The sequence below is a fragment of the Amborella trichopoda genome, chromosome 9 (genome assembly GCF_054954075.1).
Source record: "Amborella trichopoda isolate Santa Cruz 75 chromosome 9, AtrichopodaSantaCruz75HAP2 v2.0, whole genome shotgun sequence".
NCBI lineage: Eukaryota > Viridiplantae > Streptophyta > Magnoliopsida > Amborellales > Amborellaceae > Amborella > Amborella trichopoda.
The window spans coordinates 26,098,255-26,170,343 of record NC_142344.1 but is presented as its reverse complement, the minus strand read 5'-3'; positions in this window follow the sequence as shown (position 1 = coordinate 26,170,343).

Here is a 72,089-nt window from a genome sequence, read left to right as displayed (position 1 = left end):
GTATAAGTACTACTAGTAATACTAGAACTACAAGTACATACTACTACTACTTCTAGTACTACTCGTACATATTATTAGTACATACTACTACTAGTACATACTAGTAGTACATACAAGTATAGACAACTAGTAGCACTACTAGTAATACTAATACTAGTATGTACTACTGTATTAAAGTACTCTACTACTTGTAGTACGAGTAGAAATAATCCATACTTGTACGAGTACGTACTAGTCGTAGAACGAGTATTACTCGTACTAGTAGTAGTACTTGGATTATTTGTAGTACTAGTGCTTACTACTACGAGTAGTATTAGTAGTACTTGTACTACTACGAGTAGTATTAGTAGTACTTGTACTACTACGAGTAGTACTGGTACTACTACGAGTAGTACGAGTACTACAACTACTGGTAGTAGTAGTACATATACTAGTAGTAGTAGTATGTACTAGTACAACTACCACTAGTACATATTATTAGTACATACCAATAGTACTAGTAGTATAGACAAGTAGTACATAGTAATATATACTCCCCGTACTAGTACATAATATTACTACTACTAGTATTACTGCTAGTACTAATATTACTAGTAGTAATACTAGTATGTACTATTAGTACTAGTATTAGTAGTACTATTATATACCAGTAGCATGTACTAAAGTACTAGCACTACTAGTACAGACTTGTACTAGTAGTGTTACTAGTACTAGGTAGAATATTTCCGTGATGTTAATGAGCAAGACGTACTTCTATTTATTGACAATATCTCTCGCTTCGTTCAAGCAGGATCAGAAGTCTCTGCCTTATTAGGCAGAATGCCTTCTGCCATGGGCTATCAACCAACCCTTAGTACAGAAATGGGTTCGTTGCAAAAAAGAATTACTTCTACTAAAGAGGGATCCATAACTTCCATTCAAGCAACTTATGTACCTGCAGACGATTTGACCGACCCTGCTCCAGCCATGACATTTGCACATTTAGATGCTACTACCGTACTATCAAGAGGATTAGCCGTCAAAGGTATCTATCTAGCAGTAGATCCTTTAGATTCAACGTCAACTAGTAGCGCTACTAGTATTACTAGTAGTACTTACTACTACGTATAGTACTAGTAGTACCCTTACTACTACGAGTGGTACTAATAGTACTTGTACTACTAGGGGTAGTACGAGTATTACTAACTGTACATACTAGTACTTGTTGTACAAGTAGAATTAGTTCTACATGTACTACTAGTACAGTAGTACATACTAGTAGTATTAGTACTATTACTAGTAGTACATACTAATACAAGTAGTACTAGTAGAACGTGTTCTACATGTACTACTAATATGTACTAACAGTACATACTAGTAGTATTAGTACTAGTACTAGAAGTACTAATTCTACTAGTAGTACATACTAGTACTAATTGTACATACTAGTATGTACTACAAGTATGTACTAGAATACATACTTGGAATATTAGTAGTACATACTAGTATTTACTAGTAGTAGTAGTAGTAGTACTATGTACTAGTAGGGCTAGTATTACTAGTAGTACTTACTAATACGAGTAGTACTAGTAGTACTGGTACTACTACGAGTTGTACGAGTACTACAACTACTGATAGTAGTTGTACATGTACTAGTAGTAGTAATAATAGTATGTATATGTACAACTACTACTAGTACATATTATTAGTACATACTAGTAGTACTAGTAGTATAGACAAGTAGTACATATTAATATATACTACCCGTACTAGTACATAATATTACTACTACTGTTAGTACTAGTATTACTAGTAGTACATACTAGTATGAACTATTAGTACTAGTATTAGTAGTACTATTATGTACTAGTAGTATGTACTACTAGTAATAAAACTACTAGTACATACTAGTACTAGTAGTGTTTATAGTACTAGTATGTACTAGTAGTGCAAGTATTATTAGTAGTACCTACTACTATGAGTAGTACTAGTAGTACTTGTACTACTACGAGTAGTAGTAGTAGTATTTTTACTACTACGAGTAGTACGAGTATTACTAGTAGTACATACTACTACTAGTAGTACTAGTAGAACTAGTTCTACATGTACTACTAGTATGTACTGCTAGTACATACTAGTAGTATTAATACTAATACTAGTAGTATTAATACTAGTATTAGAAGTACTAATTCTACTAGTCGTACATACTAGTACAAATAGTACTTACTGGTATGTACTACAAGTATGTACTAAAGTACAAACTTGAAGTATTAGTAGTAAATACTAGTATGTACTAATAGTACTAGTAGTAGTATGTACTAGTAGTGTTAGTATTACTAGTAGTACTTACTACTACGAGTAGTTTTAGTAGTACTTATGCTACTACGAGTAGTACTAGTAGTACTGGTACTACTATGAGTAGTACGAGTACTACAACTACTGATAGTAGTAGTACATGTACTAGTAGTAGTAGTATGTACTAGTACAACATTTACTAGTACATATTATTAGTACATACTAGTAGTACTAGTAGTTTAGACAAGTAGTACATACTAATATATACTACCCGTATTTGTACATAATATTAGTAGTACTAGTAGTTTAGACAAGTAGTACATACTAATATATACTACCCGTATTTGTACATAATATTACTACTACTAGGACTACTGCTAGTACTAGTATTACAAGTTGTACATACTAGTATGTACTACTAGTACGAGTATTAGTAGTACTATTATGTACTAGTAGTACGTACTACTAGTAATACTTGCACTACTAGTACAAGTATGTACTAGTAGTGTTACTAGTACTAGTATGTACTATTAGTACTATTATGTACTAGTAGTACGTACTACTAGTAATACTTGCACTACTAGTACAAGTATGTACTAGTAGTGTTACTAGTACTAGTATGTACTATTAGTACAAGTATTACTTGTAGCACAAGTAGTACTAGTATTACTAGTAGTACATACTACTAGTACATAATAGTACTACTAATACTAGTACAAGAAATACATACTAGCATGTACTACTAATAATACTAGTACTAGCAGTAGTAATATTATGTACTAGTACGGGTAGGATATATTTGTATGTACTACTTTTCTATACTACTAGTACTACTAATATGTACTAATAATATGTACTAGTAGTAGTTGTACTAGTACATACTGCTAGTACTACTACTAGTTCATGTACTACTAGTACTAGTACAAGTACTACTAGTACTACTCGAAGTAGTACACGTGCTACTTGTACTACTCGTCGTAGTAAGTACTACTAGTAATACTCGTACTACTCGTAGTAGGACAAGTACTACTAGTACTACACGTAGTAGTACAAGTACTACTAGTACTACTCGTAGTTGTAAATAGTACTAATACTACTAGTACTAATACCACTAGTATGTACTACTAGTATATACTAGTAGTACATGTAGAACTAGTTCAACTAGTACTACTAGTAGTAGTTTATACTACTAGTATTACTCGTACTACTTGCAGTAGTACAAGTACTACTTGTAGTATTACTAGTACTACTTGTAGTAGTAAGTACTACTAGTAATACTAGCACTACAAGTACATATTAGTACTAGTAACACTACTAGTGCTAGTACGTACTAGTACTACATACTACTAGTACGTAATAGTACTACTAGTACTAGTACTAGTACTACATACTACTAGTACGTAATAGTACTACTAGTACTAGTACTACATACTCCTAATACGTAATAGTACTATTAGTACTAGTACCAGTACTACATACTAGTATATAGTACTACTTGTATGTTCAACTAGTACTACTACTACTACACCCAGTTCATACTAGTACTACTAGAGCTAGTTCATACTAGTAGTAGTACTACTACTACTAATACGTACTAGTAGTACGTGTTTTAGTACAAGTAATACTAGTGGTAGTACTAGTAGTACGTACTATTTGACCTAGTAGTACACAATACTAGTAGTATTAATACTAAGCTTGTATTACTAGTAGTACATACTAGTAGGACACTACTTGTGCATGCTAATATGTTCTACTATTTCTATTACGTACATCTACTACTAGTACTGGTACGAGTAATAATAGTACAAGAAGTATATACTAGTAGTACATACAAGTTGTACATACTAATAGTACTAATACTAATAATACTAGTAGTACGTACTAGTTCTAGTAGTTGTACATATTAGTAGTACATACTAGTAGCATTAGTACTACTACTTGTACTATTAGTAGTACTAATAGTACATACTAGTATGTACATACTTGTAGTACTACTGGTACTAGTGGTACATCCTAGTAATACATACTTGTAGTACTAGTTTTACGTACTACTACTAGAAGTACACAATAGTAGTATTAATACCAATACTAGTAGTAGTACAAGTACTAGTACTGGTAGTCTAGCAGTACGTACTAGTAGTACATACTAGTAGTACGTACTAGTAGTACATACTAGTAGTACATCCTAGTAGTAATAGTACTAATGGCACTAGTAGTAGTACAAATACTAGTAGTACATGCTTGTAATATGTATTACTAGTAATACATACAAGTAGTACATGCTTGTAGTATGTACTACTAATAGTACAAATAGTAGTACATACTACTTCCAGTATGTACTACTACTACTAGTATGTACTACTTCCAGTATGTACTACTACTACTAGTATGTACTACTAGGACTAGTACGTACTACTACTACTAGTATATACTATTAGTACTAGTACGTACTACTATTATTAGTATGTAGTACTACTACTAGTAATACTAGCACTACTGGTACATACCATTGCTACTACTCCAAGTATATATTCTTGTACATACTTGTAGTACATACTAGTAAGTACTATTAGTACTAGTATGTACTACTAGTAGTATTAGTACTTCTAGTACTAGTAGTAATACTACTAGTAGTACTAGTAGAACTAGTTCTACATGTACTACTAGTATGTACTAGCAGTACATACTAGTAGTATTAGTACTAATACTAATATATACTAGTATATACTCGTACTAGTATATACTAGTATATACTAGTATATACTAGTATATTCTAGTATATTCTAGTATATATACTAGTATATACTAGATTATATACTAGTATATACTAGTATACTAGTATATACAAGTATATACTAGTATAGACTAGTACTAGTATATACCTATATATACTAGTATACTAGTATATATTAGTACGGGTATATATTAGTACTAGTATTTCTTAGTATATATACTAGTACTGGTATATACTAGTACTAGTATTTATACTAGCATATATATTAGTACTAGTATATATACTAGTATTTATACTAGTACTAGTATATACTAGTAATAGTATATATACTAGTATATATACTAATATATATACTAGTATAAATACTAGTATATATACGAGTATATACTAATATATATACTAGTATATACCAATATATATACTAGTACTAGTGTATATTAGTATACACTATTATATACTAGTACTAGTTTAAATACTAGTATATATACTAGTATATGCAACTACATACTAGTATATATACTAGTATATACTAGTACTAGTATATACTGTTAGTTCATACTAGAATATATACTAGTATATATAATAGTATATACTAATATATACTAGTATATATACTAGTATATACTAATATATATACTGGTATATATTAATATATACCAGTATATATACTAGTTTGCACTAGTATATACCAGTATATATACTAGTATATATACTAGTATATACTAGTATTAGTATATATACTAGTATATATCATAGTACTAGTATGTACTAGTATATACTAGTACTAGTACTTACTAATACATACTAGTACTAGCATATACTAGTACTAGTTTGTACTAGTATATATTAGTACATACTAGTACTAGTATATACTGCTAGTACATACTAGTATATATACTAGTATATACTAATATATACTAATATTTACTAGTATATATACTAGTATATACTAATATATACTAGTATATACGAGTATATATACTTATATATACACTAGTACTAGTATATACTAGTATATACTCGTATATATATAGTAGTATATACTAGTATACTAATATATAATAATAAATACTCGTACTAGTATATGCTAGTATATACTAGTATATTCTAGTATATACTAGTATATACTAGTATATATACTAGTATATACAAGTATATATACTAGTATATACTACTATATGTACTAGTACTAGTACTAGTATATACTAGTATATACTAGTATCTACTAGTATATACTAGTATAGACTAGTACTAGTATATACTTGTATAGACTAGTATACTAGTATATACTAGTACGGGTATATACTAGTACTAGTATTTCTTAGTATATATACTAGTACTGGTATATATTAGTACTAGTATATACTAGTACATATACAAGTATATACTAGTACTAGTATATATACTAGCATACATATTAGTATATACTAGTATATACTAATATATGTACTAGTATATATACTAGTACTAGTATATACTAGTATATATATTAGTATATACTAGTACTAGTATATATATACTAGTACATATATTCATATATACTAGTATATATACTAGTATATATTAGTATATATACTAGTACTAGTATATACTAGTACTAGTATATATACTATTATAAATACTAGTACTAGTATGCATACTTGTATTTATACTAGTACTAGTATATACTAGTACTAGTATATATATTAGTATATATACTAATATATATACTAGTATAAATAGTAGTATATACTAGTATATATACTAATATATACTAATATATATACTAGTATATACCAATATATATACTAGTACTTGGGTATACTAGTATACACTGGTATATACTAGTACTAGTTTATATACTAGTATATACTAGTATATGCAACTACCTAGTAGTATATATACTAGTACATACTAGTTTATATACTAGTATATGCAACTACATACTAGTATATATACTAGTATATACAAGTTTATATATAAGTATATACTAGTATATATACTAATATATATACTAGTATAAATACTAGTATATATACTAGTATATACTAATATATATACTAGTATATACCAATATATAAACTAGTACTAGTGTATATTAGTATACACTATTATATACTAGTACTAGTTTAAATACTAGTATATATACTAGTATATGCAACTACATACTAGTATATATACTAGTATATACTAGTACTAGTATATACTGTTAGTTCATACTAGTATATATACTAGTATATATAATAGTATATACTAATATATACTAGTATATATACTAGTATATACTAATATATATACTGGTATATATTAATATATACCAGTATATATACTAGTTTGCACTAGTATATACCAGTATATATACTAGTATATATACTAGTATATACTAGTATTAGTATATATGCTAGTATATATCATAGTACTCGTATGTACTAGTATATACTAGTACTAGTACTTACTAATACATACTAGTACTAGCATATACTAGTACTAGTTTGTACTAGTATATATTAGTACATACTAGTACTAGTATATACTGCTAGTACATACTAGTATATATACTAGTATATACTAATATATACTAATATTTACTAGTATATATACTAGTATATACTAATATATACTAGTATATATACTAGTACTAGTATATACGAGTATATATACTTATATATACACTAGTACTAGTATATACTAGTATATACTCGTATATATATAGTAGTATATACTAGTATACTAATATATAATAATAAATACTCGTACTAGTATATACTAGTATATACTAGTATATTCTAGTATATACTAGTATATACTAGTATATATACTAGTATATACAAGTATATATACTAGTATATACTACTATATGTACTAGTACTAGTACTAGTATATACTAGTATATACTAGTATCTACTAGTATATACTAGTATAGACTAGTACTAGTATATACTTGTATAGACTAGTATACTAGTATATACTAGTACGGGTATATACTAGTACTAGTATTTCTTAGTATATATACTAGTACTGGTATATATTAGTACTAGTATATACTAGTACATATACAATTATATACTAGTACTAGTATATATACTAGCATACATATTAGTATATACTAGTATATACTAATATATGTACTAGTATATATACTAGTACTAGTATATACTAGTATATATATTAGTATATACTAGTACTAGTATATATATACTAGTACATATATTCATATATACTAGTATATATACTAGTATATATTAGTATATATACTAGTACTAGTATATACTAGTACTAGTATATATACTAGTATAAATACTAGTACTAGTATGCATACTTGTATTTATACTAGTACTAGTATATACTAGTACTAGTGTATATATTAGTATATATACTAATATATATACTAGTATAAATAGTAGTATATACTAGTATATATACTAATATATACTAATATATATACTAGTATATACCAATATATATACTAGTACTTGGGTATACTAGTATACACTGGTATATACTAGTACTAGTTTATATACTAGTATATACTAGTATATGCAACTACCTTGTAGTATATATACTAGTACATACTAGTTTATATACTAGTATATGCAACTACATACTAGTATATATACTAGTATATACAAGTTTATATATAAGTATATACTAGTATATATACTAATATATATACTAGTATAAATACTAGTATATATACTAGTATATACTAATATACATACTAGTATATACCAATATATATACTAGTACTAGTGTATATTAGTATACACTATTATATACTAGTACTAGTTTAAATACTAGTATATATACTAGTATATGCAACTACATACTAGTATATATACTAGTATATACTAGTACTAGTATATACTGTTAGTTCATACTAGTATATATACTAGTATATATAATAGTATATACTAATATATACTAGTATATATACTAGTATATACTAATATATATACTGGTATATATTAATATATACCAGTATATATACTAGTTTGCACTAGTATATACCAGTATATATACTAGTATATATACTAGTATATACTAGTATTAGTATATATACTAGTATATATCATAGTACTAGTATGTACTAGTATATACTAGTACTAGTACTTACTAATACATACTAGTACTAGCATGTACTAGTACTAGTTTGTACTAGTATATATTAGTACATACTAGTACTAGTATATACTGCTAGTACATACTAGTATATATACTAGTATATACTAATATATACTAATATTTACTAGTATATATACTAGTATATACTAATATATACTAGTATATATACTAGTACTAGTATATACTAATATATACTAGTATATATACTAGTACTAGTATATACGAGTATATATACTTATATATACACTAGTACTAGTATATACTAGTATATACTCGTATATATATTGTAGTATATACTAGTATACTAATATATAATAATAAATACTCGTACTAGTATATACTAGTATATTTTAGTATATACTAGTATATACTAGTATATATACTAGTATATACAAGTATATATACTAGTATATACTACTATATGTACTAGTACTAGTACTAGTATATACTAGTATATACTAGTATCTACTAGTATATACTAGTATAGACTAGTACTAGTATATGCTTGTATAGACTAGTATACTAGTATATACTAGTACGGGTATATACTAGTACTAGTATTTCTTAGTATATATACTAGTACTGGTATATATTAGTACTAGTATATACTAGTACATATACAAGTATATACTAGTACTAGTATATATACTAGCATACATATTAGTATATACTAGTATATACTAATATATGTACTAGTATATATACTAGTACTAGTATATACTAGTATATATATTAGTATATACTAGTACTAGTATATATATACTAGAACATATATTCATATATACTAGTATATATACTAGTATATATTAGTATATATACTAGTACTAGTATATACTAGTACTAGTATATATACTAGTATAAATACTAGTACTAGTATGCATACTTGTATTTATACTAATACTAGTATATACTAGTACTAGTATATATATTAGTACATATACTAATATATATACTAGTATAAATAGTAGTATATACTAGTATATATACTAATATATACTAATATATATACTAGTATATACCAATATATATACTAGTACTTGGGTATACTAGTATACACTGGTATATACTAGTACTAGTTTATATACTAGTATATACTAGTATATGCAACTACCTAGTAGTATATACACTAGTATATACTAGTTTATATACTAGTATATGCAACTACATACTAGTATATATACTAGTATATACAAGTTTATATATAAGTATATACTAGTATATACTAGTATATTTACTAGTATATGTACTAGTACTAGAACTAGTATATACTAGTATACTAGTATATACTAGAATATACTAGTACTAGTGTAAATACTAGTTTATATACTAGTATATACTAGTACTAGTGCATATACTAGTATCTATACTAGTACTAATATATACTAGTATATGTACTAATATATACACTAGTACTAGCATATACTAGTATATATATAGTAGTATATACTAGTATACAAGTATATACTCGTGTATACTAGTATATATACTTATATATATACTAGTACTAGTATATACTAGTATATATATAGTAGTATATACTATGATACTAACATATACTAGTATATACTCGTACTAGTATATACTAGTATATATATAGCAGTATATACTATGATACTAATATATACTAGTATATGTACTAATATATACACTAGTACTAGCATATACTAGTATATATATAGTAGTATATACTAGTATACAAGTATATACTCGTGTATACTAGTATATATACTTATATATATACTAGTACTAGTATATACTAGTATATATATAGTAGTATATACTATGATACTAATATATACTAGTATATACTCGTACTAGTATATACTAGTATATATATAGCAGTATATACTATGATACTAATATATACTAGTATATACTCGTACTAGTATATACTAGTATATATATACTAGTATATTCTAGTATGTACTAGTATATACTAGTATATATACTAGTACTAGTACTAGTATATACTAGTATACTAGTATATACTAGTATAGACTAGTACTAGTATATACTTGTATATACTAGTATACTACTATATACTTATACTGGTATATACTGGTACAAGTCTATACCAGTATATATACAAGTATATACTAGTATATATACTAGCATACTAGTATATATGCTAGTATATACTAGTATATACTAGTATATTTACTAGTATATACTAGTACATTTATTAGTATATACTAATACTAGTATATATACTAATATAGACTATTACTAGTATATACTAGCACTAGTATATATACAAGCATATATAGTAGTATATATACTAGTATATATACTAGCATATGTACTAGTACATATACTAGTATTAGTATATACTAGTATATAACTCTATATATACTAGTATATATACTAGTACTAGTCTATACTAGTATATATGCTAGTACTAGTATATACTAGTATATATACTAATATATACATGTAATAGTATATATACTAGTATATATAGTTGTATATATACTAGTATATATAGTAGTAAATATACTAGTATTAATTTATATACTAGTACTAGTATATACTAGTACTAGTATATACTAGTACATATGTACTAGTATATATTAGTATATATACTAGTATACTAGAATATATACTAGTATATATACTGGTATATTAGTATATGTACTAGTATATATATTAGCACTAGTATATACTTGTAAATATTTGTATATACTAGTACTCGTATATACTAGTATATATATAGTAGTATATACTAGTATACTAGTATATACTCGTATATACTAATATATGTACTTGTATATAAACTAGTACTAGTACTAGTATATACTAATATATATACTAGTATATATACTAGTATATACTGGAATATACTAGTATATACTAGTACTAGTATATACTAGTATATTCCAGTATATACTAGTATATACTAGTATACATCCTAGTTAATACTAGTATAGACTAGTATATATACTAGTATATGTACTAGTACTAGTATATACTAGTATATATATACTAGTATTTGTATACTAGTTCATACAAGTATATACTAGTACTAGTATATACTAGAGTATATATACTAGTATAAATTAATATATATACTAGTATATATACTAGTATATACTAGAATATATATACTAGTATATATTAGTATATGTACTAGTATATAAACTAGTATATACTAGTATATATAGTATTATATATGCTAGTACAAGTATATATTAGTATATACTAGTATATATATAGTAGTATATACTGGTACAGTACTAGTATATACTAGTACTAATATATACTAGTACATATGTACTAGTATATATTAGTATATATACTAGTATACTAGAATATATACTAGTATATACTAGTATATACTAGTATATATACTGGTATACTAGCATATGTTCTAGTATATATATTAGTACTAGTATATACTTGTAAATATAAGTATATACAAGTACTAATATATACAAGTATATATATAGTAGTATAAACTAGTATACTAGTATATACTAGTATAAACTCGTATATACTAATATATGTACTAATATATAAACTAGTACTAGTACTAGTATATACTAATATATATACTAGTATATATACTAATATATACTAGTATATATACTAGTACTAGTATATACTAATATATACTAGTATATATACTAGTACTAGTATATACGAGTATATATACTTATATATACACTAGTACTAGTATATACTAGTATATACTCGTATATATATTGTAGTATATACTAGTATACTAATATATAATAATAAATACTCGTACTAGTATATACTAGTATATTTTAGTATATACTAGTATATACTAGTATATATACTAGTATATACAAGTATATATACTAGTATATACTACTATATGTACTAGTACTAGTACTAGTATATACTAGTATATACTAGTATCTACTAGTATATACTAGTATAGACTAGTACTAGTATATACTTGTATAGACTAGTATACTAGTATATACTAGTACGGGTATATACTAGTACTAGTATTTCTTAGTATATATACTAGTACTGGTATATATTAGTACTAGTATATACTAGTACATATACAAGTATATACTAGTACTAGTATATATACTAGCATACATATTAGTATATACTAGTATATACTAATATATGTACTAGTATATATACTAGTACTAGTATATACTAGTATATATATTAGTATATACTAGTACTAGTATATATATACTAGAACATATATTCATATATACTAGTATATATACTAGTATATATTAGTATATATACTAGTACTAGTATATACTAGTACTAGTATATATACTAGTATAAATACTAGTACTAGTATGCATACTTGTATTTATACTAATACTAGTATATACTAGTACTAGTATATATATTAGTATATATACTAATATATATACTAGTATAAATAGTAGTATATACTAGTATATATACTAATATATACTAATATATATACTAGTATATACCAATATATATACTAGTACTTGGGTATACTAGTATACACTGGTATATACTAGTACTAGTTTATATACTAGTATATACTAGTATATGCAACTACCTAGTAGTATATACACTAGTATATACTAGTTTATATACTAGTATATGCAACTACATACTAGTATATATACTAGTATATACAAGTTTATATATAAGTATATACTAGTATATTTACTAGTATATGTACTAGTACTAGTATATTCTAGTATATACTAGTATACTAGTATATACTAGAATATACTAGTACTAGTGTAAATACTAGTTTATATACTAGTATATACTAGTACTAGTGCATATACTAGTATCTATACTAGTACTAATATATACTAGTATATGTACTAATATATACACTAGTACTAGCATATACTAGTATATATATAGTAGTATATACTAGTATACAAGTATATACTCGTGTATACTAGTATATATACTTATATATATACTAGTACTAGTATATACTAGTATATATATAGTAGTATATACTATGATACTAATATATACTAGTATATACTCGTACTAGTATATACTAGTATATATATAGCAGTATATACTATGATACTAATATATACTAGTATATGTACTAATATATACACTAGTACTAGCATATACTAGTATATATATAGTAGTATATACTAGTATACAAGTATATACTCGTGTATACTAGTATATATACTTATATATATACTAGTACTAGTATATACTAGTATATATATAGTAGTATATACTATGATACTAATATATACTAGTATATACTCGTACTAGTATATACTAGTATATATATAGCAGTATATACTATGATACTAATATATACTAGTATATGTACTAATATATACACTAGTACTAGCATATACTAGTATATATATAGTAGTATATACTAGTATACAAGTATATACTCGTGTATACTAGTATATATACTTATATATATACTAGTACTAGTATATACTAGTATATATATAGTAGTATATACTATGATACTAATATATACTAGTATATACTCGTACTAGTATATACTAGTATATATATAGCAGTATATACTATGATACTAATATATACTAGTATATACTCGTACTAGTATATACTAGTATATATATACTAGTATATTCTAGTATGTACTAGTATATACTAGTATATATACTAGTACTAGTACTAGTATATACTAGTATACTAGTATATACTAGTATAGACTAGTACTAGTATATACTTGTATATACTAGTATACTACTATATACTTATACTGGTATATACTGGTACAAGTCTATACCAGTATATATACAAGTATATACTAGTATATATACTAGCATACTAGTATATATGCTAGTATATACTAGTATATACTAGTATATTTACTAGTATATACTAGTACATTTATTAGTATATACTAATACTAGTATATATACTAATATAGACTATTACTAGTATATACTAGCACTAGTATATATACAAGCATATATAGTAGTATATATACTAGTATATATACTAGCATATGTACTAGTACATATACTAGTATTAGTATATACTAGTATATAACTCTATATATACTAGTATATATACTAGTACTAGTCTATACTAGTATATATGCTAGTACTAGTATATACTAGTATATATACTAATATATACATGTAATAGTATATATACTAGTATATATAGTTGTATATATACTAGTATATATAGTAGTAAATATACTAGTATTAATTTATATACTAGTACTAGTATATACTAGTACTAGTATATACTAGTACATATGTACTAGTATATATTAGTATATATACTAGTATACTAGAATATATACTAGTATATATACTGGTATATTAGTATATGTACTAGTATATATATTAGCACTAGTATATACTTGTAAATATTTGTATATACTAGTACTCGTATATACTAGTATATATATAGTAGTATATACTAGTATACTAGTATATACTCGTATATACTAATATATGTACTTGTATATAAACTAGTACTAGTACTAGTATATACTAATATATATACTAGTATATATACTAGTATATACTGGAATATACTAGTATATACTAGTACTAGTATATACTAGTATATTCCAGTATATACTAGTATATACTAGTATACATCCTAGTTAATACTAGTATAGACTAGTATATATACTAGTATATGTACTAGTACTAGTATATACTAGTATATATATACTAGTATTTGTATACTAGTTCATACAAGTATATACTAGTACTAGTATATACTAGAGTATATATACTAGTATAAATTAATATATATACTAGTATATATACTAGTATATACTAGAATATATATACTAGTATATATTAGTATATGTACTAGTATATAAACTAGTATATACTAGTATATATAGTATTATATATGCTAGTACAAGTATATATTAGTATATACTAGTATATATATAGTAGTATATACTGGTACAGTACTAGTATATACTAGTACTAATATATACTAGTACATATGTACTAGTATATATTAGTATATATACTAGTATACTAGAATATATACTAGTATATACTAGTATATACTAGTATATATACTGGTATACTAGCATATGTTCTAGTATATATATTAGTACTAGTATATACTTGTAAATATAAGTATATACAAGTACTAATATATACAAGTATATATATAGTAGTATAAACTAGTATACTAGTATATACTAGTATAAACTCGTATATACTAATATATGTACTAATATATAAACTAGTACTAGTACTAGTATATACTAATATATATACTAGTATATATACTAATATATACTAGTATATATACTAGTACTAGTATATACTAATATATACTAGTATATATACTAGTACTAGTATATACGAGTATATATACTTATATATACACTAGTACTAGTATATACTAGTATATACTCGTATATATATTGTAGTATATACTAGTATACTAATATATAATAATAAATACTCGTACTAGTATATACTAGTATATTTTAGTATATACTAGTATATACTAGTATATATACTAGTATATACAAGTATATATACTAGTATATACTACTATATGTACTAGTACTAGTACTAGTATATACTAGTATATACTAGTATCTACTAGTATATACTAGTATAGACTAGTACTAGTATATACTTGTATAGACTAGTATACTAGTATATACTAGTACGGGTATATACTAGTACTAGTATTTCTTAGTATATATACTAGTACTGGTATATATTAGTACTAGTATATACTAGTACATATACAAGTATATACTAGTACTAGTATATATACTAGCATACATATTAGTATATACTAGTATATACTAATATATGTACTAGTATATATACTAGTACTAGTATATACTAGTATATATATTAGTATATACTAGTACTAGTATATATATACTAGAACATATATTCATATATACTAGTATATATACTAGTATATATTAGTATATATACTAGTACTAGTATATACTAGTACTAGTATATATACTAGTATAAATACTAGTACTAGTATGCATACTTGTATTTATACTAATACTAGTATATACTAGTACTAGTATATATATTAGTATATATACTAATATATATACTAGTATAAATAGTAGTATATACTAGTATATATACTAATATATACTAATATATATACTAGTATATACCAATATATATACTAGTACTTGGGTATACTAGTATACACTGGTATATACTAGTACTAGTTTATATACTAGTATATACTAGTATATGCAACTACCTAGTAGTATATACACTAGTATATACTAGTTTATATACTAGTATATGCAACTACATACTAGTATATATACTAGTATATACAAGTTTATATATAAGTATATACTAGTATATTTACTAGTATATGTACTAGTACTAGTATATTCTAGTATATACTAGTATACTAGTATATACTAGAATATACTAGTACTAGTGTAAATACTAGTTTATATACTAGTATATACTAGTACTAGTGCATATACTAGTATCTATACTAGTACTAATATATACTAGTATATGTACTAATATATACACTAGTACTAGCATATACTAGTATATATATAGTAGTATATACTAGTATACAAGTATATACTCGTGTATACTAGTATATATACTTATATATATACTAGTACTAGTATATACTAGTATATATATAGTAGTATATACTATGATACTAATATATACTAGTATATACTCGTACTAGTATATACTAGTATATATATAGCAGTATATACTATGATACTAATATATACTAGTATATGTACTAATATATACACTAGTACTAGCATATACTAGTATATATATAGTAGTATATACTAGTATACAAGTATATACTCGTGTATACTAGTATATATACTTATATATATACTAGTACTAGTATATACTAGTATATATATAGTAGTATATACTATGATACTAATATATACTAGTATATACTCGTACTAGTATATACTAGTATATATATAGCAGTATATACTATGATACTAATATATACTAGTATATACTCGTACTAGTATATACTAGTATATATATACTAGTATATTCTAGTATGTACTAGTATATACTAGTATATATACTAGTACTAGTACTAGTATATACTAGTATACTAGTATATACTAGTATAGACTAGTACTAGTATATACTTGTATATACTAGAATACTACTATATACTTATACTGGTATATACTGGTACAAGTCTATACCAGTATATATACAAGTATATACTAGTATATATACTAGCATACTAGTATATATGCTAGTATATACTAGTATATACTAGTATATTTACTAGTATATACTAGTACATTTATTAGTATATACTAATACTAGTATATATACTAATATAGACTATTACTAGTATATACTAGCACTAGTATATATACAAGCATATATAGTAGTATATATACTAGTATATATACTAGTATATGTACTAGTACATATACTAGTATTAGTATATACTAGTATATAACTCTATATATACTAGTATATATACTAGTACTAGTCTATACTAGTATATATACTAGTACTAGTATATACTAGTATATATACTAATATATACATGTAATAGTATATATACTAGTATATATAGTTGTATATATACTAGTATATATAGTAGTAAATATACTAGTATTAATTTATATACTAGTACTAGTATATACTAGTACTAGTATATACTAGTACATATGTACTAGTATATATTAGTATATATACTAGTATACTAGAATATATACTAGTATATATACTGGTATATTAGTATATGTACTAGTATATATATTAGCACTAGTATATACTTGTAAATATTTGTATATACTAGTACTCGTATATACTAGTATATATATAGTAGTATATACTAGTATACTAGTATATACTCGTATATACTAATATATGTACTTGTATATAAACTAGTACTAGTACTAGTATATACTAATATATATACTAGTATATATACTAGTATATACTGGAATATACTAGTATATACTAGTACTAGTATATACTAGTATATTCCAGTATATACTAGTATATACTAGTATACATCCTAGTTAATACTAGTATAGACTAGTATATATACTAGTATATGTACTAGTACTAGTATATACTAGTATATATATACTAGTATTTGTATACTAGTTCATACAAGTATATACTAGTACTAGTATATACTAGAGTATATATACTAGTATAAATTAATATATATACTAGTATATATACTAGTATATACTAGAATATATATACTAGTATATATTAGTATATGTACTAGTATATAAACTAGTATATACTAGTATATATAGTATTATATATGCTAGTACAAGTATATATTAGTATATACTAGTATATATATAGTAGTATATACTGGTACAGTACTAGTATATACTAGTACTAATATATACTAGTACATATGTACTAGTATATATTAGTATATATACTAGTATACTAGAATATATACTAGTATATACTAGTATATACTAGTATATATACTGGTATACTAGCATATGTTCTAGTATATATATTAGTACTAGTATATACTTGTAAATATAAGTATATACAAGTACTAATATATACAAGTATATATATAGTAGTATAAACTAGTATACTAGTATATACTAGTATAAACTCGTATATACTAATATATGTACTAATATATAAACTAGTACTAGTACTAGTATATACTAATATATATACTAGTATATATACTAGTATATACTAGTACTAGTATATACTAGTATATTCCAGTATATACTAGTATATACTAGTATACATCCTAGTATATACTAATATAGACTAATATATATACTAGTATATGTAGTAGTACTAGTATATACTAGTATATATATACTAGTATATATATACTAGTATTTGTATACTAGTTCATACTAATATATACTAGTATAAATTAATATATATACTAGTATATAAACTAGTATATACTAGAATATATATACTAGTATATATTACTATATGTCTTAGTATATATACTAGTATATACTAGTATATATAGTATTATATATGCTAGTACAAGTATATATTAGTATATACTAGTATATATATAGTAGTATATACTAGTACACTAGTATATACTAGTATGCTAGTATATATACTAGTATATATATAGTAGTATATACTAGTATACTAGTATATACTAGTATATACTCGTGTATAATAGTATATATACTAGTATGTATATTAGTACTAGTATTAGTATATACTAATATACATACTAGTATATATAGTAGTATATACTAGTACTAGTATATACTAGTAAATATTAGTATATACTAGTAAATATTAGTATATACTAGTATATACTAATACTAGTATATATATACTAGTATGTGTATACTAGTATATACTAGCACTAGTATATACTAGTATATATATACTAGTATATATACTAGTTCTAATATGTACTAGTATATACTAGTCTATATATAGTAGTATATACTAGTATACCAGTATATACTAGTATGTACTAGTTTATATGCGTACTAGTATATACTAGAATATATTGGTATATACTAGTATATACTAGTATAAGCTAATATATATATACTAGTATATATACTAGTATAAACTAGTATATACTAGTATATATATACAAGTACATACTAATACTAGTATATACTAGTGCAGTAGTATATACTACTATATATACTAGTATATATAGTAGTATATATACTAGTACTAGTATATACTAGTATATATATAGTACTTGTACTACTACGAGTAGTAAGAGTATTACAAGTAGTACATACTACTACTAGTAGTATAAGTAGAACTAGTTCTACATGTACTACTAGTATGTACTAACAGTACATACTAGTAGTATTTGTACTGCTACTAATAGTATTAGTACTAGTACTAGAAGTACTAATTCTATTAGTAGTACATGCTAGTACTAATAGTACTTACTGGTATGCACTAAAAGTATGTACTAGAATACCTACTTGGAGTATTAGTAGTACATACTAGTATGTACTAATACTAAAAGTAGTAATATGTACTAGTAGTGCTAGTATTACTTGTAGTACTTACTACTACGAGTTGTACTAGCAGTACTTGTACTACTACGAGTAGTACTAGTAGTACTTGTTCTACTACGTGTAGTACTAGTAGTACTTGTACTACTACGAGTAGTACTAATAGTACTTGTACTACTACGAATAGTACTAGAATAGTACTTGTACTACTACAAGTAGGACGAGTACTACAACTACTAGTAGTATTAGTTCATGTACAAGTAGTAGTACTAGTAGTATGTACTACACAACTACTACTAATACATATTATTAGTACATACTAATAGTACTAGTAGTATAGACAAGTAGTACAAACTAATATATACTACCCGTATTTGTACATAATATTACTACTACTAGTAGTACATACTAGTATGTAATACTAGTCTTACTATTAGTAGTATTTACTATGTACAAGTAGCATGTACTACTAGACTAGCACCACTAGTACATACTAGTACTAGTAGTGCTAGTTTTACTAGTAGTACTTACTACTACGAGTAGTACTAGTAGTACTTGTACTACTACGAGTAGTACCAGTTGTACTTCTACTTCTACGAGTAGTTCGAGTATTACTAGTAGTACATACTACTACTAGTAGTACTAGTAGAACTAGTTTTACATGTACTACAAGTACTAGAAGTATTAATTCTACTAGTAATACATACTAGTACTAATAGTACTTACTAGTATGTACTACAAGTATGTACTAGAATACCTACTTGGAGTATTAATAGTACATACTAGTATGTACTATTAGTACTAGGAGTACGTACCAGTAGTGCTAGTATTTATAGTAGTACTTACTACTACGAGTAGTACTTGTACTACTCCGAGTAGTACCAATATTACTAGTAGTACATACTAAAACTAGTAGTACTAGTAGAACTAGTTCTACATGTACTCCCAGTATGTACTAGCAATACATACAAGTAGTATTTGTACAAATACTAGTAGTATTAGTACTAGTACTAAAAGTTTGTACCGGAATACATACTTGTAGTATTAGTAGTACATACTAGTATGTACTAATAGTAGTAGTAGTAGTAGTATGTACTAGTAGTCCTAGTATTACTAGTAGTACTTGCTATTACGCGTAGTACGAGTAGTATGTGTACTACTACGAGTATTACTTGTACTAGTACGAGTGGTACTAGTAGTACTTTTACTACTACAAGTAGTACGAGTAATACAACTACTATTAGCAGTAGTACATGTACTATTAGTAGTACTAGTAAAATGTACTAGTACAACTACTTTTAGTACATATTATTAGTACATACTAGTAGTACTAGTAGTATAAAAAAGTAGTACATACCAATATATACTACCCGTACTAATACGTAATATTACTACAACTAGTACTACTGGTAGTACTAGTATTTCTAGTTGTACATACTGATATGTACTACTAATACTAGTATTAGTAGTACTATTATGCACTAGTAGTATGTACTACTAGTATGTACTAGCCGTACATACTAGTAGTAATTGTACTAATACTAGTTGTATTAATATTAATGCTAGCAGTATTAGTACTAATACTACTAGTATTAGTATTAGTACTAACAGTACTAATTCTACTAGTAGTACATACTAGTACTAATAGTACTTACTAGTATATACTACAAGTATGTACTAGAATACATACTTGGAATATTAGTAGTAAATACTAGTATGTACTAGTAGTAGTAGTAGTTGTATGAACTAGCAGTGCTAGTAATACTAGTAGTGCTTTATAAGTAGTACTAGTAGAACTTGTACTACTACGAGTAGTAGTAAGTACTACTAGTAATACTAGCACTACTAGTACATACTACTACTACTAGTGCATGCTAATATGTACTATTAATACTTCAAGTATGTATTCAAGTACATACTTGTAGTACATAGTAGTAAGTACTAGTATGTACTACTAGTAGAATTAGTACTTCTAGTACTAGTACTAATACTACTAGTATTAGTACTAATATTACTAATTTGTACTGCTAGTACATATTAGTAGTACATGTAGAACTAGTTCTACTAGTACTATTAGTAGTAGTATGTACTATTAGTATTACTCGTGCTACTTGTAATACATGTACTACTAGTACTACTCGTAGTTGTACAAGTACTACTCGTAGTAGTAAGTACTACTAGTAATATTAGCACTATTAGTACATACTAATATTAGAAACACTACTAGTACTAGTCTGTACTAGTAGTGCTATTACTAGTAGTACTTGTACTAGTACATAATAGTACTACTAATACAAGTAGTAGTAGTACATGTAGCACTAGTTCTACTAGTACTACTAGTAGTAGTATGTACGACTAGTTGTAGTATGTACTACGAGAAATACTCGTAGTTGTACAAGCACTACTCGCAGTAGTACAAGTACTATTAGTACTACTCGTAGTAGTAAGTACAATTAGTAACCCTAGCACCACAAGTACAAATTAGTACATACTACTAGTACATATTAGTACTACTAATACTAGTACAAGTAATACATACTAGTATGTACTACTAGTAATACTGATACTAGCAGTAGTACTAGTACTAGTTATATTATGTACTAGTACGGGTAGTATATATTAGTATGTACTACTTCTCTATATTACTAGTATGTACTAATATTATGTACTACTAGTAGTTCTACTAGTACATACTACTAATAGTATTAGTACTTCTAGTACTAGTATATATACTACTTGTATTAGTACTAAGACTACTAGTATATACTGCTAGTACATACTAGTGTTACATGTAGAACTAGTTCTACTAGTACTACTAGTAGTAGTATGTACTACTAGTAATACATGTACTACTAGTAGTAGTACAAGTAGTACTTGTATTACTCTATTAGTATTACTCGTAGTAGTACAAGTACTACTTGTACTACTCGTAGTAGTAAGTAATAATAGTACTACTAGTACATACTACACTACTAGTACTGGTATGTACTAGTAGTGCTAGTACTTGTAGTACATACTACTAGTGCATAATAGTACTTCTAATACTAGTACTAGTAGTACACTAGTAGTACATACTTGCATGTACTACTAGTAGTACTAGTACTAATAGTAGTAATATTATGTACTAGTACGGGTAGTATATAATAGTATGTACTACTTGTCTATACTACTAGTATGTACTGCTAGTACATACTAGGAGTAGTATGTACGACTAGCAATACTTGTACAACTCGTAGTAGTACTATCAGGACTACTCGTAGTAGTAAGTACTACTAGTAATTCTAGCACTACTAATACATAATACCACTACTAGTACATACTCTTATGTACTACTAATACTCCAAATATGTATTCTAGTACATACTTTTAGTACTTACTAGTACATACTACTAGTACTAGTATGTACTACTAGTAGAATTAGTATTTTTAGTACTAGTAGTATTAGTACTAGTATTATTACTAATATTATTAATATGCACTACTAATACATACGAGTAGTACATGTAGAACTAAGTTTACTAGTAGTGGTATGTACTACTAGTAATACTAGTACATACTAATACTAGTAACACTACTAGTACTAGTATGTACTAGTAGTTCTAGTACTAGTAGTACATACTACTAGTACATAATAGTACTAGTAGTGGTAATATTATGTACTAGTACGAGGAGTATAAATTAGTATGTACAACTTGTCTATACTACTAGTACTACTAGTATGTACTAATAATATGTACTAGTAGTAAATGTACTAGTACATACTACAAGTACTACTACTACCAGTAGTTGTAGTACTCGTACTACTCGTAGTAGTATAAGTACTACTAGTACTACTCATAGTAGTAAGTACTACTGGGAATACTAGCACTACTAGTACATACTACTGCTACCACTACTAGTACATACTAGTATGTACTACTAATACTACAAGTATGTATTCTAGTACATACTTGTAGTACACACTAATAAGTACTATTTGTACTAGTATGTACTACAAGAAAAATTTGTACTTCTAGTACTAGTTCTACTAGTCTTACTAGTAGTAGTATGTACTACTAGTAATACTAGTACTACTCGTAGTAGTACAAGTACTACTAGTACTACTTGTAGTGGTACAAGTACTATTAGTACTACTCGTAGTAGTAAGTACTACTAGTAATACTAGCACTACTAGTACATACTAGTACTAGTAACACTACTAGTACTAGTATGCACTAGTTGTGCTAGTACTAATGTACATACAACTAGTACATAGTAGTACTACTAATAATAGTACTAGTAGTACATACTAGTTTGTACTACTAGTAATACTAGTATAGCAGTAGTACTAATAGTAGTAATATTATGTATTAGTACGAGTAGTATATATTAGTATGTACTACTTGTCAATACTACTGCTTGTACTAATAATATGTACTAGTAGTAGTTGTACTAGTACATATTACTAGTACAACTACTACCAGTAGTCGTAGTATTCGTACTACTTGTAGTAGTACAAGTACTACTAGTATTACTAGTATTACTAGTAGTACAAGTATTACTAGTATTACTAGTAGTACAAGTATTACTAATAGTACTTGTTCTACAACGAGTAGTACTAGTAGTACTTGTAGATATAGTTCTACATATACTTCTAGTATGTACTAGCAGTACATACTAGTAGTAATAGTACTAATACTAAGAGTATTAGTATTAGTACTAAAAGTACTAATTCAACTAGTAGTACATACTAGTCTAATAGTACTTGTTAGTATCTACTAAAAGTATGTACTAGAATACATAGTTGGAGTATTAGTAGTACATACTAGTATGTACTAGTAGTAGTAGTAGTAGTAGTATGTACTAGTAGTCCTAGTACTACTAGTAGTACTTACTACTACGAGTAGTACTAGTAGTATTTTTACTACTACGAGTAGTACGAGTACTACAACTTTTAGTAGTTTCTACTAGTACAACTACTAATACTAGTACATATTATTAGAACGTACTAGTAGTACTAGTAGTATAGACAAGTAGTACGTACTAATATATACTACCGGTATTAGTACATAATATTACTACTACTAGTACTACTACTAGTATTAGTATTACTAGTAGTACATACTAGTACATTCTAGTACTAATAGTTTTACTAGTACTACTTCTAATACTAGTATTACTAGTAGTACATACTAGTATGTACTTTTAGTACTTGTATTAATAGTACTATTATGTACTAGTAGTATGTACTACTAGTACTTGCACTACTAGTACATACTAGTATTAGTAGTTTTACTAGTACTAATATGTACTAGTAGTGTTAGTCTTACTAATAGTACTTTCTACTACGAGTAGTACTAGTAGTACTTGTACTACTATGAGTAGTACTAGTAGTACCTGTACTACTACGAGTAGTACGAGTATTACTAGTACTACATTCTACTCCTAGTTGTACTAGTAGAACTAGTTCTACATGTACTACTAGTACGTACTATTAGTACATACAAGTAGTATTAGTACTAAAATTAGTAGTACAAATTCTACTAGTAGTACATACTAGTACTAATAGTACTTACTAGTATGTACTACAAGTATGTAGTAGAATACATACTTGGAGTACAAGTAGTACATACTAGTAGTAGTAGTACTAGTAGTGTTATTATTACTAGTAGTACTTGCTACTAAAAGTTGTACTAGTGGTACTTGTACTACTACGAGTAGTACTAGTAGTACTTGTACTACTACGAGTAATACTAGTAGTACTTGTACTACAACGAGTACTTTAACTACTAGTAGTAGTAGTACATGTACTAGTAGTAGTATTAGTAGTATGTTCTAGTACAACTACTACTAGTACATAATATTAGTACATACTAGTAGTACTAGTAGTATAGACAAGTAGTACAGACTAATATAAACTATCCGTACTAGTACTTAATATTACTACTACTAGTAGTACTGCTAGTACAAGTATTACTAGTAGTACATACTAGTATGCTAGTATGTACTACTAGTACTAGTACTAGTAGTACTATTACGTACTAGTACTAGTAGTACTATTACGTACTAGTAGTATGTAGTACTAGTACGTACTAGCACAAGTAGTGTTACTAGTACTAATATGTATTAGTAGTGCTAGTATTACTAATAGTACCTAGTACTACAAGTAGTACTAGTAGTACTTGTACTACTACGAGTAGTACTAGTAGTACTTGTACTACTACTAGTAGTACGAGTAATACTAGTAGTACAAACTACTACTAGTAGTACTAGTTGAACTAGTTCTGCATGTACTATTAGTATGTACTAGCAGTACATATTAGTAGTATTAGTACTAATACTAGTAGTATTAGTACTAGTACTAATAGTACTATTTACAACTACGAGTAGTACTAGTAGTACTTGTACTACTACGTGTAGTACTAGTAGTACTTGTACTACTACTATTAGTACGAATATTATTAGTAGTACTTACTACGATGAGTAGTACAAGTAGAACGTGTTCTACTTCAAGTAGTACTAGTAGTACTTGTACTACTACTAGTAGTACATGAACAGTAGTAGTACTAGCAGTATGTACTAGTACAACTACTACTAGTACATAATATTAGTACATATTAGTAGTACTAGTAGTATAGAAAAGTAGTACATACAAATATATCCTACCCGTACTGGTACATAATATTACTACTCCTAGTGCTAGTATTACTAATAGTACATACTAGTATGTATTTCTTGTACTAATATTAGTAGTACTATTATGTACTAGTAGTATGTATTACTAGAACTAGCACTACTTGTATATACTAGTACCAGTAGTGTTACTAGTACAACGATGTACTAGTAGTGCTAGTATTACTAGTAGTACTAAACTTACTACTACTAGTAGTACTAGTTGTACTTGTACTATTACGAGTAGTACTAGTAGTACTTGTACCACTACGAGTAATACGAGTATTACTGGTAGTACATACTACTACTAGTAGTACTAATAGAACTAGTTCTACATGTACTACTAGTACAAACTAGCTATACAAACTAGTAGTATTAGTACTAGTACTAGAAGTACTAATTCTACTAGTAATACATACTAGTATTAATAGTACTTACTAGTATAGACTACAACTATGTACTAGAATACATACTTGGAGTATTAGTAGTACATACTAGTATGTACTAGTAGTAGTAGCTGTAGAATGTTCTTGTAGTGCTAGTGTTACGAGTAGTACTTACTACGAGTAGTACTAGTAGTACTTGTACTAGTACGAGTAGAACAAGTAGTATTTGCACTACTACGAGTAGTACGAGTACTACAACTACTGGTAGTAGTAGTACATGTACTAGTAGTAGTATTAGTAGTATGTACTAGTACAACTACTAATAGTACATATTATTAGTACATACTAGTTGTACTAGTAGTATCGACAAGTAGTACATACTAATATATACAACCCGTACTAGTACATAATATTACTACTACTAGTACTACAGCTAGTACTACTATTACTAGTAGTACATACTAATATGTACTAATAGTAGTAGTACTAGTAGTACTAATATGTTCTAGTAGTATGTACTAATATGTACTAGTAGTGCTAGTGTTACTAGTAGTACATACTACTACGAGTAGTACAAATAGTATTTGTACTACTACGAGTAGTATTAGTAGTACTTGTACTACTACGAGTATTATTAATAGTACATACTACTACTAGTATTTCTAGTAGAACTAGTTCTACATGTACTACTAGTATGTACTACTAGTACTTGTATTAGTAGTACTATAATGTACTAGTACAAGTACTACTAGTACTAACACTACTAGTTCATACTAGTACTAGTAGTGTTTCTAATACTAGTATGTACTAGTAGTGCAAGTAATACTAGTAGTACTTACTAGTAGTAGTAGTAGTACTTGTACAACTACGAGTAGTACTTGTAGTACTTGTACTACTACGAGTAGTACGAGTATTACTAGTAGTACATACTAGTAGTATTAGTACTAGTACTAGAAGTACTAATTCTCTTAGTAGTACATACTTGTACTTACTAGTATGTACTACAAGTATGTACTTGAATACATACTTGGAGTATTAATAGTACATACAAGTATGTACTAGTGGTAGTAGTAGTAGTATGTACTAGTAATGCTAGTATTACAAGTAGAACTTACTACTACAAGTAGTACTAGTAGTACTTGTACTACTCTTCTAGTACTGGTACTAATACTACTAGTATTAGTACTAATATTACTAGTATGTACTGCTAGTACATACTAGTAGTACATATTGAACGAGTTCTACTAGTACTACTAGTAGTATGTACTACTAGTAATACTTGTACTACGCGTAGTAATACAAGTACTACTAGTACTACTCCTAGTAGTACAAGTACTACTCGTAGTAGTAAGTACAAGTAATACTTGCACAAATAGTACATACTAGTACTAGTAACACTACTAGTACATACTTGTACTAGTAGTGCAAGTATTACTAGTAGTACGTACTACTAATAGATAATAGTACTACTAATACTAGTACTAGTAGTACATACTAGTATGTACTACTTGTAATACTAGTACTAGCAGTAGTATTAGTAGTAGTAATATTATGTACTAGTACGGTAGTATATATTAGTATGTACTACTTGTCGAAACTACTAGTACTACTACTATGTACTAATAATATATACTAGTAAATGTTGTACTAGTACATACTACTACTACTAGTGTATGTACTACAACTATCAGTAGTTCTAGTACTCGTACTACTCGTAGTAGTACCAGTACTACTAGTACTACTCGTAGTAGTATAAGTACTACAAATACTACTCGTAGTAGTAAGTACTACTAGTAATACTAACACTACTAGTACATACTACTACTAGTACTATTGCTACATACTAGTATGTACTACTAATACTTCAAGTTTGTAATTTAGTACATACTTGTAGTACATACCAGTAAGTACTATTTGTACTAGTATGTACGACTAGTAGAATTAGTACTTCTAGTACTAATACTACTAGTATTAGTATTAATACTACTAGTATGTACTAGCAGTACATACTAGTAGTACATGTAGAACTAGTTCTACTAATACTACTAGTAGTAGTATGTACTACTAGTAATACTCGTACTACTCGTAGTAGTACTAGTACTACTAGTACTACTCGTAGTAGTACAAGTACTACTAGTACTACTCGTAGTAGTAGGTACTACTAGTAATACTTGCACTACTAGTACATATTAGTACTATAAACACTACTAGTACTAATATGTACTAGTAGTTCTAGTACTAGTAGTACATACTACTAGTACATAATAGTACTACTAATACTAGTACTAGTAGTACATACTAGTATGTACTACTAGTAATACTAGTACTAACAGTAGTAGTAATATTATGTACTAGTACGGGTAGTATATATTAATATGTACTACTTGTCTATACTACTAGTACTACTAGTATGTACTAATAATATGTACTAGTAGTAGTTGTACATATACATACTACTATTACTACTACTAATACATGTACTACTACTACCAGTTGTTGTAGTACTCGTACAACTCGTAGTAGTACCAGTACTATTAGTACTACTCGTATTAGTAAGTACTACTAGTAATACTAGCACTACTAGTACATAGTACTACTACCACTACTAGTAAATACTAGTATGTACTACTAATATTCCAAGTATGTATTCTAGTACATACTTGTAGTACATACTAATATGTACAATTAGTACTAGCATGTACTACTAGTAGAGTTAGTACTTCTAGTACGAGAAATAATACTACTAGTATTAGTACTAATACTACTAGTATGTACTGCTTGTACATACTAGTAGTACATGTAGAACACGTTCTACTAGTACTACTAGTAGTAGTATGTACTAATACGCTAGTATGTACTGCTAGTAATAGTACTAATTCTACTTGTACAACTAGTACTAGTATCTACAACTAGTAATGCTCGTACTACTCGTCGTAGTACAAGTACTATTAGTACTACTCGTAGTAGTAAGGGTACTACTAGTACTACACGTAGTAGTAAGTACTACTAGTAATACTAGCACTACTAGTACATACTAGTACTTGTAACACTATTAATACAGATCTGTACTAGTAGTGCTAGTACTAGTAGTACATGCTACTGGTATATAATAGTACTACTAATACTAGTATTAGTAGTACATACTAGTATTACTACTAGTAATACTAGTACTAGCAGTAGTACTAGTAGTAGTAATATTATGTACTAGTACGGGGAGTATATATTACAATGTACTACTTGTCTATACTACTAGTACTACTGGTATGTACTAATAATATGTACTAGTAGTAGTTGTACTAGTACATACTACTACTATTAGTACATGTACTACTACTACTAGTACATGTACTACTACTCCCAGTAGTTGGAGTACTCGTACTACTCGTAGTAGTACGAGTACTACTCGTAGTAGTACGAGTACTACTCGTAGTTGTACAAGTTCTACTAATACTACTCATAGTAGTAAGTACTAGTACTACAAATAATCTAAGTACTACTACTAGTACGTGTAATACTCGTACTACGACTAATACATACTCGTACAAGTATGGATTATTTCTACTCGTACTACGAGTAGTAGAGTACTTTAATACAGTAGTACATACTAGTATTAGTATTACTAGTAGTGCTACTAGTATGTACTAGTAGTAGTACATACTACTAATAAGTACGAGTAGTACTAGTAGTAGTAGTAGTATGTACTAGTAGTTCTAGTATTACTAGTAGTACTTATACTACAACGAGTAGTATTAGTAGTACTTGTACAAAATGAATAGTACGAGTATTACTAGTAGTACATACTACTACTAGTAGTACTAGTAGAACTAGTTCTACATGTAATACTAGTACTATAATACCTAATTCTACTGATAATACATGCTAGTACTAATCGTGCTTACTAGTATGTACTACAAGTACGTACCAAAATACAAACTTGGAGTATTAGTAGTACATACTAGTATGTACTAGTGGTAGTAGTAGTTGTATGTATTCGTAGTTCTAGTATTACTCGTAGTACTAACTACTACGAGTAGTACTAGTAGTACATGTACTACTACCAGGAGTACTAGTAGTACTTGTACTACTACGAGTAGTACGAGTACTACAACTACTGGTAGTAGTAGTACATGTACTAGTTGTAGTACATACTAATATATACTACTCGTACTAGTACATAATATTACTATTAGAGGTACTATTGCTAGTACTGGTATTACTAGTACTACATACTAGTATGTACTACTAGTTGTAGTATTAGTAGTATTATTATGTTCTAGTAATATGTACTACTAGTATTAGCACTACTAGTGCCTACTAGTACTAGTAGTGTTACTAGTACAAGTATGTACTAATAGTGCTTGTATTACTAGTAGTACTTACTACTACGAGTAGTACTAGTAATACTTGTACTACTACGACTAGTACTAGTAGTACTGTACTACTACGAATAGTACTACTAGCACTTGTACTACTACGTGCAGTACTAATAGTACCTGTACTACAACGTGTAGTACGAGTATTACAAGTACTGGTAATAGTAGTACAAGCACTAGTAGTAGTACTTGTAGTATGTAATATATTTTACTCGTACTAGAACATAATATCACTACTACAAGTACTACTGTTAGTACTAGTAGTACATACTAGTATGTACTACTACTAGTAGTATTAGTAGTACTATTATGTTCTAGTAGTATGTACTACGAGTACTAGCACTACTAGTGCATACTAGTACTAGTAGTGTTACTAATACAAGTATGTACTAGTAGTGCTAGTATTACTAGACGTACATACTCTTACTAGTAGTACTAGCAGAACTAGTTCTACATGTACTACTAGTAGGAGTATTAGTAGTACTATTATGTACTAGTAGTATGTACAACTAGTAGAAGAAGTACTAGTACATACTAGTACTAGTAGTGTTTCTAGTACTAGTATGTACTAGAAATGCTAGTATTACTAGTGGTACTTACTACTACGAGTAGTACTTGTACTATTATAAGTCGTATTAGTAGTACATGTACTACTAGTATGTACAGTATTAGTACTAATACTTGTAGTATTAGTGCTTGTACTAGATGTACTAATTCTACTAGTAGTACATACAAGTACTAATAGTAGTTATTAGTATGTATTACAAGTATGTACTAGTAGTAGTAGTAGTAATATGTAGTAGTAGTGCTAGTATTACTAGTAGTACTTACTACTATGAGTAGTACTAGTAGTAATTGTACTATTAGTATGTACTAGCAGTACATACTAGTAGTATTAGTACTAATTTTAATAGTATTAGAACTAGTACTGGAAGTATTAATTCTACTAGTAGTACATATTAGTACTAATAGTACTTACTAGTATGTACTACAAGTATGTACTCGAATACATACTTAGAGTATTAATAGTACATACTAGTATGTACTAGTAGTCGTAGTAGTAGTATGTACTAGTAGTGCTAGTATTACTAGTAGTACTTATTACTATTAGTAGTACTAGTAGTACTTGTACTACTACGAGTAGTACTAGTAATACTTGTATTACTACGAGTAGTACGAGTACTACAACTACTGGTAGTTGTGGTACATGTACTAGTAGTAGTACTAGTAGTATGTACTAGTACAACTACTACTAGTACATATTATTGGTACATACTAGTAGTACTAGTAATATAGACAAGTAGTACATACTAATATATACTACCCGTAGTAGTACATAATTTTATTACTACTAGTACTACTACTAGTACTAGTATTACTAGTAGTACGTACTAGTATATACTACTAGTATTAGCACTACTAGTACATATTAGTATTAGTAGTTTTACTAGTACCAGTATGTACTAGTAGTGCTAGTATTCTTGTAGTACTTACTACTACTAGTAGTGCTAATAGTACTTGTAGTACTACGAGTAGTACTAGTAGTGCTTGTATTACTACGAGTAGTACGAGTATTACAAGTAGTACATACTACTAGTAGTAGTAGTAGTAGAACTAGTTATATAAGTACGACTAGTCTGTACAAGTAGTACATACTAGTACTAATAGTACTTACTAGTATGTGCTACAAGTATGTACTAGAATACATACTTGGAGAATTAGTAGTACATACTAGTATGTACTAGTAGTAATAGTAATAGTGTGTTCTAGTAGTGCTAGTATTAGTAGTAGTACTTGTAGTACTACGAGTAGTACTAGTAGTACTTATACTACTACGAGCAGTACGAGTATTACAACTACTGGTAGTTGTAGTACAAGTAGTTCGTACTAGTACAACTACTACTAGTACATATTATTAGTACATACTAATAGTACTAGTATGTATTAGCAGTGCTTGTATTACGAGCAGTACTTATTAATACGAGTAGTACTAGTAGTACTTGTACTACTACGAGTAGTACGATTATTACTAGTAGTACATACAACTAGTAGTAGTATTAGTAGAACTAGTTCTACATGTACTATTATTATGTACTAGCAGTACATACTAGTAGTATTAGTACTAATATTAGTAGTATTAGAACTAATGTTAGTAGTATTAGTACTACTATTAGAAGTACTAATTGTACTTGTGGTACATACTAGTACTAAAAGTACGTACTAGTATGTACTACAAGTATGTACTAGAATAAATACTTGGAGAATTAATAGTACATACTAGTATGTACTAGTAGTAGTAGTAGTAGTATGAACTAGTAGTAGTAGTAGTAGTATGTACTAGTAGTGCTAGTATTGCTAGTAGTACTTACTACTACGAGTAGTACTAATAGTACTTATACTACTTCCAGTAGTACTTGTACTACTACGAGTAATACGAGTACTACAACTACTGGTTGTAATAGTACATGTACTAGTACTACTACGAGTAGTATGTACTAGTACAACTACTGCGAGTACATATTATTAGTACATACTGGTAGTACTAGTAGTATAGACATGTAGTATATACTAATATATACTACCCATACTAGTACATAGTATTACTACTACTAGTACTACTGCTAGTACTAGTATTAATAGTAGTACATACTAGTATGTACTACTAGTACTAATAATAGTAGTACTATTATGTACCAGTAGTATGTACTACTAGTACTTACACTACTAGTACATACTAGTACTAGTAGTGTTTCTAGTACTAGTATGTACTAATAATGCTAGTATTACTAGTAGTACTTACTACTACGTGTAGTACTGACAGTATTTGTTCTACAACGGGTAGTACTAATAGTACTTGTACTCTTACGAGTAGTACTAAAAGAACTTGTTCTACATGTACTACTAGTATGTACTAGCAGTACATAGTAGTAGTATTAGTACTAGTACTAGAAATACTAATTCTACTAGTAGTACATACTAATACAAATAGTACTTACTAGTATGTACTACAAGTATGTACTAGAATACATACTTGGAGTATTAGTAGTAGTACTACTACTATGTACAAGTAGTGCTAGTATTACTAGTAGTAGTAGTACTTCTATGTACAAGTAGTGCTAGTATTGCTAGTAGTAGTAGTACTACTATGTACAAGTAGTGCTAGTATTACTAGTAGTACTAGTTGTACTTACACTACTACGAGTAGTACTAGTAGTACTTATATTACTACGAGTAGTACGAGTACTACAACTACTGGTAGCAGTAGTACATGAACTTGTAGTAGTACTTGTATTTCTACGAGTAGTACAAGTACTACAACTACTGGTAGTAGTAGTACATGAACTAGTAGTAGTACTAGTAGTGTGTACTTGTACAACTACTACAAGTACATATTATCAGTACATACTAGTTATACTAGTAGTATAGATAAGTAGTACATATTAATATATACTACCCGTACTAGTACAAATTATTACTATTACTAGTACTACTGCTAGTACTTGTAGTAATAGTAGTACATACTAGTATGTTATACTTGTACTAGCACTACTAGTACATACTAGTACTAGTAGTGTTATTTATACTACTTTATACTAGTAGTGGTAGTATTACTAGTAGTACTTACTACTGCGAGTAGTACTAGTAGTACTTATACTATTTTGAGTAGTACAAGTATGTACTTGTACTACTATGAGTAGTACGAGTATTACTAGTAGTACATACTACTAATAATAGCACTAGTAGAAGTAGTTCTACATGTATTAGTTGTATTAAAACTAATATTTATAGTATTAGTATTGGTTTGTACGAGTAGTATTAGTATAACTAGCAGTACCTACTACAACGAGTAGTACTAGTAGTACTTGTACTATTATGAGTAGTACTTGTACTACTACGAGTAGTACTTGTACTACTACGAGTAGTACTTATACTACTAGAAGTAGTACAAGTACTACTACGAGTAGTACGAGTATTACTAGTATTACATACTACTACTAGTAGTACTAGCAGAACTAGTAATATTAGTACTAGTACTAGAAGTATTAATTCTACTAGTAGTACATACTAGTACTTACAAGTATGTACTACAAGTATGTACTAGAATACATACTTGGATTATTAGTAGTATATACTAGCATGTACTAGTAGTAGTAGTATGTACTAGTAGTGCTAGTATTACTAGTAGTACTTACTACTACGAGTAGTACTAGTAGTGCTTGTACTACTACGAATAGTACGAGTACTACAACTACTGGTAGTAGTAGTACATACTAATATGTACTACTCGTACTAGAACTAGTAGGTACCACTACGTGTACTACTGCTAGTACTTGTATTAGTATTACTATAATGTACTAGTAGTATGTACTAGTACTAGTAGTGCTAGTATTACTAGTAGTACTTACTACTACGAGTAGTACAAGTAGTACTTGTACTACTACGAGTAGTACAAGTAGTACTTGTACTACTACGAGTAGTACTAATAATACTTGTACTACTACGAGTAGTACGAGTATTACTAATAGTAGAAGTACTAATACTAAAAGTACTAGTAGTAGAAGTACTAGTACGAATACTAATAGTATTAGTACTAGTAGTATGAAAAGTACTATTACTATATACTAGTAATGTTAGTACTAACCCTAGAAGTACTAATTCTACTTGTGGTACATACTAGTACTAATAGTACTTACTAGTATGTACAACAAGTAAGTACTAGAATACATACTTGGAGTATTAGTAGTACATACTAGTATATGCTACCCGTACTATTAGTTCTTGTAGAACTTGTTCTATATGTACCTACTACTATTAGTACCTACTATTACTAGTAGTTCTACTAGAACTAGTTCTACATGTACTACTAGTATGTTTTAGCAGTAAATACTAGTAGTATTAGTACTAATACTAGTAGTATTAGTACTAGTCTTAGAAGTTCCAATTCTCCCAGTTGTACATACTAGTACTAATAGTACTTACTAATATGTTCTACAAGTATGTACTAAAATACATACTTGGAGTAATAGTAGTACATACTAGTATGTACTAGTAGTAGAAGTAGTAGTAGTATGTACCAGTATTGCTAGTATTACTAGTAGTACTTATTACTACGAGTAATACTAGTAGTACATGTACTACTACGAGTAGTACTAGTAGTACTTGTACTACTACGAATAGTACGAGTACTACAACTACTGGTAGTAGTACTAGTAGTATGTACTAGTACAACTACTACTACTAGTAGTAGTACTAGTAGTATGTACTAGTACAACTACTACTACTAGTAGTAGTACTAGTAGTATGTACTAATACAACTACTATTAGTAGTAGTACCAGTAGTATGTACTAGTACAACTACTACTAGTACATATTATTAGTACAGACTAGTAGTACTAATAGGACAGACAAGTAATACATACTAATATATACTACCCATACTAGTACATTACATTACACTATTAGTACTATTGTTACTACTAGTATTAGTAGTGCTACTATGTACTACTAGTACTAGCACCACTAGTATATACTAGTACTAGTAGTGTTACTAGTACTAGTATGTACTAGTAGTACTAATATTATTAGTAATACTTACTATTACGAGTAGTGATAGTAGTACTTGTACTACTACGAGTAATACTAGTAGTACGAGTAGTACATACACTACTAGTTGTACTAGTAGAACTAGTTCTACATGTACTACTAGTATGTACTAGGAGTACACACTAGTAGTATTAGTATTAATACTAGTAGTATTAGTACTAGTACTAGACGTACTAATTCTAATAGTAGTACATACTAGTACTAATAGTACTTACTAGTATGTACTACAAGTATATTCTAGAATACAAACTTGGAGTGTTTGTAGTACATACTAGTATGTACTAGTAGTAGTAGTAGTAGTATATACTAGTAGTGGTAATATTTCCAATAGTACTTTCTACTACGAGTCGTTCTAGTAGTACTTGTGCTACTACGAGTAGTACGAGTACAACAACTACTGGTAGTAGTAGTACATGTACTAGTAGTAATACTAGTAGTATGTACTAATACAACTACTACTAGTACATAACTTTAGTACATACCAGTAGTACTAATAGTATAGACAGGTAGTACATATTAATATATACTACCCGTACTAGTAAATAATATTACTACTACTAGTATGTACTAGTATTAGTAGTACGATTATGTACTAGTAGTATGTACTACTAGTACTAGCTCGACTACTACGAACTAGTACTAGTAGTGTTACCAGTACTAGTATGTACTCGCAGTGCTAGTATTACTAGTAGTACTCACTACTACGAGAGTACAAGTACTACTTGTACTACTACGAGTAGTACTAGTAGTACTTGTACTACTACGAGTAGTAATAGTAGTACTTGTACTACTCCGAGTAGTACGAGTATTACTACTAGTACATACTACTACAAGTAGGACTAGTAGAACTAGTTCCTCAGTACTACTAGAATGTATTAGCAGTACATATTAGTAGTATTAGTACTATTACTAGTAGTATTAGTACTAGTACTAGAAGTACTAATTCTACTAGTAGTACATACTAGTACTAATAGTACTTACTAGTATGTACTAAAAGTGTGTGCTAGAATACAAAGTATTAATAATACATACTAGTATGTACTACTAGTAGTAGTAGTATGTACTAGTAGTTCTAGTATTACTAGTAGTACTTACTACTACGAGTAGTCCTAATAGTACTTGTACTACTACGAGTAGTACTAGTAGTACTTGCACTACTACGAGTAGTACTAGTAGTACTTGTACTACTACGAGTAGTACGAATACTACAACTACTGGTAGTAGTAGTACATGTACTAGTCGTAGTACTAGTAGTACGTATTAGTACAACTACTACTAGTACATATTATTACTTGTAGTACTAGTAGTATGGACAAGTAGTACATACTAATATATACTACGCATACTAGTACATATTATTACCACTATTAGTACTACTGCTAGTACTAGTATTTCTAGTAGTATGTACTAGTATGTACTACTAGTACTAGTATTAGTATTACTATTATGTACTAGTAGTATGTACTACTAATACTAGCACTACTAGTACATATTAATACTAATAGTGTTACTAGTACTAGTATGTACTAGAAGTGCTAGTATTACAAGTATTACTTTCTACTACAAGTAGCACGAGTACTACAACTACTGGTAGTAGTAGTATATGTACAAGTAGTCGTACTATTACTTTGTACTAGTACAACTACTACTAGTACATATGATTAGTACATACTAGTAGTATTAAGAGCATAGACAAGTAGAACTTACTAATATATAATACCCGTACTAGTACATAATATTACTACTACTAATACTACTGCTAGTACTAATATTAGTCAGAGTACATACAAGAATGTACAACTGGTACTAGTATTAGTGGTACTATTATGTACTAGTAGTTTGTACTATTAGTACTAGCACTACTAGTACATACTTGTAATAGTAGTGTTACTAGTACTAGTATGTACTAGTAGTACTAGTATTACTAGTAGTACTTACTACTACGAGTAGTACGAGTATTTCTAGTAGTACATACTACTTCTAGTAGTACTAGTAGAACTAGTTCTACCTATACTAATAGTACATACTAGTACTAATAGAACTTACTAGTATGTACTACAAGTATGTACTAGAGTACATACTTGGAGTATTAGTAGTACATACTAGTATGTACTAATAGTAGTAGTAGTATTTGCTAGTAGTGCTAGTATTACGAGTAGTACTTGTATAACTTCGAGTAGTACTTGTAAAACTACGAGTAGTACGAGTATTTCTACTACGAGTAGTACGAGTATTTCTTGTAGTACATAATACTTCTAGTAGTACTAGTCGAACTAGTTCTACCTGTACTAATAGTACATACTAGTACTAATAGAACTTACTAGTATGTACTACAAGTATGTACTAGAATACATACTTGGAGTATTAGTAGTACATACTAGTATGTACTACTAGTAGTAATAGTATGTACTAGTAGTGCTAGTATTACTAGTAGTCTTACTACTACGAGTAGTACTTGTACAACTACGAGTAGTACTAGTAGTACTAGTACTACTATAAGAAGTACTAGTAGTACTTGTACTACTACGAGTAGTACTAATAGTACTTGTACTACTACGAGTAGTACTAGTAGTACTTGTACTACTACGAGTAGTACGAGCACTACAACTACTGGTAGTAGTAGTACATGTACTAGTAGTAGTACTAGTAGATTGTACTAGTACAACTACTACTAGTACATATTGTTAGTACATACTAGTAGTACGAGTAGTATAGACAAGTAGTACATATTAATATATACTGCCCGTACAAGTACATAATATTACTATTTTTAGTACTACTGCTAGTACTTGTATTATTAGTAGTACATACTAGTATGCACTACTAGTCTTAGTATTAGTAGTACTATTATGCACTAGTAGTATGTACTACTAGTACTAGAACTACTAGTACATACTAGTACAGCAGTGTTACTAGTACTAGTATGTACTAGTATTAGTTACTACTACGAGTAGTACTGGTAGTACTTGTACTACTACGAGTAGTACTAGTAGTACTTGTCTACTATAAGTAGCACTAATAGTACTTGTACTATTAAGAGTTGTACAAGTTGTACTTGTACTACCACGAGTTGTACTAGTAGTACTTGTAATATTACGAGTAGTACCAGTATTATTGGTTGTACATTTTACTACAAGTAGTACTAATAGAACAAGTTCTACATGAACTACTAGTATGTACTGCTAGTACATACTAGTAGTATTAGTACTAATACTACTAGTATGTACTAGCAGTACATACTAGTAGTATTAGTACTAATATTAATAGTACTAAAAGTTCTAACTCTACTAATAATACATACTAGTTCCAATAATACTTACTAGTATGTACTAGAATTATGTACTAGAATACATATATGGAGTATTAGTAGTACATACTAGTATGTAGTAATAGTAGTAGTAGTATGTACTAGTAGTGCTAGTATTACTAGTTGTACTTCCCACTACGAGTAGAACTAGCAGTACTTGTACTACTACGAGTAGTACTAGTAGTATTTGCACTACTACGAGTAGTCTTATTACTACTGGTACTACTACTAGTAGTACTAGTACTACAAAAACTGATAGTAGTAGTACATGTACTTGTAGTAGTACAAGTAGTATGTACAAGTACAACTACCACTAGTAGATATTATTAGTACGTACTAGTAGTACTAGTTGTATAGACAAGTAGTACAAACTAATGCATACAACCCGTACTAATACATAATATTACAACAACTAATACTACTTCTAGTACTAGTATTACTAGTATGTATTAGTACTAGTATTAGTAGTACTATTATGTACTAGTAGTATGTACTACTTGTACTACCACTACTAGTACACACTAGTACTAGTAGTGTTACTAGTATTAGTATGTACTAGTAGTGTAAGTATTACTAGTAGTACTTACTACTACGAGTAGTACGAGTAGTACTTGCAGTACTTGTACAACTACGAGTAGTACGAGTATTACTGGTAGTAGATATTACTACTAGTAGTACTAGTAGAACTAGTTCTGCATGTGCTATAAGTATGTACTAGCAGTACATACTAGTAGTATTAACACAAATACTAGTAGTAATAGTACTAGTACTAGAAGTACTAATTCTACTAGTAGTACATACTAGTACAAATAGTACTTACTAGTATGTACTACAAGTATGTACTGGAATACTTACTTGGAGTATTAGTAGTACATACTAGTATGTATTAGTAGTAGTGGTATGTACTAGTAGTGCTAGTATTACTGGTTGTAATTACTACTACGAGTAGTACTAGTAGTACTAGCAGTACTTGTACTATTACGACTAGTACGAGTATTAACTGGTAGTAGTAGTACTAGTAGTATGTACTAGTACAACTACTACTAGTACTTGTTATTAGTACATACTAGTAGTACTTGTAATATAGACAACTAGTACATACTAATATATACTACCCGTATTATCAGTACTAGTATGTACTATTAGTACATATAGAACTAGTTCTACTAGTACTACTAGAAGTAGTATGTACTACTAGTAATCCTCGTACTGCTCGTAGTAGTACAAGTACTACTCGTATTAGTAAGTACTACTAATAATTCTAATACTACTAGTACATACTAGTAGTAGTAGCACTACTAATACTAATACCAGTAGTACATACTTGTATGTACTACTAGTAATATTAGTACTAGTAGTAGTACTTGTAGTAGTAATATTATGAACTAGTATGGGTATTATATATTAGTATGTACTACTTGTCTATGCTACTAATACTACTAGTATGTACTAATAATATGTACTAGTAGTAGTTGTACTAGTACTACTACTTGTACATGTACTACGACTACCAGTAGTTGTAGTACTCGTACTACTTGTAGTAGTAAGTACTACATGTAATACTAGCACTACTAATACATACTAGTACTAGTAACACTACTAGTACTAATATGTACTAGTAGTACTAGTGGTAATATTATGTACTAGTACGCGTAGTATATATTAGTATGCACTACTTGTCTATACTATTAGTACTACTAGTATGTACTAATAATATGTACTAGTAGTAGTTGTACTAGTACCTACTACTAGTACTACGACTAATACATGTACTACTACTAGTAGTTGTAGTATTCGTACTATTTGTAGTAGTACAAGACTACTAGTACTACTTGTAGTAGTGCAAGTACTACTAGTAGTACTCGTAGTAGTACAAGTACTACTAGTACTACTCGTAGTAGTACAAGTACTACTAGTACTACTTGTTGTAGTAAGTACTACTAGTAATACTAGCACTACTAGTACATACTACTATTACTACTACTAGTACATACTAGTATGTACTACTAATACTCCAAGTATGTATTCCAATACATACTTGTAGTGGATACCACTAAGTAGTATTAGTACTAGTATGTACAACTAGTAGAATTAGTACTTTTAGTGCTAGTACTAATACTAGTACTAATAGTAGTAATACTAATACTAGTTGTGCTAGTAGTAGTAATATTTTGTACTAGTACGGGTAGTATATATTAGGATGTACTTCTTGTCTATACTATTAGTACTACTCGTATGTATTAATTATATGTACTAGTAGTAGTTGTACTAGTACATACTACTAGTACTACTACTAATACATGTACTACTACTTCCAGTAGTTGTAGTACTCGTACTGCTCGTAGTAGTACAAGTATCTCTAGTACTACTTATTGTAATACAAGTACTTTTAGTACTACTAGTAGTGGTACAAGTACTACTAGTACTACTTGTACTAGTACAATTACAATTAGAACATAATACAATTACAACTAGTACATACTACTAGTATGCACTACTAATACTCCAAATATGAATTCTAGTACATACTTTTAGTACGTACTAGTAAGTACTATTAGTACTAGTATATACTACTAGTACTACCACTACTAGTACATACTAGTACTAGTAGTGTTACTAGTACTAGTATGTACTAGTTGTGCTAGTATTACTAATAGTACTTACTACTACGAGTATACTAGTAGTACTTGTACTACTACGAGTAGTACGAGTATTACTAGTAGTAGATACTACTACTAGAAGTACTAGTAGAACAAGTTCTACATGTACTAAAAGTATGTACTAGCAGTACACACTAGTAGTATTAGTACAAATACTAATAGTACTAGTACTAGAAGTACTAATTTTACTAGTAGTACATACTAGTACTAATAGTACTTACTAGTATGTACAACAAGTATGTACAAGAATACATACTTGGAGTATAAGTAGTACATACTAGTATGTACTAGTAGTAGTAGTAGTGGTATGTACTAGTAGTGCTAGTATTACTTGTAGTAATTACTAATACGAGTAGTACTAGTAGTACTTGTACTACTATGAATAGTACTAGTTCTAGAACTACTGATAGTAGTAGTACATGTACTAGTAGTAGTACTAGTTGTATGTACTAGTACAACTACTACTAGTACATCTTATTAGTACATACTAGTAGTACTAGTAGTCAAAACAACTAGTACATACTAATATATACTACACGTACTAAACAACTAGTACATACTAATATATACTACCCGTGCTAGTATTAGTAGTACTATTATGTACAAGTAGTATGTACTACTAGTACTAGCACTACTAGTACATACTAGTACTAGTAGTGTTACTAATACTAGTATGTACTAGTAGTGCTTGTATTACTAATAGTACTTACTACTACGAGTAGTACTAGTAGTACTTGTACTACTACGAGTAGTACTAGTAGTACTTCTACTTCTACGAGTAGTACGAGTGTTATTAGTAGTACATACTACTACTACTAGTACTAGTAGAACTAGTTTTACATGTACAACTAGTATGTACTAGCAGTACATACTAGTAGTATTAGTACTAATACTAGTAGTATTAGTAGAAATACTAGATGTACTAATTCTACTAGAAGTACATACTAGCACTAATAGTGAACTTACTAATATGTACTACAAGTATGTACTAGAATACATACTTGGAGTATTAGTAGTACATACTAATATGTACTAGTAGTAGTAGTAGTATGTACTAGTAATGCTAGTATTTTTAGTACTACGTACTACTACGAGTAGTACGAGTACTACAACTATTAGTAGTAGTCATAGTACATGAACTAGTAGTAGTACTAGTAGTATGTATTAATACTACTAGTATGTAGTAGCAGTACATACTAGTAGTACATGTAGAACTAGTTCTACTAATACTACTAGTAGTAGTATGTACTACTAGTAATACTCGTACTACTCGTAGTAGTACAAGTACTACTAGTACTACTCGTAGTAATATAAGTACTACTAGTACTACTTGTAGTAGTAAGTACTACTAATAATACTTGCACTACTAGTACATACTAGTACTATAAACACTACTAATACTAGTATGTACTAGTAGTTTTAAAAATAGTAGTACATACTACTAGTACATAATAGTACTACTAATACTAGTACTAGTAGTACATACTAGTATGTACTACTAGTAATACTAGTATTAACAGTAGTAGTAATATTATGTACTAGTAAGGGTAGTATATACTAGTAGTAGTTGTACATATACATACTATTATTACTACTACTAGTACATGTACTACTAGTACCAGTAGTTGTAGTACCCGTACAACTCATAGTAGTAACAGTACTACTAGTACTACTCGTATTAGTAAGTACAACTAGTAATACTAGCACTACGAGTACATAGTATTACTACTACTACTAGTAAATACTAGTACGTACTACTAATATTCCAAGTATGTATTCTAGTACATACTGGTAGTACATACTAGTATGTATACAAGTATATACTAGTATATGTACTAGTACTAGTATATACTAGTACTAGTACATATACTGGTATATTTACTAGTATATATACTAGTACTAGTATAAATACCAGTATATATACTAGTATATACTCGTATATATACTAGTATAAACTAGTACTAGTATATACTAGTATATATATACTACTATATATTACTATATATACTAGTTTATATACTAGTACTAGTATATACTAGTATATATACTAGTACTAGTATTTACCAGAATATACTAGTATATACCAGTACTAGTATATACTAGTATATACTAGTAGTATATAGTAATATATACAAGTATATACTAGTATATACTAGTACTAGTATATACTAGTATATACTAGTATTTATATTAATATAAACTAGTATATACTAGTATATATAATAGTATATGTACTAGTACTAGTACGAGTATATACTAGTACTAGTATATACTAATATACATACTAGTATATGTACTAGTACTAGTACGAGTATATACTAGTACTAGTATATACAAGTATGGGTATATACTAGTACTAGTATATACTTGTATATATACTAGTACTGGTATATACCAGTACTAGTATATACTAGTATATATACTAGTACTGGTATATACCAGTACTGGTATATACTAGTACTAGTATATATACTAGTATATATATTAGTATATACTAGTATGTATACTAGTACTAGTATATACCAGTACTAGTATATATACACTAGTATACTAGTACTAGTATATACTTGTATATACAAGTACTAGTATATATACTAGTATATACACCGTACTAATATATATACTAGTATATATATTAGTATATACTAGTTTATATACTAGTATATACGAGTACTAGTATATACTAGTATATACTAGTACTTGTATATACTAGTACATACTAGTACTAGTATATACGAGTACTTGTATATACTAGTATATACGAGTACTAGTATATATAATAGTATATATACCGTACTAGTATATATACTAGAATATACTAGTACTAGTATATATACTAGTATATATACTAGTATATATGTACTAGTATATACTAGTACTAGTATATACTAGTACTAGTATATACTAGTATATACCAGTATAAGTATATACAAGTACTAGTATATACTAGTATATACTAGTACTACTAGTATATATTAGTACTAGTATATACTAGTACTACTAGTATATACTAGTACTAGTATGTACTAGTATATACTAGTACTACTAGTATATACTAGTACTACTAGTATATACTAGTACTAGTATATACTAGTATATACTAGTACTAGTATATACTTATACTGGTATATACTAGTATATATATTAGTATATACTAGTACTAGTAATTATACTAGTATATACCAGTACTAGTATAAACTAGTACTAATACATATATTAGTACTAGTATATATACTAGTATATACTAGTACTATATACTATTACTACTAGATATATCAGTATATATAGTTGTATATATACTAGTATTAGTATATATACTACTATATATACTGATATATATACTACTAGTAGTATATAGTACTAGTATATACTAGTATATATACTAGTACTAGTATATACTAGTATATATACTAGTACTAGTATATACTAGTATATATACTAGTACTAGTATATACTAGTATATATACTAGTACTAGTATATACTAGTATATATACTAGTACTAGTATATACTAGTACTAGTATATATACTAGTATATACTAGTACAAGTATATATACTAGTATATACAGGTATTAATACTTGTATATATATACTAGTACTAGTATATACTAGTATCTATACTAGTATTTATACTAGTATATGTACTAGTACTAGTATATATATTAGTATATACTAGTACTAGTATATATACTAGTATATATATACTAGTATATACTAGTACTAGTATATACTAATATATACTAGTTTATACTAGTATATACTAGTACTAGTATATACTAGAATATATTAGTACTAGTATATATACTAGTACTAGTACTAGTACATATACTAGTATATATACTAGTACTAGTATATTCTAGTATATACCAGTACTAGTATATAATACTAGTATATACTAGTATATACTAGTACTAGTATATACTAATACTGGTATATACTAATATATATACTAGTATATACTAGTACTAGTATATATACTAGTATATACCAGTACTATTATAAACTAGTACTAGTATATATATTAGTACTAGTATATATACTAGTATATACTAGTACTAGTATATACTAGTACTATATACTACTACTAGTATATATACTAGTACTAGTATATATACTAGTATATATAGTAGTATATATACTGGTATTAGTATATATACAACTATATATACTAGTATATATACTAGTACTAGTATATAGTACTAGTATATACTAGTACATATACTAGTACTAGAATATACTAGTATATATACTAGTACTAGTATATATTAGTACTAGTATATACTAGTATATATATACTACTATATATTAGTATATATACTGGTATATATACTAGTACTATTATATATACTAGTATATATACTAGTACTAATATTTACCAGTATATACTAGTATATATTAGTATATACTAGTGCCAGTATATACTAGTACTAGTATATACTGGTATATACTGGTACTAGTATATATACTAGTACCATTATATACCAGTATATACTGGTACTAGTATATATTAGTATATATGTAGTAGTATATATTAGTATATTAGTATATACTAGTATATACGAGTATATACTAGTATATACTAGTACTAATATATACTAGTTTATACTAGTATATATACTAGTATATACTCGTATATGTACTAGTACTAGTACGAGTATATACTAGTACTAGTAAGTACTAGTTCGGGTATATACTAGTACTAGTATATACTAGTATATTTACTAGTACTAGTACATACTAGTATACATACTAGTACAGACTAGTACATACTAGTACATACTAGTACATACTAGTATATACTAGTATATATACTAGTATATAAACTAGTACTAGTATATATACTAGTACTAGTATATATTACTACTAGTTTTACTAGTATATATACTAGTACTAGTTTATATACTAGTATATATACTAGTATATTCTAATATATATACTGGTATATACTCGTATATATACTAGTATATATACTGGTTTATACTAGTATATGCTAGTACTTACTAATATATATACTAGTATATATTAGTACTAGTATGTACTGTTTGTTCATACTAGTTTACATACTAGTATATATACTAGTATATATTAATATATACTAGTATATATATTAGTATGTACTAATATATATACTGGTATATACTAATATATACGATTATATATACTAATTTATACTAGTATATACTAGTATATATACTCTTCCTACCTGCAACCTACCAGCAACCTGCTACATACCTGCAACCTACCAGCAACCTGCTACTTACCTGCAACCTACCAGTAACCTGCTACTTACCTGTAACCTGCAATCTACCTGCAACCTACCTGCAACCTGCAACCTACCTGCAACCTGCAACCTACCTGCAACCTGCAATTTGCTACCTACCTACACCTTTCTATTACCGACCTTCAAACCCTTGTTCAAAGTCTCAAAATCTTGTAAAACCTTTCAGAAGCAAATAATTTGGAGCTATCCTAGCCCTCATAGCTCGACATAATCAGGTTCTTTCTTACCTTACTTTGTTAATTATGTGTGATTGTAATATCAACAATTTACCCTCATACTGCCCACATCACTGGAAGTTATTTTCCAGTTACTGTCTGTGTACACAGTAAGTTTCCCTTCTTCGTTTTACCAATTCTCAGTTTAATCTCTCTAAAACATACTCTTTTCTATTTTCTCTTCTCTTTCTCTTTCTTATACTATCTCTTTCTCTTTCTTGTACTATAAAGTTCTGCTACTGTAAATCTGTAATATGTAATGAGCACATGTTTGTATTGAATATATGTTTGTTGAACATATGTTTTAATCATGCAATTTAAGATTCTGTTTAATATTAAGATCGGAGAAAATAGTTATGCTGAGTAGATAGTAGTAGACATATCAGTAATCCCTATTGGGAATAATCTTGTTTTGCCTTAACTATTATAGAATTTTACAAACAATAATAACTTACAACGGTTTATTGTTCACATACCTATTATAAAACAAATAAAAACATTCTAAAACTAAAATAAATAAGCAAAGTGACAGTACTGTAGATCCTGGCGAAAGTTAAAATATTTGGGTCAGTTAAAGAAACAGAAAAATTAGGAAAACAATTAAAATATATTGGACCACTACAAAGGCTGGTTTCAACCATGCCAAGTAGAGAGTCTGTGAAAATATTGTGTCTTGTATCTCTTAGGCATACAAGCACAGAAGTGTTCAACCCTAAACGGGTCAAAGGTTTGACGGCTATTTGAATAAGGCCAATGTGTAAATATTTGTAATTATTTTCTTTACGTTTTTCAATTATTTTCTTTGAGAGTAGGTGAAAGTCTTCTTGGTTTTGCGTTATATTTTCCATAAGCTATCTTATTGATGGTGTCAGTTATAGGCGAAGTATCCATATACGATAGACTAAAAAAGAATCCTCCTCCTTGGACTGACATCCATACTAAGGCAAAACAAGATTATTCCTAATAAAGGGATTACTGATATGTCTACTACTATCCACTGAGCATAACTATTTTCTCCGATCTTAATATTAAACAGAATCTTAAATTGCATGATTGAAACATATGTTCAACAAACATATATTCAATACAAACATGTGCTCATTACATATTACAGATTTACAGTAGCAGAACTTTATAGTACAAGAAAGAGAAAGAGAAGAGAAAATAGAAAAGAGTATGTTTCAGAGAGATTAACTTACAACGGTTTATTGTTCACATACCTATTATAAAACAAATTAAAGCATTCTAAAACTAAAATAAATAAGCAAAGTGACAGTACTGTAGATCCTGGCGAAAGTTGGTATCAAAGGCATAACAGTGAAACACTGTCAACAAATTACAACAGTAGAACTGTTCAACAGTGGAACTGTGTAAACAGTTACAACTGTAGAAAAGTAAAACTGTTCTTTTAACTCAATAAGTTAAAGATAAAGTTACATTTTACTATAAGATACTAAGTGAGATTGACCACCAAGAAAGTTGGTCCGAGAGTTAGGACAAGAGACAAGTGAAAGCCTGAGGCAAAGTACCGCCAAGGCCAGGGAGAGCCGCTTAGGAAAAAGCTAGGGCCACTGAATGTCCAGATTGTCATTATCCGCAACCTACGGATGGCTAATCTCATAAGGAATCTTACGGGAAAAACTGTAACTTCATCTCAAAAACTTAGAGTAAAAAATAAAGAACAAATTATTATAAATGATATTGAGGAAAATATTCAAAACTGAAATATTCCTAAGGTACCAATTCACGATGTCTATAATAAGGGATCATTTAAACTTAAGATGGGTTATGCCATCAAGACTGTAGAAGAAAGTCTATCAGTAACGCAAAACCAAGAAGACTTTCACCTACTCTCAAAGAAAATAATTGAAAAACATAAAGAAAATAATTACAAATATTTACACAATGGCCTTATTCAAATAGCCGTAAAACCTTTGACCCGTTTAGGGTTGAACACTTCTGTGCTTGTATGCCTAAGAGATACAAGACACAATATTTTCACAGACTCTCTACTTGGCATGGTTGAATCCAGCCTTTGTAGTGGTCCAATATATTTTAATTGTTTTTCTAATTTTTCTGTTTCTTTGACTGACCCAAATATTTTGGACATACTAACAATAAATCTAAAAACACATGGATTCAACATGATCCATGGTTCACAAAATTTGGCCATAGTATATCGAATATACTATAAAGTCATGAATACTTTAAGTCCAAATACTTTAAAACTTGATCAAAAAGATCAAACAATATTATTGCAAACAAATATAGAAAAATCTAATATGATTGTCCCAAAAACTATAAAATGGTCCGATATTGTATTACCCCAATCATGGGCATTACAAAATGCCAATCTACCACAAGAAATTCCTCAACATCATATTCCTAATCAAATAATAGAACATACAGATGGTAATATTGAAATTAAATTTCAACAACCACAAGTACAGGATGATATTAATATTCATAGGAAAAGAAATATTAAAAATAAAATACCTAGTAGAAAATCCTATTCTCACAATCCAAATGTTATCATACTACCTCCTCCTACTCAAACTTCTTCAAGTTTAGATATTCAGTTTCAGGGAACACAAAGAACCACAGATAATGTTGTAATTCCTACATACACATCTAAATGTCATACAACACATACTACTGAACCCAGTATAGAAGAATTAAAAGATTTTCAGATATGTACTCTACAAATAGAAGAAGATACTTATGATAATAATCAATATTCAGATGAGTATATAGCAGCCTATCTAGCAGCCAAGCTAGAAAGGAAAAAGAGAAAAATAAATAAAGACTTTATCAAAAAAGATTATTTATCAGAAGAAAATAAAAATATAAGAGAATGGTATTTGAAAAAATTTCAACCAAGATTAATAGAATTAATACATAAAAATATAATAAATTTTTACACAAGGAAAGGTTAAACATAGGATTTTTTCAATGGTTCAAAGAAATGTGTATAGAAAAGAATATTACTATTCCCTCATTTGATAAAATTCAAACAATAGAAGAAAAAACATACATTAGTACTGATGGTACTACAACAGCTAGTATACATCCACCTGAAAAGAGTATTATACTCAAGGCAGCTATTCCAAAAAAGAATGAGCCTACACAACCTCAATCCCTATATGACATAGTGGCTACACCCTATAAAATTATACCTAAAGAGTTAAATAAAAAACGAGAATATATTCCCCATATTGTGGAACAAAACAATTATACAAATTTATATTTGCAATCTTTAGGAAAGCAAACAGAAAGAATTGTATCCAAAGAACAATTTGCTGTTACCACTATTCCTAAATCAGTATTATTCAAACCACTTCCAGAATTAAATAAAACTAAATTTCACATCGGAGACAATAATAAATCTCTTATGGATCAATTAATATCAAAACTATCCCAGTTACACATTAAAGGAGTACCATCACCTCAAATTAATATTCCTCCTCCAATAGTTAGTCCTCAACCACCTGAATCTTCTGACACTAGACTCTCTACTTAGCATGGTTGAATCCAGCCTTTGTAGTGGTCCAATATATTTTAATTGTTTTCCTAATTTTTCTGTTTCTTTGACTGACCCAAATATTTTGGACATACTAACAATAAATCTAAAAACACATGGATTCAACATGATCCATGGTTCACAAAATTCTAATATGATTGTCACAAAAACTATAAAATGGTCCGATATTGTATTACCCCAATCAGGGGCATTACAAAATGCCAATCAACCACAAGAAATTCCTCAACATCATATTCCTAATCAAATAATAGAACATACAGATGGTAATATTGAAATTAAATTTCAACAACCACAAGTACAGGATGATATTAATATTCATAGGAAAAGAAATATTAAAAATAAAATACCTAGTAGAAAATCCTATTCTCACAATCTAAATGTTATCATACTACCTCCTCCTACTCAAACTTCTTCAAGTTCAGATATTCAATTTCAGGGAACACAAAGAACCACAGATAATGTTGTAATTCGTACATACACATCTAAATCTCATACAACACATACTACTGAACCCAGTATAGAAGAATTACAAGATTTTCAGATATGTACTCTACAAATAGAAGAAGATACTTATGATAATAATCAATATTCAGATGAGTATATAGCAGCCTATCTAGCAGCCAAGCTAGAAAGGAAAAAGAGAGAAATAAATAAAGACTTTATCAAAAAAGATTATTTATCAGAAGAAAATAAAAATATAAGAGAATGGTATTTGAAAAAATTTCAACCAAGATTAATAGAATTAATACATAAAAAATATAATAAATTTTTACACAAGGAAAGGTTAAACATAGGATTTTTCAATGGTTCAAAGAAATGTGTATAGAAAAGAATATTACTATTTCCTCATTTGATAAAATTCAAACAATAGAAGAAAAAACATACATTAGTACTGATGGTACTACAACAGCTAGTATACATCCACCTGAAAAGAGTATTATACTCAAGGCGGCTATTCCAAAAAAGAATGAGCCTACACAACCTCAATCCCTATATGACATAGTGGCTACACCCTATAAAATTATACCTAAAGAGTTAAATAAAAAACAAGAATATATTCCCCATATTGTGGAACAAAACAATTATACAAATTTATATTTGCAATCTTTAGGAAAGCAAACATAAAGAATAGAAAGAATTGTATCCAAAGAACAATCTGCTGTTACCACTATTCCTAAATCAGTATTATTCAAATCACCTCAAATTAATATTCCTCCTCCAATAGTTAGTCCTCAACCACCTGAATCTTCTGACAAAAGAAAAGCCATATTAATACCTGAGCATGAAACAACGATGCTTACAGAAGAAGAACCAATTATAGAAGATACTATCCAAAATCAAGAGAAAGCATTTATGGATACTTCGCCTATAACTGACACCATCCATAAGATAGCTTATGAAAAATATTGGAAACCTATAACAGCCTTACCCTATCATAAGCGACCTACCCCTGTTGATATCCAAATGGAAGAAGATCCTATACAACAGGCAGTATCCTATTCAGGAAGATCAATAGTTAATTGGCAAATTGATGGGTTATCTGAATTAAAAATATTAGATGTTATGAGGCATATGACAATGTATGCTTCTGCAAATAAGATGGCAGGCAATCATAACCAAGAAGTTGCTAAAGCAATAGTTAATGGATTTACAGGATGGTTAAGAGGATGGTGGGATTTTTATGTAGATGATGATACAAAACAAAGGATTCTTAATAATACCAGACAATGGACAGGAAGAAATGAACAGAATCAAGAAGTAATATACACAAAGAGTGATGCAGATTGTAGTTGTCCTTTACCCCAATATAATGTTCACACACTTACTCAAGAAGATAATTTCATCTTAGATATTATTGACAAAATTAATGACCCTAATGAAAAAAGAGCTGTCATTACTCAATTTATTAATATTACTAAAAATAAATCAAAATCCATACCGATCAATAAAAATCCAGATGAATATAATTTTTCTGCTATAATAAAAAGAGTAAGTGATCAACACACTTCTCAACAAAAGGAACCTACAATCTCTGATCTCAAAAAAAAGATCAAAGAAATAAAAACAGCAATAGTACAGTTAAAAAGCAGAATCCAATCACTAGAATTACAACAAATGTCTCAACAAGAGTCTGACACAGATGAAATAGAATTCAATGAATTAATAAATTCTGATCCAAATCCAGTATTGGATACTCCTGAATCCTCAGAAGTACACCTAGTACCAATTCCTTCTGTCATTTTAATCAACAAAATAGTTGTACAAAAATGGTTTGTTCAAGTCAAAATTATAGTTGCAAAGAATTATAATTTTGAAACCTCAGCTCTGATAGACTCAGGAACTGACTTAAATTGTAGTTGAGCCCCACACAAAATACAAGTTTTGAAACCATGTGGGGAATCTTTCAAAAATAGGCAGCCGGAATTGTAAATACCAGCTGTGTGCATATACTAGTACTAGTATATACTAGTACTAGTACATACTAGTACTAGTATGTACTAGTACATACTAGTACTAGTATATACTAATACTAGTTTGTACTAGTATATACTAGTATATACTGCTAGTACATACTAGTATATATACTAGTATAAATACTAGTATAATATATTTTCTAGTATATACTAGTATATACTAGTATATATACTAGTATATACTAGTACTAGTACTAGTATATACAAGTATACTAGTAAATATACTAGTATATACTAGTATATACTAGTACTAATATATACTAATATATACTAGTACTAGTATATACTAGTATATGTACTAATATATACTAGTATATATAACAATATATAATAGTATATACTAGTACTAGTATATATACTAGTATACTAGTATATATACTAGTACTAGTATATATACTAGTATACTAGTATATATACACTAGTATATATACTAGTATATATACTGGTATATACTCGTATATATTAGTATATGTACTAGTATATATATTAGTACATATACTAGTATATACTAGTATATATACTAGTATATATTAGTAGTATATACGAGTAAAGTACTAGTATATACTAGTATATTCTAGTATATACTAGTATATACAAGTACATATACTGGAATATACTAGTATATATACTAGTATATGTACTAATACTAGTACTAGTATATACTAGTATACTAGTATATACTAGTACTAGTGTATATACTAGTTTATATACTAGTATAAACTAGTACTAGTGTATATACTAGTATAGATACCAGTACTAGTATATACTAGTATATATACTTGTATATAAACTAGTACTAGTGTATACTAGTACATATATAGTAGTATATACTAGTATATACTAGTACACTATTATATATATACTAGTATATATACTAGTACTAGTATATACTAGTATATATACTAATATATACACCAGTACTAGTATATACTAGTATATACTAGTATCTACTAGTATATTCTAGTATATACTAGTATATATACTAAGATATACTAGTATATATACTAGTATATATTAGTACTAGTACTAATATATACTAATACACTAGTATATACTAGTATATATATACTAGTATATATATTAGTACTAGTATATACTAGTATACTAGTATATACTAATACTGGTGTATACTAGTACAAGTCTATACCAGTATATATATTAGTATATATACTAGTATACTAGTCTATATACTAATATATACTAATATATATACTAGTATATACTAATACTAGTATATATACTAATATAGACTAGTACTATTATATACTAGTACTAGTATATATACTAGTATATATAGTAGTATATATACTTGTATTAGTGTATATACTGGTACTAGTATATATACTAATATATACTAGTATATATACTAGTACTAGTCTATACTAGAACATATACTAGTACTAGTATATACTAGTACTAGTATATACTAGTATATACTACTATGTATACTAAAATATAACTAGTACTAGTCTATACTAGTACATATACTAGTACTAATATATACTAGTATATGTACTAGTACTAGTACATATACTAGTACATATACTAGTATATATACTAGTATATATACTAGTATATATATTAGTATTAATTTATATACTAGTACTAGTATATACTAGTATATATACTAGTATTAGTATATACTAGTACTAGAATATATACTAGTCCTAGTATATACTAGTATATATACTAGTATACTAGTATATACACTAGTATATATACTAATACTAGTATATACTAGTAAATATTAGTATATACTAGTACTAGTATATACTAGTATATATATAGTAGTATATACTAGTATATATACTAGTATATATACTAGTACTAGTACTAGTATATACTAATATATAGACTAGTATATATACTAGTATATACTAGTATATACTAGTACTAGTATATATTAGTATATTCACTAGTAGTAGTAATAGTAGTACGTATATGTACAACTACTACTAGTACATATTATTAGTACATACTAGTAATACTACTAGTATAGACAAGTAGTACATATTAATATATACTACCTGTACTATGTACTATTAATACTAGAACTACTAGTACATACTAGTACTAGTAGTGTTTATAGTACAAGTATGTACTAATAGTGCAAGTATTACTAGTAGTACTTACTACTACGAGTAGTACTAGTAGTACTTGCACTACTACAAGTAGTACTAGTAGTACTTGTACTACTACGAGTAGTACTAGTAGTACTTGTACTACTACGAGTAGTACGAGTATTACTAGTAGTACATACTACTACTAGTAGTACTAGTAGAACTAGTTCTACATGTACTACTAGTATGTACTGCTAGTACATACTAGTAGTATTAATACTAATACTAGTAGTATTAGTACTAGTACTAGAAGTACTAATTCTACTAGTCGTACATACTAGTATAAATAGTACTTACTGGTATGTACTACAAGTATGTTCTAAAATACAAACTTGAAGTATTAGTAGTACATACTAGTATGTACTAATAGTACTAGTAGTAGTATGTACTAGTAGTGTTAGTATTACTAGTAGTACTTATTACTACGAGTAGTATTAATAGTACTTATGCTACTACGAGTAGTACTAGTAGTACTGGTACTACTACGAGTAGTACGAGTACTACAACTACTGATAGTAGTAGTACATGTATTAGTAGTAGTAGTATGTACTAGTACAACATTTACTAGTACATATTATTAGTACGTATTAGTAGTACTAGTAGTTTAGACAAGTAGTACATACTAATATATACTACCCTTATTAGTACATAATATTAGTACTACTAGTACTACTGCTAGTACTAGTATTACAAGTAGTACATACTAGTATGTACTACTAGTATGAGTATTAGTAGTACTATTATGTACTAGTAGTACGTACTACTAGTAATACTTACACTACTAGTACAAGTATGTACTAGTAGTGTTATTAGTACTAGTATGTACTATTAGTACAAGTATTACTTGTAGTACAGGTAGTACTAGTATTACTAGTAGTACATACTACTAGTAATACTAGTAGAACTCGATCGACATGTACTACTAGTATGTGCTAGCAGTACATACTAGTAATATTAAGACTAATACTAGTAGTATTAGTACCAGTACTAGAAGAGTAGTACAGGTACTACTAGTACTACTCGTAGTAGTAAGTTCTACTAGTAATACTAGCACTACTAGTACATATTACTACTACTACCACTAGTACATACTTGTATGTACTATTAATACTCCAAGTATGTATTCAAGTACATACTTGTAGTACATACTAGTAAGTACAAGTATGTACTACTAGTAGAATTAGTACTTCTAGTACTAGTACTAATACTACTAGTATGTACTGCTAGTACATACTAGTAGTACATGTAGAACTAGTTTTACTAGTACTATTAGTAGTAGTATGTACTACTATTAATACTCGTAGTACTCGTAGTAGTACATGTACTACAAGTACTACTCGTAGTTGTACAAGTACTACTAGTACTACTCGTAGTAGTAAGTACTACTAGTAATACTTGCACTACTAGTACATACTAGTATTAGAAACACTACTAGTATTAGTATGTACTTGTAGTGTTAGTACTAGTAGTACTTGTACTAGTACATAATACAAGTACTAGTAGTACATACTAGTAGTATATGTAGAACTAGTTCTACTAGTACTACTAGTAATACTCGTAGTAGTACAAATTCTATTAGTACTACTCGTAGTAGTACAAATACTATTAGTGCTAGTTGTAGTAGTAAGTACTACTAGTAACACTAGCACTACTAGTACATATTAGTACATACTACTAGTACATATTAGTACTACTAATACTCCTACTAGTAGTACATACTAGTATGTACTACTAGTAATAGTAGTACTAGCAGTAGTAGTTATATTATGTACTAGTACGGGTAGTATATATTAGTATGTACTACTTGTCTATACTACTAGTACAACTAGTATGTACTAATAATATGTACTATTCGTAGTTGTACTAGTACATACTACTAATACTACTACTAGTGCATGTACTACTACTAACAGCAGTTATAGTACTCGTACTACTCGTAGTAGTACAAATAATACTTGTTCTACTCGTACTAATACGAGTACTATTAGTACTACTGGTAGTAGTAAGTACTCCTCGTAACACTAGCACTACAAGTACATTCTACTGCTACTACTACTAGTACATACTAGTATGTACTACTAATATTCCAAGTATGTATTCTAGTACATAGTTGGAGTATTAGTAGTACATACTAGTATGTACTAGTTGTAGTTGTAGTATGTTTTAGTAGTGCTAGTATTACTAGTAGTACTTACAACTACGAGTAGTACTAGTAGTATTTGGACTACTACGAGTAGTACTAGTAGTACTTGTACTACTACGAGTAGTACTAATAGTACTTGTACTACAACAAGTAGTACTAAAGGTACATGTACTACTACGAGTAGTACGAATACAAAAACTACTGGTAAAAGTGGTACATGTATTAGTAGTAGTACTAGTACAAGTACAACTACTACTAGTACAGTACATATTATTAGTACATACGAGTAGTCTTAGTAGTATAGACAAGTAGTATATCCTAATATATACTACCCGTATTAGTACATAATATTACTACTACTAGTACTACTGCTAGTTTTAGTATTTTGAGTAGTACATATTAGTATGTACTACTAGTACTAGTAGTGCTAGTATTAGTATTTTTAGTATGTACATACTAGTACTAGTAGTGTTAGTAGTAGTAGTATGTACTAGTAGTTCTAGTATTACTAGTAGTACTTACTACTACGAGTAGTACTTGTAGTACTTGTTCTACTACGAGTAGTACTAGTAGTTCTAAGAGTAGTACTATTAGTACTTGTACTACTACGAGTAGTATGAGTATTACTAGTAGTACATACTACTACTAATAGTACTAGTAGAACTAGTTGTACATGTACTACTAGTATGTACTAGCAGTACATACTAGTAGTATTAGTAATAGAAGTACTGATTCTGTTAGTAATACATACTAGTACTAATAGTACTTACTAGTATGTACTACAAGTATGTACTAGAATACATAATTAGAGTATTAGTAGTACATACTAGTATGTACTAGTAGTAGTAGTAGTAGTATGTACTAGTAGTGCTAGTATTACTAGTAGTACTTACTACCTTGAGTAGTACTAATACTACTGTACTACAACGAGTAGTACTAGTAGTACATGTACTACAATGAGTAGTACTAGTAGTATAGACAAGTAGTACATACTAATATATACTACTCGTACTAGTACATAATAGTACTACTACTAGTACATAATAGTACTACTACTAGTACTACTGCTAGTACTAGTATTACTTGTAGTACATACTAGTATGTACTACAGTACTAGTATTAGTAGTACTATTATGTACTAGTAGTATGTACAACTAGTACTAGCATGATTAGTACATACTAGTACTAGTAACACTACTAGTACTAGTATGTACTAGTCGTGCTAGTACTAGTAAAACTACTAGTACTAAGATGTACTAGTAGTACTAGTATTACTAGTAGTACTTACTACTGCGATAGTACTAGTACTACATGTACTACTACGAGTAGTACTAACAGTACTTGTACTACTACGAGTAGTACGAGTATTACTAGAAGTACGTACTACTACTAGTATTACTAGTAGAATTAGTACATGTATTAGTAGTACATGAATTAGTAGTAGTAGTAGTAGTATGTACTAGTACAACTACTACTAGTACATTTTATTAGTACGTACAAGTAGTACTAGTAGTATAGACAAGTAGTACATCCTTATGTATACTACTCGTACTAGTATATAATATTACTACTACTAGTACTACTGCTGGTACTAGTATTTTTAGTTGTACATACTTGTATGTACTACTAGTACTAGTATTAGAAGTACTATTATGTACTAGTAGTATGTACAACTAGTACTAGCACTACTAGTACATACTACTACTAGTAACACTACTAGTACTAGTATGTACTAGTAGTTCTAGTATTACTTGTAGTACTTACTACTACAAGTAGTACTAGTAGTACTTGTACTACTACGAGTAGAACTAGTAGTACTTGTACTACTACGAGTAGTACGAGTGTTACTAGTAGTACATACTACTACTAATAGTACTAGTAGACCTAGTTCTACATGTACTACTAGTATGTACTAGCAGTACAAACTCGTAGTATTAGTACTAAAAGTACTAATTCTGCTAGTAATACATACTAGTACAAATAGTACATACTAATACTACTAGAATATATTATTAGTACATACTAGTAGTACTAGTAGTATAGACTAGTACATACTAATATATACTACCCTCACTAGTACAAATATTACTACTACTAGTACTACTGCTAGTAATACTAGTAGTTATACAACTACGAGTAGTACTAGTAGTACTTGTACTACGACGAGTAGTACTAGTAGTACTTGTACTACTACGAGTAGTACTTGTACTACTCTGAGAAGTACGAGTACTACAACTAATGGTAGTAGTACTACATGTACTTGTAGTAGTACTTGTAGTATGTACAGGTACAACTACAACTAGTACATATTATTAGTACATACTAGTAGTAATACTTGTATAGACAAGTAATATTACTGCTAGTACTAGTTTTACTAGTAGTACATACTAGCTTGACTACTAGTACTAGTATTAGAAGTACTATTATGTACTAGTAGTAAGTACTACTAGTACTACCACTACTAGTACATACTAGTACTACTGCTAGTACTAATATTACTAGTAGTGCATACTAGTTTGTACTACTAATACTAGTATTAGAAGTACTATTATGTACTAGTAGTATGTACTAGTAGTACTACCACTACTAGTACATACTAGTACTAATAGTGTTACTAGTACTAGTATGTACTAGTTGTGCTAGTATTACTAATATTACTTACTACTACGAGTATACTAATAGTACTTGTAGTACTACGAGTAGTACGAGCATTAGTAGTAGTAGATACTACTACTAGTAGTACTAGTAGAACAAGTTCTGTATGTACTAAAAGTATGTACTAGCAGTACATACTAGTAGAATTAGTACAAATACTAGTAGTACTAGTACTAGTACTAGAAGTACTAATTTTACAAGTAGTACGTACTAGTACTAATAGTACTTACTAGTAAGTACGACAAGTATGTACAGGAATACATTCTTAGAGTATAAGTAGTACATACTAGTATGTACTAGTAGTAGTAGTAGTGGTATGTACTAGTAGTGCTAGTATTACTTGTAGTAATTACTAATACGAGTAGTACTAGTAGTACTTGTACTACTACGAATAGTACGAGTACTAGAACTACTGGTAGTAATAGTACATGTACTAGTAGTAGTACTAGTTGTATGTACTAGTACAACTACTACTAGTACATCTTATTAGTACATACTAGTAAGACTAGTAGTCTAAACAACTAGTACATACTAATATATACTACACGTACTAAACAACTAGTACATACTAATATATACTACCCGTGCTAGTATTAGTAGTACTATTATGTACAAGTAGTATATACTACTAGTACTAGCACTACTAGTACATACTAGTATTAGTAGTGTTACTAATACTAGTATGTACTAATAGTGCTTGTATTACTAATAGTACTTTCTACTACGAGTAGTACTAGTAGTACTTGTACTACTACGTGTAGTACTAGTAGTACATCTGCTTCTACGAGTAGTACGAGTGTTATTAGTAGTACATACTACTACTAGTAGTACTAGTAGAACTAGTTCTACATGTACTATTAGTATGTACTAGCAGTACATACTAGTAGTATTAGTACTAATACTAATATTATTAGTACAAATACTAGAAGTACTAATTCTACTAGTAAAACATACTAGTACTAATAGTACTTACTAGTACGTACTACAAGTATGTACTAGAATACATACTTGGAGTATTAGTAGTACATACTAATATGTACTAGTAGTAGTAGGAGTATGTACTAGTAATGCTAGTATTTTTAGTACTACGTACTACTACGCGTAGTACGAGTACTACAACTACTAGTAACAGTCGTAGTACATGAACTAGTAGTAGTACTAGTAGTATGTATTAATACCACTAGTATGTACTAGCAGTACATACTAGTAGTACATGTAGAACTAGTTCTACTAGTACTACTAGTAGTAGTATGTACTACTAGTAATATGTACGACTAGTTATACTCGTACTACTCGTAGTAGTACAAGTACTACTTGTACTACTCGTAGTAGTATAAGTACTACTAGTACAACTTGTAGTAGTAAGTACTACTAGTAATACTTGCACTACTAGTACATACTAATACTATAAACACTACTAGTACTAGTATGTACTAGTAGTTCTAGTACTAGTAGGACACACTACTAGTACATAATAGTACTACTAATACTAGTACTAGTAGTACATACTAGTATGTACTACTAGTAATACTAGTACTAGCAGTAGTAGTAATATTATGTACTTTGTACGGGTAGTATATATTAATATGTACTACTTGTCTATACTACTAGTACTGCTAGTGTGTACTAATAATATGTACTAGTAGTAGTTGTACATATACATACTACTATTACTACTACTAGTACATGTACTACAACTACCAGTAGTTGTAGTACCCGTACAACTCATAGTAGTACCAGTACTACTAGTACTAATATTCCAAGTATGTATTCTAGTATATACTAGTATTATAATAGTATATACTAATATATATACTAATACTAGTATATACTAGTATATATACTAGTACTAGTATTTACCAGTATATACTAGTAGATACTAGTACTAGTATATATTAGTATATACTAGTACTAGTATATACTAGTATATACTCGTACTAGTACTAGTATATACTAGTATATACTAGTATATACGAGTATATACTAGTATATAATAGTACTAATACGAGTATATACTAGAATATACGAGTATATACTTGTATATACTAGTATATACTAGTACTAGTACATACTAATATATACATGTATATTCTAGTATATACTAGTATACTAGTAAGCTAGCATATACTAGTATATATACTAGTATATACTAGTACACTTGTATATATACTAGTATATACTAGTATATATACTTGTATATATACTAGTATATATTAGTATACTAGTATATATATTAGTATACTAGTATATACTAGTATATATACTAGTATACTAGTATATACTAGTATATATACAAGTATATATACTAGTATATACAAGTATATGCTAGTATAACTAGTATATACTAGTATACTAGGATATATACTAGTATATACTAATATACTAGTATATACTAGTACTAGTATATACTAAGACTAATATATACTAGTACACTAGTATCTTAGTATATATACTAATATACACTAGTATATACTAGTATACTAGTAAATACTAGTATATAGTCTTACTAGTTTATACTAGTATATTTAGTAGTATATGCTAGTATATATTAGTACTAGTATGTATACTAGTCTATATATTTGTATATATATTAGTATACTAGTATATATACAAGTACTAATATATATACTAGTATACTTGTATATATACTGGTATATATACTGGTATATATACGAGTATATATACTGATATATACTCGTATATACTAGTATATGTACTGGTATATATACTAGTACATATACTAGTATAAACTAGTATATACTAGTAATATACTAGTATATACTACTAGTATATACTAGTAGTATATACTAGTATAGTACTAGTATATATACTAGTATATATACTAGTATATACTAATATACTAGTATATATACTAGTATATACTAATATACTAATATACAAGTATATACTAGTATATATACTAGTATATACTAGTATATATACTAGTATGAACTAGCAGTATTTATTAGTATATACCAGTACTAGTATATATACTATTATATATACTAGTATATATACTAGTATAAACTAATATATATACTAGTATATACTTATATATATACTAGTATATACTAGTACTAGTATATATACTAAAGTATATACTAGTATATACGAGTATATGCTAGTACATACTAGTATATATACTAGTCTATACCAGTACTAATATATACTGCTAGTTCATACTAGTATATATACTAGTATATACTGGTATATACTAATATATACTAGAATATATACTAGTATATACTAATATATATACTGGTATATACTAGTATATACTAGTATATACCAGTCTATATATTAGTTTATACTAGTATATACCAGTCTATATATTAGTTTATACTAGTATATTTATATACTAATGTAAATATATATTAGTATATATACTACTATATATATTAGTATATATACTACTATAGTAGTACATAATATTACTACTACTAGTACTACTGCAAGTACTAGTAACACTAGTAGTACATACTACTATGTACTGCTATAGTACATATTAGTATGTACTACTAGAACTAGTATTAGTAGTACCATTATGTAGTAGTAGTATGTACTACTAGTACTAGCACTACTAGTACATACTAGTATTAGTAGTGTAATAAGTATTAGTATGTACTAGTAGTACTAGTATTACTAGTAGTACTAGTAGTACTTACTACTACGAGTAGTACTAGTAGTACTTGTACTACTACGAGTAGTACTAGTAGTACTTGTACGATTACGAGTATTACTAATAGGACATACTACTATTAGTAGTATTAGAAGAACTAGTTCTACATGTACTAGTAGTATGTACTAGCAGTGCATATTAGTAGTATTAGTACTAATACTAGTAGTATTAGTACTAGTACTAGAAGTAGTAATTCTACTAGTAGTACATACTAAGACTAATAGTACTTGCTAGTATGTACTACAAGTATGTACTAGAATACATACTTGGAGTATTAGTAGTACATACGAGTATGTATTAGTAGTAGTAGTATGTACTAGTAGTGCTAGTATTACTAATAGTACTTACTACTACGAGTAGTAATAGTAGTACTACTACTACGAGTTGTCCTTGTATTACTAGTAGTACATACTACTACTAAGAGTTCTAGTTTATTATCTACGACTAGTATGTACTAGCAGTACATACTAGTTGTACTAGTAGTATAGACAAGTAGTACATACTAATATATCCTACCTGTACTAGTGCATAATATTACTACTGTGAGTCCAAGTATTACTTGTAGTACATACGAGTATGTACTACTAGTAATAGTATTAGTAGTATTATTATGTATTAATAATATGTACTACTAGTACTAGCACTACTAGTACATACTCGTATTAGTAGTGTTACTAGTACTAGTATGTACTAGTAGTGCTGGTATTACTAGTAGTACTTACTATTATGAGTAGTACTAGTAGTAGTTGTAATACTACTAGTGTTACGAGTAGTACTTACTACTACGAGTAGTACTAGTAGTACTTGTACTAGTACGAGTAGAACAAGTAGTATTTGTACTACTACGAGTAGTACGAGTACTACAACTACTGGTAGTAGTAGTACATGTACTAGTAGTAGTATTAGTAGTATGTACTAGTACAACTACTAATAGTACATATTATTAGTACATACTAGTTGTACTAGTAGTATCGACAAGTAGTACATACTAATATATACAACCCGTACTAGTACATAATATTACTACTACTAGTACTACAGCTAGTACTACTATTACTAGTAGTACATACTAGTATGTACTACTAGTAGTAGTATTAGTAGTACTAATATGTTCTAGTAGTATGTACTAATATGTACTAGTAGTACTAGTGTTACTAGTAGTACATACTACTACGAGTAGTACAACTAGTATTTGTACTACTACGAGTAGTATTAGTAGTACTTGTACTACTACGAGTATTATTAATAGTACATACTACTACTAGCATTTCTAGTAGAACTAGTTCTACATGTACTACTAGTATGTACTACTAGTACTTGTATTAGTAGTACTATTATGTACAAGTACAAGTACTACTAGTACTAACACTACTAGTTCATACTAGTACTAGTAGTGTTTCTAATACTTGTATGTACTAGTAGTGCAAGTAATACTAGTAGTACTTACTAGTAGTAGTAGTAGTACTTGTACAACTACGAGTAGTACTTGTAGTACTTGTACTACTACGAGTAGTACGAGTATTACTAGTAGTACATACTAGTAGTATTAGTACTAGTACTAGAAGTACTAATTCTCTTAGTAGTACATACTTGTACTTACTAGTATGTACTACAAGTATGTACTTGAATACATACTTGGAGTATTAATAGTACATACAAGTATGTACTAGTGGTAGTAGTAGTAGTATGTACTAGTAGTGCTAGTATTACAAGTAGAACTTACTACTACAAGTAGTACTAGTAGTACTTGTACTACTCTTCTAGTACTGGTACTAATACTACTAGTATTAGTACTAATATTACTAGTATGTACTGCTAGTACATACTAGTAGTACATATTGAACGAGTTCTGCTAGTACTACTAGTAATACTTATACTACGCGTAGTAATACAAGTACTACTAGTACTACTCCTAGTAGTACAAGTACTACTCGTAGTAGTAAGTACAAGTAATACTTGCACAAATAGTACATACTAGTACTAGTAACACTACTAGTACATACTTGTACTAGTAGTGCAAGTATTACTAGTAGTACGTACTACTAATAGATAATAGTACTACTAATACTAGTACTAGTAGTACATACTAGTATGTACTACTTGTAATACTAGTACTAGCAGTAGTATTAGTAGTAGTAATATTATGTACTAGTACGGGTAGTATATATTAGTATGTACTACTTGTCGAAACTACTAGTACTACTACTATGTACTAATAATATATACTAGTAAATGTTGTACTAGTACATACTACTACTACTAGTGTATGTACTACAACTATCAATAGTTCTAGTACTCGTACTACTCGTAGTAGTACCAGTACTACTAGTACTACTCGTAGTAGTATAAGTACTACTAATACTACTCGTAGTAGTAAGTACTACTAGTAATACTAACACTACTAGTACATACTACTACTAGTACTATTGCTACATACTAGTATGTACTACTAATACTTCAAGTTTGTAATTTAGTACATACTTGTAGTACATACCAGTAAGTACTATTTGTACTAGTATGTACGACTAGTAGAATTAGTACTTCTAGTACTAATACTACTAGTATTAGTATTAATACTACTAGTATGTACTAGCAGTACATACTAGTAGTACATGTAGAACTAGTTCTACTAGTACTACTAGTAGTAGTATGTACTACTAGTAATACTCGTACTACTCGTAGTAGTACTAGTACTACTAGCACTACTCGTAGTAGTACTAATACTACTAGTACTACTCGTAGTAGTACAAGTACTACTAGTACTACTCGTAGTAGTAGGTACTACTAGTAATACTTGCACTACTAGTACATATTAGTACTATAAACACTACTAGTACTAATATGTACTAGTAGTTCTAGTACTAGTAGTACATACTACTAGTACATAATAGTACTACTAATACTAGTACTAGTAGTACATACTAGTATGTACTACTAGTAATACTAGTACTAACAGTAGTAGTAATATCATGTACTAGTACGGGTAGTATATATTAATATGTACTACTTGTCTATACTACTAGTACTACTAGTATGTACTAATAATATGTACTAGTAGTAGTTGTACATATACATACTACTATTACTACTACTAATACATGTACTACTACTACCAGTTGTTGTAGTACTCGTACAACTCGTAGTAGTACCAGTACTATTAGTACTACTCGTATTAGTAAGTACTACTAGTAATACTAGCACTACTAGTACATAGTACTACTACCACTACTAGTAAATACTAGTATGTACTACTAATATTCCAAGTATGTATTCTAGTACATACTTGTAGTACGTACTAATATGTACAATTAGTACTAGCATGTACTACTAATAGAATTAGTACTTCTAGTAAGAGAAATAATACTACTAGTATTAGTACTAATACTACTAGTATGTACTGCTTGTACATACTAGTAGTACATGTAGAACACGTTCTACTAGTAATACTAGTAGTAGTATGTACTAATACGCTAGTATGTACTGCTAGTAATAGTACTAATTCTACTTGTACAACTAGTACTAGTATTTACAACTAGTAATGCTCGTACTACTCGTCGTAGTACAAGTACTATTAGTACTACTCGTAGTAGTAAGGGTACTACTGGTACTACACGTAGTAGTAAGTACTACTAGTAATACTAGCGCTACTAGTACATACTAGTACTAGTAACACTATTAGTACAGATCTGTACTAGTAGTGTTAGTACTAGTAGTACATGCTACTGGTATATAATAGTACTACTAATACTAGTATTAGTAGTACATACTAGTATTACTACTAGTAATACTAGTACTAGCAGTAGTACTAGTAGTAGTAATATTATGTACTAGTACGGGGAGTATATATTACAATGTATTACTTGTCTATACTACTAGTACTACTGGTATGTACTAATAATATGTACTAGTAGTAGTTGTACTAGTACATACTACTACTACTAGTACATGTACTACTACTACTAGTACATGTACTACTACTCCCAGTAGTTGTAGTACGAGTACTACTCGTAGTAGTACGAGTACTACTCGTAGTAGTACGAGTACTACTCGTAGTAGTACGAGTACTACTCGTAGTAGTACGAGTACTACTCGTAGTTGTACAAGTACTACTAATACTACTCGTAGTAGTAAGTACTAGTACTACAAATAATCCAAGTACTACTACTAGTACGAGTAATACTCGTACTACGACTAATACATACTCGTACAAGTATGGATTATTTCTACTCGTACTACGAGTAGTAGAGTACTTTAATACAGTAGTACATACTAGTATTAGTATTACTTGTAGTGCTACTAGTATGTACTAGTAGTAGTACATACTACTAATAAGTACGAGTAGTACTAGTAGTAGTAGTATGTACTAGTAGTTCTAGTATTACTAGTAGTCCTTATACTACAACGAGTAGTATTAGTAGTACTTGTACTACAATGAATAGTACGAGTATTACTAGTAGTACATACTACTACTAGTAGTACTAGTAGAACTAGTTCTACATGTAGTACTAGTACTAGAATACCTAATTCTACTGATAATACATACTAGTACTAATAGTGCTTACTAGTATGTACTACAAGTACGTACCAGAATACAAACTTGGAGTATTAGTAGTACATACTAGTATGTACTAGTGGTAGTAGTAGTTGTATGTATTCGTAGTTCTAGTATTACTCGTAGTACTAACTACTACGAGTAGTACTAGTAGTACATGTACTACTACCAGGAGTACTAGTAGTACTTGTACTACTACGAGTAGTACGAGTACTACAACTACTGGTAGTAGTAGTACATGTACTAGTTGTAGTACATACTAATATATACTACTCGTACTAGTACATAATATTACTATTAGAGGTACTATTGCTAGTACTGGTATTACTAGTACTACATACTAGTATGTATTACTAGTTGTAGTATTAGTAGTATTATTATGTTCTAGTAATATGTACTACTAGTACTAGCACTACTAGTGCCTACTAGTACTAGTAGTGTTACTAGTACAAGTATGTACTAATAGTGGTTGTATTACTAGTAGTACTTACTACTACGAGTAGTACTAGTAATACTTGTACTACTACGACTAGTACTAGTAGTACTCGTACTACTACGAATAGTACTACTAGCACTTGTACTACTACGTGTAGTACTAATAGTACCTGTACTACAACGTGTAGTACGAGTATTACAAGTACTGGTAATAGTAGTATAAGCACTAGTAGTAGTACTTGTAGTATGTAATATATTTTACTCGTACTAGAACATAATATTACTACTACAAGTACTACTGTTAGTACTAGTAGTACATACTAGTATGTACTACTAGTAGTAGTATTAGTAGTACTATTATGTTCTAGTAGTATGTACTGCTAGTACTAGCACTACTAGTGCATACTAGTACTAGTAGTGTTACTAATACAAGTATGTACTAGTAGTGCTAGTATTACTAGACGTACATACTCTTACTAGTAGTACTAGCAGAACTAGTTCTACATGTACTACTAGTAGGAGTATTAGTAGTACTATTATGTACTAGTAGTATGTACAACTAGTAGAAGAAGTACTAGTACATACTAGTACTAGTAGTGTTTCTAGTACTAGTATGTACTAGAAGTGCTAGTATTACTAGTGGTACTTACTACTACGAGTAGTACTTGTACTATTATAAGTCGTATTAGTAGTACATGTACTACTAGTATGTACAGTATTAGTACTAATACTTGTAGTATTAGTGCTTGTACTAGATGTACTAATTCTACTAGTAGTACATACAACTACTAATAGTAGTTATTAGTATGTATTACAAGTATGTACTAGTAGTAGTAATATGTAGTAGTAGTGCTAGTATTACTAGTAGTACTTACTACTATGAGTAGTACTAGTAGTAATTGTACTATTAGTATATACTAGCAGTACATACCAGTAGTATTAGTATTAATTTTAATAGTATTAAAACTAATACTGGAAGTATTAATTATACTA